Raw genomic sequence first — 69,090 nt, forward strand, 5'->3', positions numbered from 1 at the left:
CATTCTACTGGGGAAAACAACATATACACACATGCGCATATATGTATATATATATACAAAACATACAAAGTAAAAAACAAGGTAATTTGGGATTTTGAAGAAGGCACTGGCAGCAGTGGGGATCAGGACTGGCCTCACATAGCAGATGTCAGTTGAGTTAAGCATGGAAGGAAGCTGGAGATTCTAAGAGCCAAGAGGTGAGGAGAGAGTGTATCCAGGTACAGGGAATAGCCCCTTCTGAGCCACAGAGAAGGGAGAACCAACTAGAAGGATGGTTTGGCTAGATAGTATAGAGCATGTAGGGAAATAACGTACAATAAGCCTGGAAAAATAGGTAGGAGCCACACTGTAAAAGTCTTCAATTTGTATTTTATTCTAGGGGCAGTAGAAAGCCTCTGGAGCTTTTTGAGAAGGGAAGTAACATGATCAGATTTGTGCTTTAGGAATATAATTTTTGTAGCTGTGGAGGATATAGTGGAGAAGGGAGATACTTTAGGCAGGGAAATCAGTTAGGATACCATTGTACATAGTCATATTATAGCAAAATTATTATGATAATAAAAACACTTGGAGCTTTTAGGTTTGCCAAATGTGTTATATACGTTATCTCATTTGGTCATTACAACAACCCTTTGAGGCAGGTCTTATAATTTCACTCATTTGTCGTAATTTTACATATATATATTTCTTTTGCAAGACAATTGGGGTTAAGTGACTTGCCTAGGGTCACACAATGAGTGTCAAGAGTCTGGTCTGGGACCAGATATGAATTCAGGTCCTCCTGACTCCAAGGCTGGTGCTCTATCCACTGTGCCACCTAGCTGCCCCCTGTAATTTTATATTTTTTATGCTGAATTTAAACACCAAAAAAAGAGCACTTCCATACACGAAATAGAACACAAAAAGGAGATTCTACATGAAATTGTGAAGATCTTATCTTACACTGCCTGCTTTTTTAAAAAGCATATAATAAATTAGTTCCAAATTTTCCTTTCAAAACTGTGTTCTTTGTGCTTCCTTCTGAACTTCCTTTTGTTCTCTTCTGTGCATTGGAAAATAATGTTTTGATACACCCCCCTTTTTTTTATCACTAAAAACGCCAACCCCCTTTTGAATCTACCTTCTTCAATTAAAAACTGAGAGAAGGAAAAAACCTTATAAAAAAAAAAATAAACATAGTCAAGCAAAATATCCTCATGGTGGCCGTGTCCAAAAATATGTCTCTTTCTGTACCTTGAGTTCATCACTGCTCTGTCAAGAGGTGCTTCACCGTAGATTTCTGGGGATGTAGGTTGATCAGAGTTCTTAATTCTTTCAGAGTTGTTTTTCTTTAGGAAATGTTGTTGACCTAACATAAACTATTCTGCTTCTGCTCACCTCAATTCCACCTACTTGGTATTCTATGAAATTGCTTCTTTCCTCATTTTTTTAAAAATTAATTAATTATTTTTTTGTTTCAACACTCCATTTTATAAGATTTTGAGTTCCAAATTTTTCTCCCTCCTCCCCTCCCGCTTCCCCAAGATGGCATGCAATCTGATATAGGCAATACATGTACAATCATATTAAACATATTTCCACATTAGTCATGTTGTGAAAGAAGAATCGAAACAAAAGGCTTTCCTAATTTCTTATGGCAAATAATATTCCACATATGTATATACCATAATTTATTCAGTCATTCCCCAATTCATGGGCACCCTCCTCCTTAGATTCCAGTTCTTTGCTTTTCTTTCTTTTCCCCCCTTTTTATCTCTCCTTCAGGATCAGGAATTTTGTTTTGATTGCCATTATTGCCTCTCCAATATTTACCTTCCTTCTTAACCACTATCCCTATCCTTGCTTATTTCATCAATGAGTTTGCTGTATTTCTACACCAAACTATATAAGTGTGAATTCAATCCTAATTTGTGCATTTCAGATAAGAATGACGTTCATCTGATACCCACCCTCCCTACCTCTTCCTCCATCTTTGTATACTCTTCATCTCAAGCACTCCAATTATGAGAAATATCGAGTTCTCCCTTCTTCCTCCTTTCTACAATAATATATTCCTTTTTCCTTCCCTTCTCTTTCCCCACTTGAAACTCTCAGAACAAAGCAGTCCATCCCTATAGCCTATGTTTTTCTTATTTAACTCCCTCAGTTCCCTTTCAAGATGTTAAGATTTTGAAGGGTTGTTTTTTCCCACCATCCCCCTCCCTGCCCCTGAGAATGTTAGCATTGCATTCCTGTATAGCTCCTTCTAATGGTTTATATAAATTTACTTTTCTAGGTTTCTATGGACTCATGTTTGTATTTCAAAGTTATTACTTAACTCTCAATCTCAACTCAATCTTAAGCATTAGAAATGCTTCAAAGTCCTCTTCCATTGAAGTTCTGTTTTTTCTCCCTCTAGTATTATACTCAGCTTTGTATAGTAAGTTATTTTTGGTTGTGAACATATCTCTTTTGCCTTTTGGAATATTGGAATCCAAGATCTTTTCTCATAGAAGGTAAAAGCTGCTAGGTCTTGTGTGATCCTGACTAGTTCCTGAGTATTTAAACTCCTTTCTTACTACTTATAGCAAGAAATTGGAAAAAATGGAAGACATAGAAGTTTTGGATTTGACTGTGACCTTACTGGTAAGTTTCTTTATAAGATTTCTTTCAAGAAACCTTGCTTGACAGGAAGTTTTTTTCAAGAGGTTTCTTTATTCACTTTGTCCTCTGGATCTAATAGATCTGGGTAGTTTTCATTTATGATTTCTTGAAAACTGTTGTTCAGGGTTGTTTTTTATTTATTTTTAAATTTTTTTTAGTTAGGCAATGGGGTTAAGTGACTTACTCGGGGTTAAGTGACTTACCCAGGGTCACACAGCTAGTAAGTGTTATGTGTCTGAAGTCAAATTTGAACTCAGGTCCTCCTGAATCCAGGGCCAGTGCTCTATCCACTGCACCACCTAGCTGCCCCTAGGGTTGTTTTTTTTTTTAATGGTGATTTTCAGGGAGTCCAATGATTCTTTTTTTAAGATATATTTATTCAGTATCATGATCAAACTATTATATTTAGCAAGCAACAGCAAGGATGTAAGAAAAATCTACATTGAAACCCCTTGTTGGAATGCTTTATACTTTCTGAAAAACTAAAATAACCTGTTATACAATTAGTCACAAATATAATCTTGGTGGGTTTTTGTATGATTGGTTTTTTTTTTTTTTGGCCTAAACACAAAGAGTAAAAACCTGTCTTCTTAAAGCAATTGGGCCTTGCCACCACTGTACTTGACTGCATTCACAAATCTCTTGTGACTTGCAGCTTTCCTGTCACTTCTCTACTGTTCCCCTATTGCTAAGCTCTGTTTACTAAAAGTAATTAAAATCTTCTGTCACTGCTGTGTAGCTACTGCTACTACTGGAACTCCTACAGCCACTTTGGTTATGTGATTGTCAAAATACTGGCCCCATCATAAGGGCTGGAGGTCTTTCTTACAAAATTTCCTTTCATGAGACCGAAGGTTGAAAACTGTTGTAGTTGCCAAAGTCATCGTAGCTTCCAAAGATGTTTTTCTCATTGCCAAATCCATTGTAGCCACCTCCACTTTTGCCATATTCCCCACCACAACTGCCACTACCATAACCACTGAAGTTCCCATCATGGCCAAAGTTATTTCCACAAAAGCCACTTTTGTGGTCACCACCAAAGTTCCCACTTTGACCTCTCTGACTGGAAGAATCACTGGTCATTTCTTGCTTAAACAAAGCTTACCTTACTTCACAGTTGTGGCCACTCACAGTTTGCTGTTTTTGAAAGACAATCTTATTCACAGAGTCATGGTCATCAAAAGTTATGAAAAAGACCCCTCTTTTTGCTACTTCTTCATTCAGTCATGATTTAAATCATTTCAATTTTTCTCTATTGCTCAAAGTAGTATTTTAAATGTTATTCCTCAGTGACTTGTTTAATGTCATCCAAAAAGATTTTTTTCACAGTTAAGTGGGCACCTGGTCTTTGAGAGTCCTTAATGGAAACTGCTGTCTTTGGTTCAACAGTCAAAAATTAATTAAGCACCTACTATGTGCCAGGCACTGTGCTAAGTGTTGGGGATACAAATAAGAAAAAAGAAAGTCCCTGTTCTCAAGGAATTTACAATCTAACTAGAGGAGACAAAACACAAAAGGGGGCGGAAGGGGGGGGGGGGGGAAGGGAGACACCCAACACTAAGTAGAAAAGTCAATCAGAGAAGTCCCAAAGTAGAACAACCAGGTGAGAAGGGAGGAGATGAGCTGGGCTGTCTCCTTAAATGGAAGTTTAGAGTTGATGGCCCCACTCTCCAATCAGAGAGGTAGAGGGTAGTGATAAGGTAGATTACTAAGGCTGATGGGATCTTATAGGATGATGAGATTATCCCAGTAATGAGTTTCTTGGGTAGTAGAGAAGTCCCAAGGTGTTACAGACAGGTAAGAAACTATTCTCCCATCAACTTTTTGAGGTCTTGGCATTCATAGCCGCATCTACCTCTTCCACTGTGGTGTTGGTAACAAAACAAAATAACAGCAAGAATGCCCCATTGCTCAAAATAACTCTTTAGACTTTCATCTCTCATCGTGAAGCTCAGGCCTCCAGTGAAAAGCTTTCACAGATTCAGGCTCCTTGAGGGACTCCAACTTTGACATGGCAAGAAAGGTGGTCGATACTTCAGCAATCCTTCAATAGCATCAAGAACAAAAAGCTAGTCCGATAATTCTGAATTTATTTCTCCGTTTTCTAGGTCAGTTGTTTTTATATAAAATATTTTATATCATGTTTTTTCAATCTGTTGATTTTGTTCTAAAATTTTTTACTGTTGTATGGAGTTACTGATTTCTAATTTTCAATTAGAAATTAAATTCAAATTAGAATCCTAATTCTCAGGGAGTCTTTTTATGTGGATGAGGTTTGCCACTTTCTCATCTAAACTGTTTATTCTCCTTTCAATTCTTTCTTCCAGAGCTCTTATTTAATTTTTTATCTCTTGCTTCATTTTTTTTCTAGGTATTCACATAGTTCTTATAAAAGATCCATTGTTTTCCATATAAGTCTCTACTTCCATTTGTTATGGTTACTCTCTTCTTCTAGTTGGATTTTTAGGTATCTCTGGATTTATCTGGAATTGGGAAGACCCAAGTTCAAATCTGCCTCAGATACTTACTCGCTATGAAACCCTGGGCAAGTCACTTAAACCTCTATTTGCCTCAGTTTCCTTAACTGTAAAATGGGGATAATAATAGCACCTACTTCCCAAACTTGTTGTGAAGATCAATGATATAATAATATTTGTAAAGCACTTAGCAGTGCCTGGCACAGAGTAGCCACTATATAGATGTTTATTTCCTTTCTCCCCTCAATTTATTTTTTCTCCAGCTTTAAGTCCCAACTAAAATCCCTTCTTTTTCTGCTCTAGAATTTGTTTAGAGTCATTTTTATAGGTATTTGGAGGGGTTTGGGGGGCAAGCAAGTCACTGCTTTTACTCTGCCATCTTGGCTCCGCTCCCTAAAATCCCTTCTTTTTCAAGAAGCCTCTCCAAACCCCTCTTAATTCTAGTGCCTTTCCTTTATGAATTATTTTCTGTTTATTCTGTAAATAGCTTGTTTGGATGTATTTGTTTGCATGTTGTCTCTGCTCATTAGGTTGTGAGCTCCTTGAGGGCAAGGACCGTCTTTTGCCTCTTTTTTGTATTCCCAGCACTTAACATAGTGCCTGGCACACAGTTAGTGCTTAATAAATGTTGATTGATTGAATTCTTCATAGTGGTCATTGTCTTCTTTAGTTTACTCATCTCCCTAGCCTTAGTCACTGAACTGTGTGTCATAGGCCAGGCTCTGCCTCTTACCATACGTTTGGATGGGGTGGTCCTGACCCAGGTGACCTGGATTCCTGTTCCAACCTACACCTCCTAGGATTAGATCCTCTTGGATCTTTGAAGTTTAGATTGCTGGATCTTCAAGGAGCTCTATGGGTAGCTCAGAACAGAGGGCTAGGGAGTTTGAAGTCCTCAGGTGTCCTAGACCACATGTTCTTGCATCTACACTGACCATTGCCACTCCTGGTGACTTTCAAGGTTCAATTTGTAGGTTTCAGACCACCCTAGGATTTTCTCAGAGGAGCCTACCATTCATTCTGTCTCTGGACACAGAGCTCTACAGACTACATTTGTCTCTGGCCTCTTTCTTGTCACTCTGGAAGGAGACTGTCTTATTCATTTGCTGTTGGTTCATTTTTTGTTAGCTTCTGTTCTCTTGCCCGTTGGCTTTTGGCTGACTTTTTGTATAGTTCTGGGGCAGATGAGGTCATTTACTATAATCACTCATTGGATTTCTTGATTATTATTTGATCTGGTGCAGTTTGTAGGTTTTTACTGGAACAAAAACCTCTAAAGCTCTGCTGATTGTCTCCTTTCGATCAGCCATCTTGGCCAGATGCTTCCAGTTTCCCCATTTTATAGTTCAGGAAACCAAGTCTTAGAGAAGTTAAATGACTTGCTAAAGGCCAAACTGTTCATAAGTGTCAGAAGCAGGATGTGAACCCAAGCCTTCTTGATTCCAGGGCCTTCACTCTTGCCACTGTGCTTTCACTCTGTGACAAAGACTTGAGCTAGGGTGGTGGGTATGTATTTAGAAAGAAAGGAATGGATGTGAAAGATATTGTGAAAGTAGAATCAGTCAACTTGTCAGTTGATTGGATATGTAGAGTGATGAAAAAGGTATTGAAGATGACCCCAAGGGGACTGAAAGGATGGCCCTTGACAGTATTTAAAATATTTCTGTCTTTTCTATTTAAAGAGTTCAGAAGTGACTTGCCAATCTTCTTGACAAGATATTTCATCTTTGTGCCTTTGCACAGAATGTCCTTACCCTGGAATGCATCCTGTATTCATTACCTCGACTTCAGAGCAACCCTAGCTTCCTTCAAGGCTCAATTAAAGTGTCATCTCCTACATGAGAATTTTCCGGATCACCTTTGTTATTAGTGTCTCCCCCCGCCTCCATATTACTTTGTATTTACCTCATATGTTTATGTGGTTTTTTCCCTCCAGTAGAATGGAAGCTTCTTGAGGAAAAGGAATTTCTATTTTTGTCTTTATAGCTGTTAACACACCTAGCACAGTACCTGTAATAGTAGGCACCTAAGAATTTGATAAGTAGGCTTATCAAATGAATGAATTCTCTAATAGATGAATGGGTATGAATAGTTTCTTTTTTCTTTTCTTTTTTTTAAAATTAACTTTAAACTTAAATACTAAAAATTAAATACATAATAAGAAAAGAAAAAGAAACATGTTATAAATTTAAATAAAAAATAAGGGAAAAAAAGCATTGCCATGTGCATAGCAAAATGTAAGAGAGGATTCAAAATATACAGCAATAAATTTCTATTTCAAGGAAGCCTGTATAATAAATACTATGCATTGTGTTCAGAGCTGTCCATCTTTTCTTTGTTTCCTTTTAAGTTTTCTTTTGTTCTCTGCTGTGCACTTTTTACTGTTTTCATTTTCCCCCCTTACTCCCCAAGAAGAAGTCTACAATTAAACACAGATATATATGTATGTATGCACGCACATACATACACATATACAAACATACATATGTACATATGTACCACAAAGATGTATACATATACACATACATATACATACATACATGATCTATAATCATATTCATATATAGCCATATACATTCATATGCGTCTATGAAAGACTGTACTATACTTATTTGTCCTCTGTTTCTCTGGGGGTAAATAACCTCTTCATAAGTCCCATTCTTTCCATATTTTTCTAAGTCCACCCATCGTCATTTCCTATACTCCCTCAATATTCCAACTGTCTAGTTATTTTAGATAGTCTAAGGTTATGAATAGTTTCAAAAGAAGACCTTCAAAAGTATCAATAACCACGTGAAAAATACTCCAAATCATTCATAATAAATTAAAACAATTCTGAGTTTTCATCTCAAACCCATCAAATTGGCAGAAGTGATATTTATTTTGCTTCTTTTGTCCCAAATTGTGATTTCATCTCTATTGGGAACTTTTAAGACCTGCTAATGGTCACACTGGGCAAAGATGATAAATGACAAAAAAAGAAAAAAGTAAATGGAGGGGCATAGGAAAACTAGCACAATAATATACTGTTGGTGAGCTGTAAACTGGTTCAACCATTCTGGAAAGCAATTTGGAATTAGTGGGGAAAAATCTCTAAATTATTCATACCCTTTGACTCAAAGCTGCCATTACTGGGTATATATCCTAGGAATGCAAAGTCAAGAAGAAAGATTCCATATGTACCAAAAACAGAGTGGCACTTTCTTGTGGTAGCAAAAAAAAAAAAAAAGGAAACAATGCAGTTGCCCATCCGTTGGAGAATGGCTAAATGAATTGTGGTATATGAATATAATAGTATCATACCATAAGAAATGAAAAATATGAGAAATTTAGAGAGGCAAGGTAAAACCCATATGAACTGATGCAGAATGAAGTAAGTAGAACTAGGAGAACAATATATACAAAGACAAAGACTACAATAAAGTAAATGAAAACAATACTGAAAGGCAGCAGAACTATTCTGATTGATTATAATGATCAATCATGGCCCCAAGAACAGAGAATGAAATATACTTCTCTTTCCCATCCTCTCAATAGAGAAGTGGGAGATTGCATGTGGGAAACAGATTATGTTGGTTTTGTTTAACTTTTTTTTATGTTACAAGGGAGGGTTCATTGGTAGGAGTTGTTCCAGGAAAGGGCTTTGACATAAAAAATAAAAGATATTAATAAAACTTTTTTGTAAGAGTGAATGACCAGAGAGGAAGTGGAAGTGGTGAATGTCTAGGACTTTTTCTCTGAATTTAGTAATGAAGAAAGATGTTGGCTGATAACTTGAAAGGACTCAAAGTCAAGGGAAGGTTTTTAAAGAATAGAGGAGGCCAGCCACAAGTAGTGGGACATGCCTATAATCCCTGCTACCAGGGAATCTAAGGGGCTTGTTGATCACTTGAGCTCCAGAATTCTCACCTTCAGTAGGCTAAGTTGATTGGGTGGTTTTGTTATTCTGTTATTTCTGTTAGAAAAGAATGAATTGAGGGGCAATAGCAATACACTGGGGGTCAGAGAAAGGGAAAGAAAGGTTAGGGAAAATTATCTCACAAAATGAGGGTGTACAAGTAGACATCTAAACAGAGGAGGAGGGTGGAAGTGGCTGACCCTTGAACTTCTCTCCACTGCTCAAAAGAAGGAAGAATACACAAATACACACACAGAGTTTGGTACAGAAATACATTTCACACAACAAGGAAATAGTGGGGAAAGGGAAGAAGTGGGGAGGGAGGATTTGAGGAGAAGCAGATTAAGGGAGGGATTATTTGTAATCAAAACAAACTCTAAGAATACATAAAAATATTTGTAGCTCTTTGAAATAGCAAAGAGTAGGAATCTTTGCCAAAGAGGGGGTACCCATAAACTAGGGAATGGATGAACAAGTTGTATTATATAAATGTGGTAGAATACTGCTTTGCCAATCTCTTCTCAGCATGACTAACCCCAGTTCCAGAGAAGTAATGATGAAATATACTACCCACTTCATAAGACAGGGGTGAAGGACTCAGAATGCAGAATGAAACAAGTTTTTTGGTTGTTGTTAATTTCAGTCGTGTCCAACTCTTTGTGACCCCTTTTGGAATTTTCTTGGCAAAGATACTGGAGTGGTTTGCCATTTCCTTCTCCACTCATTTTACAGATGAGGAACTGAGGCTAACAGGGTTAAGTGACTCGCCCACAGTCACACAGCTGGTAAGTGTCAGAGGTCAGATTTGAACTCATGAAGATGAGTCTTCCCAATTTTAAGCCTAGTGCTCTATCCACTGCACCATCTATGGAAATTTGTGACATACACATATGTGTAATGGATTTTGTTTTTCTTGTATTTTTAGTTGGGAGTAGGGGTGAGTGAGGGGGTGGGTAAGAAGGCAGATTTTGGCTGATTAAAATTTTTTTATACTTCTTTTGCCATTTAGTCAATTCTGATTTTTAAATAGTTTTTTTCTTCAGTAATTTTTGTACCTCATTTACCAAGCTGTTAATTCTTGTTTCATAATATTCTTGCATAGCTCTCATTTCTTTTCCTAATTCATCCTTTATTACTACTCTTACTTGGCTTTTCAAACCTTTTTTTTTTAAACTGCTTTAAAAATTCTTCTAGGAATTCTTATGGGGCTTCTATCTAATCTGTATTTTTCTCTGAGTCTTTGCTTGTAGGTGTTTTCAAGTAACTATCTTATTTTGTCTTTGTGTCTTGATCTTCCCTGTCACGATAGTATTTTTTATGCTCAGGTTCTTCTTTTGTTGTTTGCTCATTTTTTCCTGCCTACTTACTGACTTTAGACTTTGTGTTACTGTTGGGTTCTGCTCACCTCTGGGGGGGTGGGAGGATGTTTGACTTGAGCTTTTGTCTTTTATGTCCTTCTGCTGTTTTCAAAGCTTAATCTGGGGGCCTATAAATTTTTGGTGCTTCCGAAGTGGTATGATCCAGGGAATAGTGGCTGCCTTCCTGGTTTACACACTTCAAGTTCCTGACCCAGGTCTGGGTCTGTTGGCTTGTATGTGGTTGAGTTTCCTTAGAATGCTGCTGGTTTCAATCACAGTCAGCCTGCTGGGAGGTTCTGGTCTTAGTCTCCTGACTTGGTTTATTCCACTTCAGGCTTATGTGTGGGACTAAATGTTAGCACTGAGTACCCCACCTGCTCTTGGGCTCAGAGATACACAGCTATGTTTCTGGGACTTGTTCCTTGCTCCTTACACAGGTCAGGCCCCTGTGGTCTCAAGACTGTGACCACTCCTCTCTGCTCCTGGAATTGTGATCTTGAGCTGGGTAACTACAGGGGTCCCCTGGGGTCTCTTTCTGCCCAGGTGTTCAGTCTCCTTACTGACCCTGGATGCTGGACTGCTCTCTGCTGCTGCTGCCACAGCCTGGGACTGCTCCCACTTTGATAGGCACCTGACCAGCCCCCACCCCAATGTCCAAAGACCTTTCTGTCTGTCTTCCTAAGCTGCCCAGGGCTGGAAAAATGACCCAATGTGACTTTTTCTTGGCTTTCTCCATCAGAATTTGGTTTGGCACATTTTCTAGATCATTGTGGAGAGGGTATGCTGGAACAGCTAGGCAAAAATGCTGTCTTTCACTCTACCTCAAAAATGTTTTATTTTTTATTTTTTTAAAGAAAAAGTAAGGAACTGGGAGATATGGAAGGAAGAAATAAATTTCAGAGTTCAAAGTCTTAGAAGCAGAAACATTTAGAATAATGGTGAGGGCCGTCAGTAAACTCTTCTCAATTATAAGAAATCAAAAGTTCCATCCCTTTCTTTCTCCTTTTTACAGTAGTGTAATCAGAGATGTGCTGGGGCCAATTCAAAACTAGGGAAAGCCAACTGTTAAATTTTCAATGTGAACATTTATACTTCCCAAAATGGCAAATGCCATAAATCAGAGTTTAATTTATTGGTTTTATTGATTGTCTAGACTTTAAAAAGTGGTTGAAAAAAATGTTAATAATGCAGATTAAACTTAAACATGGGTACAATTTTTTTTTTCCCCCAGAGAGCTGGTTGTTGAATATTTGCTAGCATATCCCTGGGTATGACCATCCCTATAAGTGAGTTGAGACAGAGGTCGTGGTAATTGATGAGGCTGATGAACAGAGAGGAGAGCAGGTTAAAGTTCTAGGATCTGCTTTCTCTTTGGGAATCTACTTACTCAAATGTTCATCTATTAGCCAAAGTTGTCATCTTTTTTTCTTTTTCAAAGTTTTCTTTCCTTTTCCCCACTCTCTAAAGTACAGTTGGATGGTCACTTAGCTTTGAGGTGACGGCAACCTTGCCTGGTAAGTGATGGGAGTAACAGGATCTTTATGATTCAATATGATTTGAACCAATAATGAAACACAGAGGAGAATACTCAGATGAACCTACTGCAAATAATAATAATTAGATCCCATTATTATCTTTCAGTTGTCCAGATCCTAACAAAGATCCCAAACAGAGGAAGATACAAGCCTAGATATAAGCCTCTTCCAAGAAGAGTAACTTTACCCATGAGGTAAAGAGACTTCCTTGGCTAGGTCACAAAACAAGTCAGAAGTAGAAACAAGATCTGAAAATCTATTCTTCTTACTTTCCAGCCCTATTGTCCCCTTCAACACTCAAACATGCTGCTTTCTTTTCCTAATGACTAACTGAAAGGAAGGAGAAATCATTTTTCAGGAGTTAGAGAAACTGACACTATGGTAAGACTGTGGTATCTTTTGTCTTGCCTGTATGTTCACAATTCAATTAATTTTAATATAATTTGTTATTTTGATACATGCATATGATGCATATAGTGTATGCATTTGATATCTAGTGTTTAATTGGTTATCTTGACCTGACATAACACTTTGTTTCAAGCCTCTCTAACTTGAATGGATAACCCACAGAATTCATTCGTCAGTAAGCAAATTTTTGACAGACATTGCAGACAAATAATGAGCTGGTCCCAGAATGGAATAGGAGAAGGAGAGCAAATTGGATTGCCTTTGGGAAATTATGCAATGATTTTAATGACCTCAGTCTTTTCCCTGAAAAAATGACCTATCTTTTAAAAAATGTTTTATTACTTTTTTGAAAAACATAATTGTCACTTTGCCCCTCACCCCAATAAAGTCCTCCCTCAGAACAAATACATACAGTCAAGCAAAACATATCAGTTCAGGAAGCCCATTTTAAGATTAGTATTCTTTTGGTGATGCTCTGTGGCAGCCAGTTTGAAATACCACACTCTCCAAAGAATTACATTTGTGGGTCACCCAAAGGGCAATGGAGAGGAATATGGTGGGCAAGATTAAACTGCAGTCTATTGCCAGCAAAGAATTATGTGGGAGTAACAGCCCAAAGGATATTTTCAAAGTAACATATGACCAGAAAAGGAGGCAAGCCTTTCATAGACTAAAAGTAAAAGATACCTGATGGATCACAAGGGTCCATTCAAGATTCTTGGGGCCTTCCTTTGGATTCCATGAAATGTTGGAAGATCTTAAGGAAGGCCCCCAGTAAGGTAAGTGAAGTTCTGTGAAAGATTTTATGGGAAGTCATGGACAAATCACACAGGATAAAAAGGCACAGATGGGTTATCACCTTTGGAGGGAGCACCACATGAATGAGATCACAAATAATAATGATAATAATAATAATCTATGATATATACTGCTTTAAAGTGTACAAAGCATTCTACATAGATTAACTCAGGTGAGCCTACCAGCTAACTTATGAAGTAGGGACTGTTGAGGTCCTGCCGGAAAGAATTCGACCCAAGCCTTCTTTCAGCCAAAGACAAGGTTTATTAGAACATCTGTCATATTGGGCATACTCTTTAGGAATCTGAACATTACTGTGCTATTGGCTAGATTGTAAGAATCTGAGCCCATGGCTAGATTATAAGAATCTGAGCAGTAGCTAAATTTTAAGACTCTAAGCACCTTAATGGAGACAAGATGGACCTTATATACAGAAAGACTATGGGAGGGATCTAGGAGTGGCCAAGTAGTTTGAGGTGACTGGAGGAGGGGTCTAAGGAGGATCTGAATGGGAGTGGCCAGCAAGCTGGGGTGAACAGAATGCCAGGGACCTGGACCATGTGGCCAAGGGAGCCTAAATAGGATTAAGGGTGGGAAGTGGCCAGGGCAATTGGGAGGTAACAGAACGGAATTGGGAGATTGGGTGTAGCCACAAAGAAAGGCCTGTTGAGTGGATTACAGCCTCAGGCAAACAGATTTGGCCATATGGGAAAGTCCAGGGTTTTTCCTTTTTGGAGTTGAGTTCGCGTCCTCATCAGGTACTACATGTGTTATTTCTCTATTTTACGGATGAAGAAGTTGAGGTGCAGTCCAGGGGTGTGTTGGAGTCAGATCCAAGCAGTGGAGCGCTGATGGTAAAATTTTCAGTGAGGACATTTATACCTTCCAAATAGGCAAAAACTACAAATTAGGGCTTGATTTATTGTTTTGTTGCTTGACTAAGCTTAAGAAAGTGATGAAGAAACTGTTAACAATGCATTTAAATGTAAAATCGGGTACTATGCGTTCCCCTCCCCCTGTCCCCTACCAGCCCGATTAAGTATTTACCAGCATACCACTTACCCATAGGATACAGAAGCAGTATGTGAACCCAGGTATTCCCACCTCTTTCTAGATCTATGGAAATATTAAAGTAACCCAGTTATTTAATAGAGTGTGTTGTGTTTGTTTGTGACATACTACCCAAACTTTAATGTCCTCATGTCTGCTAGAAGAGTGCTCTACACAGGCAGATGGCTAAATGAATCAATGAATTTACTAATGCCCTGTGTGTAATTTACATTTACGAACAAGAATTGGCATAAAAGATATTCATGAGGAAATGTAAGATCTGCCACCCTGGTTCATGCAGGCCCTCATCACCTCATGCCTGGACTACTGAAAAAGCCTGCCTGGTGGGGTTTCCCTGACTCAAGTTTCTGCCTACTCCAGTCCACTCAGCAGCCAAAGCCATCTTCCTAAATAGTTGGTCTGACTAGATCACTCCTTGATCAATAAACTCCATTGGCTCCCTATTTTCTCTGGGAGCAAAAATAAAATCCCTTGTTTGGCTTTTAAAAGCCCTTCATAACTTGGCCCCTTCCTACCTCTGCAGTCCTTACACTTGACTATCCTACAAAGACTCTTAAGATCCTGCTACGCTGGCCTTCAGCACCCTCCATCTTCTGACTCCTTTCACTGGCTGTTTTCCTCGTCCCCCCACCCCCCACCCCAACCATTTTGTTCCCTTTCCCCAGTGTTGCATGCCCTATTTGAACGTGAACTTATTGAGAGCAGAGACTTTTTTTTTTGCATTTCTTTTTATCTCTGAGCTCGACTCCGTACCTGGAACATAGTAAGTGCTCAATTAGCGTTTATTGACTTGAAAGGAGAAATTGAGGCGGGAGTTCACGCAGCAATGACATTGAGCCCCCGAAATAGGTACATTAGTGTGGCCACAGGTCTAAACGCTGCCTTGTTAAGAGTCAGTCTGTTTACGCTCACTTATTAATTGTGCTTTTAAAAATTACGTACCAAGAAGCACTGTGATAAGGTGGGGGATACAAGGAAAGGCTAAGAGGTTGGAATTACTTCTTTTCTAACGCCATTACAAAGACAAGCCAGGGAGGGCTCAAGGATCTAATCAAGGTCAGGCTGGCTACTGTCTATCCTACTATCTTTATTTCAAGGACCCAAACACCCTTAAGAACGAAAGTCTCGTGAGTGCCCAAGGGCAAAGACACCCCACGTGTTTCCCAGAGTTCTTCCTCTTTAAGGGTAGTTCCGCCCACTCCCTACTTCAACTGACACTCCTCTGGACCAATTGCCTTCTAATTTTCCGAGAGTTACGCCCAATTGCAGGCGATATCCAATGAAAATTAAGTGTCTGAGAGTGGCAACGGCTCTGACCAACGGGAGAAGGGCTGATAGAATTTGCCCTATGGAAGCTTGGCTTAGCGAGAAGAGCACGGAACTAATCCAATGCTAGCGCCGGACCCTGCTGGAGTTCCGCCCCTGCCACTGTAGAGTCGGCAGCTGAGGAAGGTTGCGGCGCTCAGTCTCTCCACAGACTCCGCCATGTTGGGGCTCTTGGGCCGCGCTGCCGCAGCCTCGGCCTCGGGCGCCCTTCGGGGCATCGGCGCCTCGGTGCCCTTGCCCCAGGCCCAGACTTTGTTGTGGGCGGCCCCGGCAGCACTCCAGCCGGGTAAGTAAACATTCGGAGATTGAGCCCATCCCCGTCAGCCCATGACCTTGAGTCGCGCTGGGCCTGTTGGCGCCCGAGCCGAAGGGAAGGAGGGAGGGAGATGAGGGGATGGCAGCGGGGCTGGGGCTTGGGCCGTGCCCTGCCATCTTCTGTAAAGGGCATTGGGCGGGGGGGGGGGGAGAAGCAGAGAGGGGGCCCGGCCCCGCGTCCCTTATCTCCTGGGCCTAGGCCGCGGGCGGCGCGGTGACCTTCCCGCCCGACGCTGGAAGCGTGGCCCCACGGAAACCGGGCCCTCCGTTGTGGGATTGGGGGTGGGAGTGGGGAAGCGGTGCCTGGTCCTGGATGAACAATGCGGGGCTGCGAGCCCACTTGCACGCCCCATCCCAAACGGGAACCCCGTCCCCCGAAGGCCTGCAGGAGGCCCAATCCCGCCCCGCCGGCCGAAGCCTGCCCGGGGCGAGGACCCTCGGTGACCTCTAAACGTTCTCTTCGTACTCTCCGTTCCCTCCGCAGCCCGGGACTATGCGGCCATGACATCCCCCGCCCCCAAAAGCGGGGCGGCCAGCGGGCGCATCGTGGCTGTCATCGGGGCCGTTGTGGACGTGCAGTTCGATGAGGGGCTCCCTCCCATCCTTAATGCCCTGGAAGTGCAGGACAGGGAAACCAGGCTGGTTCTGGAGGTCGCCCAACATCTGGGTTAGTACACGCTTCTCCTGGGGTCAAGGTTACTTGGACAGGGGAGAACTTGACATTGACATTATCCAGACGGCAGCCCATGCTTGCCCTGATGAACCTCTCTTCGGTGATGATTTTTAACTTGATGACTTTCGTTCTTCTGAGTTTGCTGAAGCTGAAATTCGAATCTGAGCAAGAGAGTTCAACCTGGCCTGGTGTTGGTTACTCATTTGGTTTTTTTGTGTGCTCTTGATAGAAACTACCAAGTAATAAGGTTAGATGAGTTTGTTAAACTGTTTTCTATCTCCCCCCCCCCCCTTAACAGGTGAGAGCACAGTTCGGACCATTGCTATGGATGGTACTGAAGGATTGGTCAGAGGGCAGAAGGTCCTGGATTCTGGAGCCCCCATCAAAATCCCTGTGGGGCCTGAGACCCTGGGAAGAATCATGAATGTGATTGGAGAGCCTATCGATGAAAGGGGTCCAATTAAAACCAAACAGTGAGTTCCAGTAGCTTCAGTTTTCAGCCAAGAGGTGTTGCTGTAGTACTCATCTGTCCACACAAATTAATTTTTTTTACACATTAAGTTTTAATGCAAGCTCTCAGTGTGATGATTCCCTCCTGTGACATTTAACGATTGCTCTGTGAAGAATGTTTGTTTAAAATTTATAAATGTGATTGATATTTAACATCATTGACAATTGATTATGATAAAATTAAGAGATAAAGGTGTTGAAACCTCAAGAACATACGCACCTAAGTTGTGATTTTTTTTTTCTTCTCATAATTGGGGGTTAAAGTATGATGATGAGTTTGCATAATTTATCTCTAAATTCCCAGAACTTCTAACTGTCCTCCTAGGATTTTTTTTTCCCCATGAAAGGGAATAATGGTATACAGTGTAAAATAAGGGAGTTTGTTGATGTGTACTAGAGAATCTCTTAGCTAGGAAGTTATCACTAGAGAGAACAATTCAAACTGATTACTTCCTGGATCATCTTCTGTACAGGTTTGCTGCTATTCATGCTGAGGCTCCTGAATTCATGGAGATGAGCGTAGAGCAAGAAATCCTGGTCACTGGCATCAAAGTTGTGGATCTTTTGGCCCCATATGCCAAAGGTGGCAAAATTGGTATGTTAAATGTGAGAGGCATTTCGGTGTTTTATCTGATGAGTACATGGCGTGGACAGTGTGGTAGGGGTGTAATAATCAAGAGACCCAGGTTCTAGTTCTGACTTTCCCACTATTTAATGTATTATCTTTGCGAGTCACTTTACTTGTTTGAGCTTCAGTGAACTTGGGTGTTAATAAAAAAAAATGTCAAAGGTCATATTTTAAAATGATTTTAAACATGGTAACGATGATGGTTTTATTGACAAATATGTTCTCAGCCTTAGCTTATGGCTCATGTTTAAGTAGTGTTTGATATGACCCAAGGACTCAAAGGGGTGGGGGGAGCGGCTTTAGATTCCATTATGGTGAAATTGCTTTATTGTGTAGCTCCTCTTTCTACCTTTATTTTTGTTAGGAGTTATATTTTGAAACAGTACCTCACTTATTAACCATCCTTCACTGATGAGTAGCTTTCTGACTTTCGTTCTTCTGATTTTGCTGAAGCCAGATGCCACTTCTGAGAAGGAGAACCAAAAATAATTTAGTGTTCACTATTATCCATCCTTTTAAACTTAAGGTTGTGATTTCTTGGAAATTAAGAATTGCTTATAAAACAGTTGGATATTCACCTTCTCTTCATAGGCCTCTTTGGTGGAGCTGGTGTGGGAAAGACTGTATTGATTATGGAGCTAATCAACAATGTTGCCAAGGCCCATGGTGGTTATTCTGTGTTTGCTGGTGTTGGTGAACGGACCCGGGAAGGCAATGACTTGTATCATGAGATGATTGAGTCTGGTGTCATCAATCTGAAGGATACCACTTCCAAGGTGATCCAAATATTGCCTCTACAACCTAGGCTTTTTTAAGAAGCCATTATGAACTTCTGTTTTATTTGTAATTATCTCATCTTAAAAGTCTCCCATGTTTAGTCTCTGTCAGAATTATTGGTACTTTGTTGTAATGTGCCCGTTCTTTTCTGTAACTTCCAACATTTTACAAATCTTACTTACCTTTTGCAATTTGGAAGCTTCAGATGACCCCTCCCTTTTTTTTAAAGTTTTCTTAGAGGGGTTTGGTTTGGATCATATAGAAACCCACTTTGTTTTAACTTTATCATTATCTTTAGTAGGAGGCAGATACAAGTTGAAAAATGATAGCATATCACCATAACTTATACTCAGGTACTCAGGAGTCTATGCCACAAACAGCTTTTCTTGACTTGGTCTTGGGCAGGTGGTTCTGTACCATTATAAGTTAGCATCTAGGTAGGTTTTTTTTTCTCCCTGCTTTCCTGAGTTTTGTGTCCACCACAGGTAGCGTTGGTATATGGCCAGATGAATGAACCGCCTGGTGCTCGGGCTCGGGTAGCCTTGACTGGCCTCACTGTGGCTGAATACTTCAGAGACCAAGAGGGTCAAGATGTACTGCTTTTCATTGATAATATCTTCCGATTCACTCAGGCTGGCTCAGAGGTAAGAGGGAAGATGAGAGATTGGAGGGTGGGGAAGGGGAAAGCTAAAAAGGTAAACTAAATGAAACTACAGGTATTTTAAAATCCTTGGTTCTCTCTCTTTTGTCCTTCCAGGTGTCTGCTTTACTAGGCAGAATCCCCTCTGCTGTGGGTTACCAGCCTACCTTGGCCACTGATATGGGCACCATGCAGGAAAGAATTACCACAACCAAGAAGGGTTCTATCACCTCTGTGCAAGTAAGAGAATTTTAAAGTCTTATACCTCCTACCTCCCACCTTTCCATTTGAACATTAGAACTGGTGTTCTTTTAAAAAAAAAAAGTTATATAAACATCTCATTACATTTTTGAGTACTTTCAAGCTTGAAGAAACATTAAAGAATCTAATCTACCCTTAACCTCATGGATGAGAAAAATAGGCCGAGAGAGGCTGAGTGACTTAACCTGGGTATACCTTGGATATCAGCCAGGATTTCACAGTAGAACCTGTGGTGCCAAGTCTGGTGCTTCTCCACAATACTGTGCTACCCTTCACAAACTTTTGGACACCTGCAAATCTGTGACTCCATTTTATAAAGTACTACAGGAAAGTAGGTACAGTACCTAGCCAGGTCACAAATTCTGTGGTGCATAAAAGTGAGGAGGAAAGCAAAGGGAATAGACTCTAGGTTAGCCATTGGTTCCCTATCAGATAAGTAGTGGGAGAGGCACTGGATGGGCCTTCAAAAGACCTAAGTTCTAGGCTTGGGCTCTGCCATAATCAGCCTGTGTGCCTTTAGGCAGTTTCTTATTGAGATATTTTATCTGTAAAGTCAAGGAGGTGACCAGATTTCTCTCTTTGGTGAAATAATACTAGAAGAACTTGAATTCTCCTGAGTTTGGAAAAAAAAAAAAAAGGTATCCTGCTTCTCAACAATGTTTAATTGCTCCATATTAGGCCATCTATGTGCCTGCTGATGACTTGACTGATCCTGCTCCTGCCACCACCTTTGCCCACTTGGATGCTACAACTGTGCTTTCTCGGGCCATTGCTGAGCTGGGCATTTACCCTGCAGTGGATCCTCTGGACTCCACTTCCCGGATCATGGACCCCAACATTGTTGGCAGTGAGCACTATGATGTTGCCCGAGGTGTGCAAAAGATTCTGCAGGTGAGCATCCCTGGAAGGAAGGAAGGAAGGGTAAAGATTTACATCAGTAGAAATAGGGATTGTCAAAACCATTAACGCTATAATGTTGGGATAGGAATAAAATATTAATACTGCTTTGAAAGATCCAAAAATAAAAGTGTAAAGTTCTAGTACCCTTGAAGATTCTTTCTAAATGAAAGGAATTAATATGCCCCTTTGCTTGACCAAGCTTAAATGAACATTTCTATCCTAGGACTATAAGTCCCTTCAGGACATCATTGCTATCCTTGGTATGGATGAGTTGTCTGAAGAAGACAAGTTGACAGTGTCTCGGGCCCGAAAAATCCAGCGTTTCTTGTCACAGCCGTTCCAGGTTGCTGAGGTTTTCACAGGACATTTGGGGAAGTTGGTGCCCCTGAAAGAAACCATTAAGGGATTCCAGCAAATCTTGGCAGGTAAGAAAACTGTCGAGTTGGATATTCTTTGCACGTTAAAGCATCTTAACAAAGATGCCTGGCATTCTCTAGAATGTATATACAATTTTCCTATTTAACTCTTGATTTCAGAGGTGTTCCTTTCACGTCTCACCTACTGAAAGTAGTGACTCCTAGTACTTGGGTTTTAATTTGCTCTTTTTTGGTAATTCCTTTTACACCTCTTTGTTCTTGATGCCACCATCCTTACTGAGATCCAGTGTAACATGCGTTCTGAACTGCCTGTCTTCCTCTAGTCCTGATCTTCTTTTTTTTTTTTTGTGACATCTTTTACAGGCAATCCCCCTCTTCCCCCCCCCCCCCCGGCCAAAAAAAAAAAACCCTCAGAATTTCTAAATTTCAGATCTGATCAGCTTCAGAAACCTTTAGTGGCATCTTCTTGCCCCATCAGCTAAGGACTTTGTTGTATCCAACCGCTGAGGGCCCTCATTTATTAGCAATCAATCCAGTCTACCTTTTTGACCTTATTTCACATTGTCAGTGTTCCCTTACCCCATGTCCTGCTTTCCTGTTGCCTTGTATTCACACGCAACTTTTCCTCAATTTTTGTCCTAGTATTTTCTTATTCATCTGAATGATAGGCGTTTTCCCCCCACCCCCCACTGTGACTGTCTCTTTCATAGTTAAGATCTGTGATTTTTCGTCTCCATGGACCTAGCACAATTCCTTCCACTTAGTGGGATGCTTTAAAGCTTTCAGTTTTAGCCTAAAAGATGAGAATCTTTTTCTTTTCTCACTTGTTTTCTTTACCCATACAGGTCAGTATGACCATCTCCCAGAGCAGGCCTTCTATATGGTCGGACCCATCGAAGAAGCCGTGACAAAAGCTGAAAAACTGGCTGAAGAGCACTCGTGAGGAGTCACCCTCATCTGCCACGCATCCTTCAATTTCATTTGTCCGAGAAACTACACAAGAACTTTCATTGGAAAAGCTGTGTACTCCCTGGATATTTAAACTTTTGAATAAAATGTACATCTCACAGCCCATTTTATGTGTCTGGGGAGAGAAAAGGGTAGAAGAGTGGATATTAGAATTGTAAGAGATGAGCTTAATCATCGAGTTCACTTTCCTGGTTTCCGTATCCTTATCCTTATCCTTCTCTAAGGCAAGGTGAATTTACTTTATGCCTCGACAAGGTTTTCTGTGCAGAGTCTCTAAACAAAAGCATTAAAGTACTAAGGTGGATCACTAAATTTGGCTCCAGATTCTTTCTTAATAGGACAAGAGGGGATGGAGAAGAGAGTGCTGTCAAGTGGGGCAAGTTTTGCCTTCAGTTTAACTTTTGCCCTGCTACGGTAGAAACCCTGAGTAACCAAGGTTGTTAATGGAACCCAGACCAGTAGAATGACTTAAATCACAAAAGATGTTAGTGGCTTACTGGGGAAGCTCCCATTATTTTCTTTAATAAAGGGCTTTAATAAATAATGCTTTTACTAAGTCCCTCAAAAACTGATAGTAATATCGTAACCCCTAATTAAAACTTTACTCAGCTTAAAGCACACCAAATCATAACTAATTGCTAAATAAAATGCATTTCATTTTTTTTAGACCAAATTCAAATCCTGCTTCACTTAATTGTATGACTTCAGACTTGACCTTGCTTAGCCTCAGTTTCTTTACTTTTAAATGAGAATAATATCGGAGCACTTCCTAGGGATGTGAGGTTTAAAAAAATCACGGGACATACAAAGCACTATATAAACGGTAGCTGGCATATTGTAAGGATTTCTATTCCAAGTACAGTTTTTCCGGCATAAACCTGTGCAGGAAAGGGAACTTAAAGGTGTGGGGCAATAGGTTGGCCTTGGGAGCGGTGGACCTGTGCACTGCGGCCCCTTAAAGGTCTGGGTAGTGCATAACGTTTTTTGTCCCCTGGTGGTTGATTTTTGACATTTCCACAGGTTCGGGGAAAGGTGAACCATAAGTGCACTAATGATGTCATATCTAAAACCTCAGTCTTTCCCTGAGGACGAGTATAACTACTTGTAATGAGAAGACCAAAGGAGAGGCCCACAGCTGCTCAGGCTGCAGTCTGTCAGCTTCACAGTTCACCATTTTGAAATCCTGAAAGAGCCATTTGCTGGGCTCAGGCTAATGATTGTTTACAAACCAGATGGGGCTTTTGTCCTGAGGAGGAGCCTGGTGGCTGCAGACTCCGCCCCCTGAGCCGGATGGTAGGAAAGGGAGGAAGTGAGGAAGAAGGGGCTGGCTGACTGACATTAACTCCTTTCCAGTCAGTCCTTTGAGGCACGGGCTGTGATGGGGAGGGACGCCACGGAAAGGAGCCAGCAGTACAGTGGGGACCCAGTGAGGTTCCTTTCCTATGCTTTATTGACATACCAGATCTACGTATCTGTGGTATTTGTATTTGAAACTGAAGGTGGAGCCCCAGAGCTGTGCCAGTCAGCCTGCTCCCAGAAAATGTGAATGTGGGGAGTTGGAGTCAATGGGAGGATCTATTTCCCTTCGGTTCCTAACCTGACTCCTGGTGAGGAGATGGCAATTTTCTAAAGTGCTGGTCTACTGGTTTTGTTAATCCAAGTGACCAGAATGCTGAGCTGATACCTTAAAATTCACCCCTTTCCTGGCTTCTTAGTTTCTCTCTTTTTCCATAACTAACCCTCCCTCCCACTACACCTCTGGAGTTGCACCACAAATGTGCTTACCCTTTCCTTCGTTCCACCCAGAGCAAACCCCTCCCCCAATATGTCATTAAGGGACATCGCCTCTAGGAGTTCCTTCTGAAAAAGGTTCTCAACCGGCTGGCTTTTTGAATCTTTCACTTGTTAGCTCAAAGTCTGAGCTCACTACCAGTATGGGGAGGACGGGAGCGGGGCTGCGAGGAAACAATAGTGGGGAGCTCTGTAGTCCCAATCTGACAGCCAACCCAAAGTAGATGAGTGTTCGCCATGGGCCCTGGGGCAGAACTCCAAGATGCCTAAAGGCACAGGATCAGAGAAACTCCCTAGGCTGACTCAGCAGGGGTGGGGCCCAACCTTTGCTCCGTTTGGGAATCAGGGAAGGTGGAGAAGTGGGACCCAGGTTAGCTGGTCCAGTGCTTTGTAACTGCCAGCTTTGGGGAAGGGATAGCCCATAGCCTTCCTGAGGCCCTCGGTTGTTATTGAAAGATCCAGAAAGTGTTGGTTCTGGATTGGTTTCTTAAACATCCCTGTCTGAGTTGAATGCAGTCAAGATCTTAAAATGGTTTATCATTACTTCCTTTGCCTACCAGTTCTCTAAGGAGGACTTGAATTTTGGATAAATTTCCCCTAGCGTCCTTTAAAGGCTGTCCCCAAATTCCAGCAAGAGTTGGGGCTAGCATATGACAAATTACTCACCGTCCTCTAGGAGGTACGCTGCAAAAGGGTGGCCTGTGGTTAAAGGGAAATCAAGAGCTAGGAAGAGGCCCATTTTCAAGGTCCCTCGGCTCTACCCCATTTGCCCTCTTCCTCCCCCGAGGGCTTTGAGGTCACTGGGTGAGAGGCAGGGTTGTGGCTGGGAGGACGGAGAGAACTTTGACCTTTTGGGTTTCCTGATTCCAGTGCGTTTTAAACCCGGTCTCAACGGGTTTCGGAAAAGAGGGAAGGGCAAGGATGGGGGTCCTTGCACATCCCGTGAAACCCCCGAGTTGTTAAAATGCCCCCTCCAGGGCCTCGCATAGACTCCACCCCTAGCCAAAGGTCCCACATATTCCCAGGACCTTGGGGTCTACTGGGTTCCATAAAACACTCCTTTTTCCCTGATCCAGTACAGGGGCCAGCGCCGGCGGGTCCTGGGGGACAGAGGAGGGTGGGGCGCGTGCCCCAGAGAGCCGCTCGGGGTTCAGTCCCACCCCCTTGCTCGCCCAGAAAATCCCCTCTCCCTTTTCCCTGCTGGCGTCCATTCCTGTCCCATCTTCATTCCCTGGCTCTTCCATCTTCCGAGTCCTCCCCCCCAGCTGGGTACTTTACCCGACTGCCCCCTCCCCCTACCCGGCCCCCGCCACGAGGCTCCTGCCCCTTTAAGCGCCACCCCCTATCCCCTGTTCCCTCTCTCCTCGCTGCTGCTTCTGCCGCCGCCGCCGCCGCCGCCGGCCCGGGGCTCAGGGAGGAGGCGCTGCCGCTGCCGCTGCCGCCGCTGCCCCTGCCGCCGCCGCCCGGCTCCGCTCAGCCACCTGCGCCTGCCCGGCCCCGCTCCAGGTGAGACCCTGCACCGGCCCCTCATCCCTCTCCGACCCACCGCAAGCTCCAGAACCCAAAGGTTGGGGCGCTCCTTGCTTGGCTCGGGGATTCCCTGCTCCGGGATCTCCTCAGACCCGCCGGAAATCCAGAATCCACTCTCCACCCCCGCGGGATCGGCTCCCGGGGTCTCCCCTCCACTCTACTGGAGTCTTTTCCTAGTGCATAGTCCAGGACTCTTCCTTCCCCCACCCCCACGCACGAACATGAGCAAGCACACACGCACGCACACATAACACACTTTTCCCACTAGCACCCAGAGATCTCCGAGGCTTGGGGATTCACTTCCCTTCCCCCCTCTGCTTCTAACCAGGATCAGCGCTTCACTCCCGAGCTCTTTCCCACGCGAGCCCGCTCCCCCCTCCCGCCCCCCACTCTTCCATGTGCCGAGGATAACTCGCATCCCCCTGGCTCACCGCTTTCTCCTAGGTGCGGGAAGCCCACCCCCCCACCTCTGCCCTCTCCCCTCCAATCTCTCCCCTCCCCCCCCAACCTTTCTTCCTGGGACTTTGCTTCTCGAGGTCTACGTAGCCTCGCTTGACAACCCCCCATGCCCAAGACCCTTTGTGAATGGGAGGTTCTGAACTCAGCACCTGCCAAGGATCTGAACTCTGCGAGGGGAATGTCCCACACTTTAGTCCAAGAAAGGGCTTCTGCTTTTTCCCAAGGGGATTTACACAGGGGAAGGCCTAAGACCCAGCCTGAGCGCCCTCAGGTGCCATGGGTTTTCGGAACCCTTTAGGACAGCTGGGTGTTCGGGTTGTCAGTTCCTTCTGAAGCTGGGAGTTGGAAACCAGATATTCTGGTAGAGGGAATGGGAGGGGAGGGTAACTTCCCCCATAACTTTAGGGGCTTGGGAGCTCAATGATATTTCAGAAGCAAAAGTGAGACCCTTTCACCCCACCCACCCCCACCCCGCCCCAGTCTTCTGTTGTATCACAGTCAAGGCTGGGACAATGGAGGAAAGGGAAGGATTATAGATCTCTGGATGTGCTGGTGAGTTGAACGCCCCTTTCCCCCAAAAAAACCCTCCCAGACTTTTGGAGACAGGAGGCTGTCTTGGCTTGGAAAATAAGTCTTTGGAGAGGTTTAGGAAAGAACACTTTTCTCCCCCGGTCTGGCAGTAACTCCAGTTGTAGCTTGAACTATTCTCGCCATATCTGGGGAGGTCGAAGGTGGGGGAGGTATTCTTTTACCTCAGTTGGAGATTTCAACTCCCACTCCAAGTTCGTGGGTTCTCCAGCTAAGGCCCCTCTTTTTCTCCTGCTTTCTTTTCACCCCTCCCCCTTCCAAGGTTGGGAGTGGGGGTGCTGGGAGCAGGCTTCAGCCTGCTCCTCTGAGTCATGAACTACCAGAGCAGCCAGAGAGCTGAGCCTGGCTGGGGTGGGGGCGGGGGTGTCTACTGCTGTGTTTGGGGCTGGATGCCAGAAGAACCTCTACAGTGATAGTGGACAAAAGGGGAGGCAAGAGGGTTTGGGAATGGGGGAAGCTGTGCCTCTCTCCCAGCCCTAGCCATCTGGCTAGAAACTGGAGCCATTTCACAATGGCAGCCGACCCCAGAGTTGGGTGATGCAGCAATAACATGGTGGCAGGGCTGGGGCTGGAAGGAAAGAGCAGGTGCTAATCTTCTCCCATGCCCTCCCCCTCCCCCCCCCACCACATCAGTTCTTACAAACCCACTGCCTGGGGTTGGGGCAGCGAGTGGTTCATTCTGTACCCCGGGCTCATCACTACGTATTGCAACCTCCTTTCTCCACCTGCACCCCAATTTTTCTGGCTTTTTAATCGACAGTCTAGTAGAGATGGGATGGGGGGGATAAGTGACTGGTAGCCAGCCAAACCTGGGTCAAGGGAGGGGAATGTCTGGGAAATCTAGGGTTTCTATCTCAATCTAGATGGAAGGGAGGCAAAACTGTTGTCCTGGTTAGCTAGTGACAGGTAGGAATGAGACACCCAGCTGTGAGCTGGGCAGATGGCTGTGCTCCCCCACACCCACATCCATCCTTCCTCAAAGAGAAAGGAGATAGGTATGCCTCCAAGTGTGAATCCCCTGTAGATAGATGTGAGGATGGTGGTCAGGTCTGTATCTGATATTCCCCCCGGATTAGCTCCTGCCCCATTTACTTTTCTATCCTCGGGAGGACCTCATCTACTTTAGAGAAACAGCCCCACGCTCCCTCCAGTCAGTACACTTAGTGGTCCCGGGGTGTTGTCGGTGGACAAGAGTAACACAAGGGGGTCGTGCTGGAGACAAAAGCCTAGGACCTGGAAGGGGTGGGGGCTGCCTGATTTCCAGGGCTGGGAGTCAGATTTAGGCACAACCTGCTCTCCCTGCATTCAGGTAGGTGTGTATGTATGTTTGTGTGGGTGGGTGGGTGGTTGTTGTGGTGGTGGTGGTGGGAGGGGTGTGGCTATGCCTAATCTGATAGGCAAAACCTCCACCCAGTGTTCCCTGGGCCTGTCGGAAGTTCTGCCCCCAGCAGCCAGGCATCTGGCTGAGTCTGATCCTTGTGTCTTCTCTGGGATGGAAGGGATTTGAAGGGCAAATTCTCCTTAGCCCTACCTTGTATTCCTGTGAAGGGTGGGGTGGAGTGGAGAGGAGGAAGTATCAATGGCCCGAAGAAATGGGGAGAGAAGGCTGAGAAGTTTTCTTTTCTTTTCCCTGGTTTTCCATGTTCAGCATTTTAGCTATATAATCTTTCACCTGCCATTTTTTGACGTCTTTTTTCCTAGCCATGGGGAGGAAGGGTGGAGGTAGGTTGTAGGACTGTGATCATACCCCTAATAGCATAGAGTCTGAAAAAGCTTTTTTTAGAGCAGAATTGTGTGTGGGAGGTTTATTTTTAACATTATTTAAAATTCTTTTTGAGTACCAAATTCTCTCCCTCCTTCCCAATTGAGAATTTTTCTCTCATTGAGAAGGCAACAATATGGTATTAGTTATACATTCCAAGTAAAAAGAAGGGGTTTTTAACCTCTTTTGTGTGTGTCATGGACACCTGATTGTCTAGTTCAGCCTATGTAGAATCCTTGTAATCAAGTCTGTAAATGTATAAAATAAATCCAACATCTAAGATTACAATGGAAACCTACTGAGTGGAAATACATAATTTTTTTTTTCAAAAAAGTTCACAAATTCCCGGTTAAAAATGCCTGAGACTAGATAGGTGCCCCTCTACCCCCAGGTCAAGGTTCCAGCCCTGTTTGGAACTGAGGATCAGAAAAGGGCCAAGGCCCATTAGTCCTGGGGTCACCCTACTGATTTACTTGGGAAGGGGGAAAAATTAAATTTTCTTTTCTTGAGGTCTTCCTCCTATTACCCCTCCCCTACACTTCATTAGGACCTTATCAGCCTCCCTGGCTCTTCCTTAAGTTCCCAGAGGAGTAGAGGTGAGTGGGGATTCACTCCCTTGGAAGTTTGAAAGTTCACCCTTTTTGGGTGAGAATAGTGTTGCTTTAGTTGCTGAGGGCCTGGGAGTAGATGGCTTCTACAATCCCTTCTAGCTCTTAAGTCTGATCCTAATCAAAGTCTATTCTTCCTCCCCTTTCCCCTGCCTATGGAAAGAGGAAGGTAGAGAAAGGGGTGGGGGAGGGGGGGGGGACACCGGTCTCCTTGAGCCACAGCCTCCTGGGGCCTACTGCTGCCTTGACTTCCTCACCCACATCCTACCTCTTTAGACTATTGGAAAATTAACCTTGTGCAAGGGAGGCAGGTTAGGTATGTAAAAGAGCAATGCATTGGGAGGTGGGAGACCGAGGTTCCAGTGCTGGCCACTAACTGTGTGACCTTGGGCAAGTCTATACCTTTTCTGTAAAATAAAGTAGGGTGTGGGGTTTGAGTAGATAATATTAGTAAGTTCACTTGGAACTCTGAGAGTACCTACTCAGAAATTTAAGGAAGAGAAGCAAACTCCAACCTCCTTAAGCCTGACCAGTTTGTGTGTGTGTGTGTGTGTGTCTGTGTGTGTATGTGTATGTTGTATGTTTGTGTGAGGGGGAGGGGAGAAGATGGACTTGCACAGTACTTTAACCATGTTAGAGAAAGCTCCAGAGCCCTTGACGCCCAAAGGAAGGATGGATCTGCGGTGGTTTGGTTTTTTTTTGTTTTTTGATATCTTGCTTGCAAACGTCAAGATACACCCAAGTTTTTCCCTGGCTGCTCTCCCCCCAGTGACAGCCCTGAATAGGACAGATGCTGGGCTCGGGTGCTACATACAACCAAACCTACTTTCCCCATACACAGGAAGCATCTCCACTCCTGGGGTTCTGCTGATGTCATCAGGACAGTGGTTAGTCAGGAAGGGCTAGTCTGCCCACACTGGACCTAGGTAAGCGCGTAAGACAGTTCTCCTCCCTCCTTTCCCTTCCCCCAACCCTTGCAGCCAGAGACCTGCTCACCTTTTACCGCTTCTCTCCCTTCCCTCTTCCCATCCCACCTGCCCCTTTGTGAAATTTTGTAAGAGCTTTATGGGTGCTGAAGCTGCTGCCTCTGCCTTCTTTTATGAGTCTGGGGTAAGAAATTGGCCTTGGGCGAATGGGCTCCGCGCTGTTCCCAGTTTGGAGGACACCGCGTAGGGCAGGGCGGGGGCTGGGAGTAGCTTGCGGCGCTAGGACCCAGCGGAGACGCGGAGGGGGCGGGGGCCGCGTCTCCGCGTTTTGAGGGGGCGGCGCTAGGACCCGGGGTGAACTGAGGCCCCGGCGGCGGGCGGTCCCCTCCTAGACGCGGCGCTGCCGGCGGCTCCTCCCAGCCCCCTCCCTCTCCTCTTCCCCTTCCCTCCCTCCGTCCCTCCCTCCCTCCCTCCGCCTCCTTCTCCGGCGGCGTCTCCGGCTCCTCGGGCTCTCCCCCGCCGGCCATGTTGGCTCCGCTCGGGCCCCGCGGTTAAGCCGCATCCCCGCCCCAGCCGTCCCTTCCCCTCGAGAGCGGCCCCAGTGCCCGACGGCCGGCCATGTGAACGCCCGCCCCCGGCCCTCCGGGGAGACGCGAGCCGGGCGCCCGGCCGGAGGACCCCGCCGCCGCCGCCTCAGGTATGGAGGGGAGGAGCGCTCGGGGCGGAGGGGGCACCGCCGCCGCCCCCCCCACCCCTCGCCGGGCCCAGCCGCGCGCTCCCCGGCCTGGGGTGCGCTGTGGGGGGAGGGCGCTCCCTCACGGGCCGGGGCCCCCGGGCGCCCCCGCACGAGGAGCTCCGGGCCGGGGGCTTTCCGGGAGATTCCACTTGATTCTCGGGGATCCGAGTGGGTTTCCCGCCCCGCCCCTCATGGGGAATCCCTGAGTATTTGGATGGGGGGAGAGAGCGCGCGCGAGAGGGGGATTCCCCGGGAGGGGGGGCAGGGAAGGACTCCTCTTTCAGGGTGTTCGCTGGAATGGGGGAGGGAGCGAGCCTCTTTGGAGCGGAGGGGAGCCGGAAAGGTACCCGCTTTAACTTGAGTGGGTCTTTGTGTGAGGGTCAGTATCAGCCAGGAATCCCCTGTCCCGGGATCGGGGGGGGGGCAGAATTGAGGCTGGGTTTCTTGGGGTGGGGGTGGGGGCACCGAGAGAGAAATAAGTAGTGATCTCTCCAGCATTAAAGGTGTCCCCAGTGAGTTACCTGGTAGCAAAGGGTGACCCTGTTTCTCCAAAAGTCTGGATTTCTAGAGAGCTTATGCTGTGGGGGGCCAGGGGTGTGTGTGGCGGGGGCGGAGGGGGTCCTCCTTCACTCTGGAATTGGTTGGGATGGGGGGTGATGAGTCGCTGCCACCTCCCTCTGTATACAAACAGCCCCTCCCCCAGCCTCCTGGCAGGAAGTGCTCGGGAAATGGCAGCTGTGCGTTAGGTTGCTTCTTCTCTTGTTTTGAAATGTCCTTTTTAATCAGATTTGGTTTCATTTTCTGGGGCCTCCTAGGCAGGCCCTGGCCCTGTCCATCCCACCATGTGGCCTAAGAGTCCTTGCCACTGACTTTTGCTTTTCTTCCTTCAACTCGGGCGCCCCCGAGGGTCCCCGGCCCCCCGCCCCAGTCTGGTTCAGCAGTTGACTCGTCCATCTCTGGTTTCCCACCTCCGGGACATTTCTGTTATTGCCTTTCAAGTTATTTTATTTTTCTTTTTTACTTCTTTTGGACGAGCTTAGGATATGAAAAAAGCCGATTCAGTCATCCTCTAATGGGAGCTTCCTGTACTTTCATTATGGCTGATAATAGTCTTCATATTAAGGGCATTTGAGCATCTTTCCTTTTCTCTCTTTTGATCTTCTGGACCCTAAGGGGGAGAGGAGTGGGAAGGACTCCCCACAGTGAGGTGGGGGTGCAGGATGAGAAGTTTTCTGCCGGAGTTAGAAATTTAGGAACTTGATTTTGAATGGAATTTATTTCTTTGGGGAAAGGAGTGTTTAAGAGTCTTGGAAAGCCAGGCTTTGATCTTCTCAGCCTTCACCAGACCTGAGGTCAGCCTCTGTCGGTGCCAGTTAGATATCTTCGATGGGAGGACAGAAGAGAGCCATTTTCACCCTTCTGCAAACCTAACTAATTAGGATTACAAAGGCGAGTATCATATGACACTCCTTCCCATAAAGGACGTCTTTCCTTGTGTCTCTATTGGATTGCAGTAAGTTGTTGTCCTTGTTTTTTTGGCAAGCCATGTGCTTTGGTCCCTTTGCTTAGTCGGGAAATGGCTAAAAAATAGTTTGGTCTCAAGATTCTCAGATGAGTAGGATCTGGAGATGGGGAGAATTAGGTTCCAAAACTCTAGTGAATCTTGAAAACTGCTGCTTTTTCAGTTGCTTCTCCTGGTATTTAAGACATCATTTCAATCTTTTCTTCCCTCAACCTTCCCACCTAGAGGCAGGTATCCAGATCAAATGTCCAGGAGATAATGAATGAAAAGAAAAATATTGGCTTGGAGGGGGTATGGGATGGGGTGGGTGTATGTTTGTCTGGCAGGCAGCAAAACCTGACTAAAATAACATCCTGCTTGACATTAACCTGCTTCGATTTCTGACATTCTGGGAACTATAAAATCAGTTTTTCTTGAGCTGTTTTCTTCTTCCTTTGGATACCTGCCCTTCTGTTTGACTGGCATTGCTTCCCTTCACCCCCTGTTTTTTATGTGCATAACTAGGGAATTCCTTCTCAATGTCTTCGTTGTGATTATTGCTTTATCCAGTGTTAATTATTATTTCCTCTTTCTTGGTCTTAAGCCCTTCTCTCCTCAGCCTGTGCTGGAATTCCTAGGTTGATTCTTTAGGAACCTGTTTGTTAGAGGAGTTTTTTTGGGGGGAGGGAAATTGTTGATGGTTTTCTGAGGTTTTTGTAGGGGTATAAATGGAAAAAATACTTTTTTTTCTTGTGAACTCTAGAAAATCTAGAAGCTGATGCTCGTAAAGTAGATCCTGACTCCATATGAGATTGTATTAACCAGGAGTGAAGCAGAGAAAGGTTCAGTCTCCATTATTCAGAAATTCTGAGTCTTAGTATTTATAGAAATGGAGAGCTCTCCATTTGCCCTTTTCAATGAGAAAGACATTTCTTCACCATATCATTGCCTTTCTTAGTGTTCCAGAGGTCTTAGATTTGAACCTCAGAACTCATCTGATCCAACCCAGAGCTGAATAGGAGTCCCTGCTGTAATATTCCTGCGGGTCATCATCCACTATAGACTGGATGTTAACTCACTTAGGAGGGGCCTACTGCTTCTGGAAGCAGCCCATTTCACTTTAGGACAGCCCTAAATGTTGAGTCAAGGCAGTGTGTTATAGTGAAAACAATACTGGATCTGGAGTGGATCAAGCAGGCAGGGGTTTAAATTCCATCTGCCTTTTTACTGCATTTGTCATCTTGGGCAAATCATTTAACCTCTCTGGACCTCAGTTTCCTTCTTTGTAAAATAATAGGGATGGCCCTTCTAGCTTTGAATCTATAATCTAATGATCCTAAGTAAAAATCTGCCATGTTTCTGGCTTCTACCCATTGTTCTAGCTCTGCCCTCAGGACTAAATAGAACAGACTTTATTCATCTTCTAAATACTTGAAGACAATTATTATATCTCCTCTACAATCTCCTTTCTCTATCCTAAACATTTGTTGTTATTGTTGAGTCATTTCAATTGTGTCTGACTCTCTGTGACCCCATCTGGGGTTTTCTTGGCAAAGGTACTGGAGTGGTTTGCCATTTCCTTCTCTAGTTCATTGTACAGATGAGGAAACTGGGGTACAGGGTTAAGTGACTGGCCCAGGGTCACACACAGCTGTCTAGTAAGTGTCTGAGGCCAGATTTGAACCAGGATTGGTCCTCCTGACTCCAGGGCTGGCACTCTATACACTGCACCCCTTAACTTCTTCTATCCTAAAAATGACTGATTACTTTCGTAGATTCACATCATGGTATGGTCCTGATCCTCTCTTTAATTCTAAACAGTTTTAAATTATTTTTAACCTCTTCTCAAGGGGAAGGTTAAGATTGAGGCACAAAGTTACTAAATTGGCCTGAGTCAGGTAGGAAGCTAGAGTACCCTAGCTTGTTTTGTCCTTCGATCCCATGGTGAGTTGTAGACTATAGAAAAACAAAAAGCACCAGTGTCTTTGGTTTTGTGTCACTGTTTTTTGATCCTTCTCTTGCATCCTCTAAAGAGTCACATTGTGATTCCTAAGCAGTTGGAAAACCTGGCTTTGAAGAGAGAATATTGCCACCTGTCTTACGGGAAGAGTGTACTGAACCCAGTTTGGAGACTTTGGGTTTGCGCCCTAGCCTTGTACCTTGGTCAGATCACTTAACCTTTTGTATTTTCCTGCCCACATAGTCTATGGTTCTATGACTCGGAGATGAAATACTCAATTCCAAGTTGTCCTCCCCAGACTGCTCCATGCATATGGCTTGGGGCAAGTCACTGGACCTTTTTGGATCTCGATTTCTTCATCTGTAAAATGAAAAGGTTGCTCTCAGACCCATTCTAGCTCTTAATTTATAATCCTTTGTTCGTATGTCCTTAGTTCATAGCCCTGGATAAAATGCAGGAAAGGGCTTTTTAAAAAAATCTTGATCAGTGTATATAAATAGTTGTAATTCTTTATGTTTTATGTTTCTATATAGACAGCAGAACCTATAGCAAAGCAGAAACCTTTTCCTAGAAGAGGACAGCTAAAGTTTGGTTTAATCACTTGACAGTAAAAACCTGCATTAGGTTAGTTTTATTCATCCCCAGCAGGTTGGGGGAATAATGACTAGGAATGGCTTTTTAGTCAAAAGATAATTCTACCTTAACCCCAAATCTGTCAGAAGACAACAGTGGGATGTGGGTTGTGTGGCTCTGGTGGTGAAAAGCAGATAGAGGCCGAAAGCATCTGAGTCTAAATCCCAGCTCTGCTCCTGTACGTTTGTCCATCTCTGGGCATCTGTAAATGAGGGCTTGGTTGATTGGTTTCACAACCCAGGTGTTAGGAGCCCAAGTTAGAAGTGTTTAGCTTTGATTAACCTGGTCTCTTTCACAAACCATGGTATTAAATGGTGTGCTTAGTGGGGAATCTCCAGTGCTTGGCCATTCCTGTTCGAGGGTCATCTTGATGGTTATGACTGTGGGAGGTGCAGAGTTGTGGACTGGGGTGACCTCTGCTGTTGTGTGCTTCCAAAGGCATTCACCTAGTGCAGTAGTGAAGCCCAAGGTTAAGCAGTTCTTAGCTGGAAGTTCTGTTTGGTTCTGATTTCCTCTAGGAATCAGAATTGCTGCTTGTTTGGTCAATGCTTTTTTTGCTTTCAGCTTGTATTTTCAGTCTGCTCCCTGGTTTTTAATGTCACATGCTAGGTTCCAGCTAGCTTGCTTAGAACTTGGCAATGTTGTTTGCTTTTCTTTTTCACTTTTCATCTTTAAAGAGCAAGGTTTGAATTTTGAAACCTTTTGAGTATGACTGGAGAAAATCCATACCCCCAGTAGATGAGTAGGTTGTTGATGAGAAGTAACATAATTTAGAGGTAAATTACTTTTTGCCTGTGCTGATATAGTCACCTGGGTCTCTAGGCCTTGGCACATTGCTTAGGAGTTCTTTTAGTACAAACTGCTTCCTCTCCCTCAACCTTCTTTAAAAACAAAAGCTCCCCTTTTCAATCAATCGAAAACCATTAATTGAGCACCTGCTCTGTGCCAGGTACTGTGTTACGTGATGGGGAAATGGAGGCAAAAGATAGTCCCTGTCCTCAAGGAACTCGGTCTGATGTGGCAGACAACTTGGAAACAAAATAAATGTAAACAAGCTATATACAGGATAAGTAATAGAGGGAAAGCACTAGAATTCAGGGGGGTTGGGAGAGGCTTCCTGTAACAAATAGAATTTTAGTTGGGATTTGCTAAGGGATCGGAGCTGGGTAAAGAGAACCCACTTTGGCACACATCATGTGCTGTGCCTGAGTCAGAGTCAGGGAGGAAGCAAGCCCTGTTCTGTTGGGGCCCAGAGCTGAGGGGCTTGACTAACCTATCTTGGGGACAGAGCATCTTGAGTCTTCTGGTATTTGGAAGCCTGCAGCTGTGAGGAATAGAGCCCAGCACAGAAAGAGTTTCTAGATAGAAAAGTCAAAGCAGTCTTTACCTAATGCCTTAGGGATTATGAATGTAAGCTCTTCATCTTTAGGGTTTCTTTTCTATCTGGTTGGGGGGGGAGGGGGCAATGTGACAGTTGTTCCATACCTACCTCTAATAGGCCAGTGAACTGCCAGTTTTAGTATTGGGATCTGGCAGCTGAAGCAGGACAGATATAGAGGATTGTTACACAGAGTCTTGACCAAGGTTGCTTGTAGTTGAAAAGCTTGGTTACAACCCATCAGATGAATTTTCCTTTTACTGTGAGAGAAAGAAGGGAAACTCCTAATCTCTGTAACTTATAAAGATGACCCCATTGATATAATTTGGGGACTTATTGAGGAATAGGGAAGCACTTTTAGTTGAGAATAAGGAATATTTAAGCTGTAATTGTGTCTTAGGGGTTAAGGGGAGGAAGGAATCCCCAAGGCGCACAATGGATAGAGCACCGGGCCTGGAGGCAGGAAGATTTGAGCTTAAATTCAGGCCTCAGACACTAGCAGTGTGATCCTGGGCAAGTCACTTAACCTCTGTTTACCTCAGTTTCTTCCATTGTAAAATGGGAATAATAATAGCACCTGCCTCTCAGTGTGGTTGTGAGGATCCAATGAGATCATATTTCTTAAAATGCTGAACACAGTGCCTGGCCCATAGTAGGTGCCATATAAATGCTACTGCTATTGTTGTTATTATTGGAAGGGCCCTAGGAGACCTGAGTGTCAGGATTGGTTATGGTAGGTAGCTGTGTAACCTTTGTTGAATTCTGAATATCTCTTTCAGTACTTTGCCAGCCTTTTCACCCTAGTATTCTAACATTGGCCACCTGAGCAATGACTGTTTTAAGAAGGCAGGCTTTTCAGGGCTTTGGTGGCTTTGGTTTGCTTTTCTGCTTTCTGTTTTAGGGGACAATGTTCCATAACTCTTGGAAATGAAACTTCTTGCCCTCTTAAATGACCCATTTGCATAGGCCTCATACTGGCAGGGTGCTTACCTAGTTTCACTTCCTGGTCATGAGGACTTTTCTTTTTGCAGGATGCTTTTCTGAAAGTTGGACATTGACTGATTTCTGCAGTCATTTGGCTGTGATCCTGATAGTACAAAGGGAGATGCCCTCCCTGCTTTATTTTCTTTTCTTCTCTGCCCAATTCTCCGTCAACACCCCTATTCTGCACCCTCCTCCCCCCCCCTTTCCCTTTCCCCCAATTACATACTGGTTCTAGAGAGGAAGAAAAAAATTACTTTCAGGCTTTTGTTGCAAAAGTCATCTTGGATAGGGATGTTGATGCTAAGTAGCCTTCGTATCCCTATATTCTGGGTTCCATTAGCATAGTCTTGAAACCTGGGATTTATAAAGGAATCATAAGTAAGGAGGGTCTGGCTAAGGGGACCCGGTCCCCCCCTTCCCCTTTGGTTGGGAGGTCCGTTTACAGGCACAGTGGTATTTCAGTTAATAGGATAGCCTTTCAGACCTAACATCAGCATCTGTCCTTGTCTACACCACACAGTATAAAAGTGATCAGTATACAGTCAGAGAATTTTATATTCCTAAAAAAAAAAAAATCTCCTTAATGAAGTAATGTTGGTCATAATGAGCTGTCCAGAGAAGTTGGTGGGGAGGGAATGTCCAGCTCCAGGACACCAGATAATTTCCTTTCCTTTCTTTTTATCTGATTTCTATGAGCAGCTGCTCATATTTTTTTTTTAATGTTTAATTTATGTAACAGGAAATGCTGTGCCTTCCCAGAGCAGCAGGAAGAAGGTCACTAGTTTCTTGGGGATTTGGATGAGGGAATGGGAAAATGAACTGTTGCCTGTCAGTGAAGAAGAGGAGGGAGGAGCCCAGCGTATGTACTTGATGTGTGTGAGAGTCAGAGAAATACAGTTTATAAAGGTGGTTAAGAAAAGGTGATGGGCTTTGTTGTCAGCAGTTCGAATCTTAGTCCCTGCCTTTGGAATCTCCAGCCCCTGAAATGGACTTCCTGAATTCTGTAGCTGAATGGTACGAGCTCTGAGAAACAGCCCTACTTAGGAGCTAGGGTATAATAAAACTAGATCAAAACAAAATTCCATCTCGCTTTTGAGTTCTTCTGGTGCTTAGACTGTGTGCTAAGGATATTTTAAAAATCACTAGTGTTACTTATTGACACATTTAGGAGCTTGACAGAAGGAACCTGTGTTGTGATATTCTTGGGCTCCTTTGCTTTAGTTATGGTTTAGGTTTGACTTGTCTTGAGGATTCTTTTCTTTGCATTAGTAGACTGGGTGTTCTCTCCCCATTCAGTTACTCTATGCCAGTGCCAATAGAGACTGCATCAGTGTGTCAGAGCAAGCTGGCTTTTACCAGCAGCTGTTTCCAGTCCTCCACTGAATGCCTGCCTTCCTCTCTCTCTCTTCTTTGTTCTTTTCTAACCTTTAAACCTCTCTCTTATTTCCTTCCTATTTCTTCTTTCCTCCCTCTGTTCTCTTTTTCTTCTGGATTTCCATTAGAATTAAACTTATTTGTTTCATTTTTCATGAAAGTCCTGCTTCAAGGTCTTGACCAATTGGAGGAGGTGATCCTGGGTTCCCAAAGACTTTACTAGTGGAGTGAAAGCTGTGGCACTACCTGCCAGACTGCAAGCTGGGGCCCAGTGTGTTAGTGAGCATGTGTATGAGTTGGAGGCAGACTTGGGAAGTGCGTTATCAGGCCCAGAAACTCATGAATGCTATGGGATACAAGGGCTTTTCAGCCTGTATCTGTGGAGGGCAAATGTACAAAGGTGAAATAACAGATCGTTGAAGTATTAAAATAACATTTTCAGAATCCTCACTTTCCCATGTTCTCTGCCTCATTGTCTTTAAGAAAAAGATAATGTTATGGTGAATGATGGGATAAAAAGACCTCTTTCCCCACCACAAACATACCTATAGCACTTAAACAGTTTATAAGATATAACCCCTTTTCATCCTGCCCAACAGGAAAATAGAAGGGAAAAGGGATAAGAGAAGGGGGTGGGGAGCGATAGAAGGGAGGGCAGATTGGGGGAAGGGGTAATCAGAATTCATGCCACCTTGGAGTGGGAGGAGGGGAGAGATGGGGAGAAAATTTGGAACTCAAAATGTTGTGGAAGTGAATATTGAAAGCTAAAAATAAATTAATAAAAAAAAAAACCTTTTCTGTGCCACCAAAGCTACTGTATACTGTAGGCATATTAGAATGGTGTTCTCCCCCCCCCCCCCCCCCCCCCCCCCCGACACTTCTCCACGGTCTTGAAGAGCAGACCATTTTCATCTCCTACCCCATTTTCTGGGGTAGGGAATCTTCACATGAGAAGGGAGTATTAGGGAAACAGCACTGATCTAAGAAGTTAAAAGATCTGCGTTTGAGTCCACGTAGTCATTTCAAAGTCTAGACCTCTATGAGCCTTAGGTAAACGAGAGGCTTAGACTAGATAATATCTAAGGTTTCTTCCAGGTATAAAAATTCTCATTGCTCTAGGATAGACTTTTCCCGCCCAATTCACATCTTCTAAAATACTGGCAAATTGGTTGTTCCCTTTTCAGGTTTCTGACCTAACAGTTTGGTAGTATCTTTCCTAGGATTGTGGACAAGATAACCAAGAAAGCTCTGTTTTAGCTGAAGTTGGTATTCTAACATACAGCATGGTCATTTGTCAGATTATCTAATCTTCTTTGACACTCCAATAGACCCCGGCCCTGTTCACCTCCCCCCCGAAAAAGAGGTGCTTTGCCATCATCTTCCCAGATTGTGTCTATGGCTCTGGTCTTTACCCTTGAACTGTAAAGGGAAGTGGGATGGACCAAAATATTGTGGATAAAGCAGATCTTTGAGATGAGGAGTGTGAGCTGGGCTTGGAGCTAATGAAAGGGTCTTCTCCTACTCTGGCATCATGGCTTCTCTTGCCAGCTTTTCATGTTCCATCCCTAAGTAGAATTGGCTTTTGGAGATTGTTTCTAACAGGGGTTTGCACTGGTGGTGGTGATGGGGGGAGGGGGCAACATTGTTACTCCTTCCTTCTCTGGCAGTGCTGAAGTGGGAGGCAAGTGAGTACACTGTAGATGGAGGGAGGTTTTCTCCCCAGGAAGTACGTAGGTGGTAGATTCCAGGTGACATGACTTTGTTTAACCTCCAGTATTTTTTTTTCTTTCCCCTCCTACAGAAATGGAGGCAAATGACCATTTTAACTTTACTGGCCTTCCCCCTGCACCTGCTGCCTCAGGACTGAAACCCTCCCCCTCCGGGGAGGGCCTCTACACTAACGGGTCTCCCATGAACTTCTCTCAGCAAGGGAAAAGTGAGTGTGAGGGTGAGATTGCCTGGGCAGGGGAGGGGCTTCATTCCTTCAGAGCAAATTATGGGAGATTTGGTTCCTCTTTGATACTAGTGTGGGTTCCTGAGCCTGCTCCTGCCAAAGGGAAAGGGGTCCACCAGTAGAGTGCTAGCTGCTCGAAAGGAGGAGGGCAGCGGGAAGCAGTAGGGTCCCATCAGTGCTCCAGGTGGCTTTGTGTTTGAGGCAATAATGTCAGGCCTCTGATTTGTCTGATTTGTTCGGTGGGAAGGAAGCTGAGGAAGGCTTCCTGGCTTTTCCATCTCAAGCTGTTCTTGTGGTGGCTCTGTCCCTTTGCAGAATAGTGCCTGTCCTGGGGCTCTTCACAGTGGTTCTGGACAAGTCGTTTCGGTCTTTGTATCTCAGTTTCCTCCCCTCGGTGCTGAAGGGGTTGGAATTTATGACCTCTAAGGTCTCTTCCAGCTCTAAATCCATTGAATGATAGCTAGTTGGGGGGTGGGGGATATAGAGACAAGCTCTGCCTACTGGGTGGGTTTTTGTTTTTTTTTTTGGTTTTTGGTTTTTGTTTTTGAATGGCAGTTGGGATAGGAGAGATGAGTTTCTCGATTCTCCCCAGTTTACCTGACCCACACAGATGCATGGAGAAAAAGTAGAAGCTTTGAGCTCCTGTGTCCATCCCAAACCCTGGGAGGGTTTCAGTATTCAGCTGGTGCCTCATTAAGGGTGTATACTTCTGAATGGAAGTCTTGCTGCTAGGATCAGGTCTTTGCCTGGATTTGGCTGATCAGCTGCTCTGCACCACAACCCTGCCAAGTGCCTGTAATCCTCCTTGGATCCAAGGGAATTGGACTGGAGGCAGAGAGAAGCCCTTGTGCCTCTCGTGGAAGGACAGAGATCCTAGTGCCCATCTTCTCATCCTCCCCTCTGTGGAGGGGTCTTTGAGCAGAATTTCCTGCAGGGTCCATTGTTGAAGGGCCTCTCACCTGCCTGTCTTGGTGCCTCTTCTCTGCCTCCCCTCCAGCTCCTGGGCTGCCAGCTTTCCTGCCTGTTGGCAGTGAGAGCTGGAGTCTACATCACTGGTCACGAAGATTCCCCCCTCTTCCCCTGCACATTCATTCCCTTCCAGTGGCTGTGAGGAGGGGCTAAGCCCAGCCCTCTGAGCTGGGATCTTGTCGCTGGGGTGACTGAAAAAGCTATTCTTAGCTTGGATCTGCATGTGCTGCTGAGGTGGAGCCTGTCCCTACTGACGGCTTGGCTGCTCCTGCCAGGCAGGAGGGGGAGGGATGAACAGTCCAGCCTAGGGAGGAGAAGAGTGAGCTCAGCAGTGATTCTGAGGGCTTGCAGCGAACTCAACATGGCCCTTTGGTGACTGCTGGGTTCTTCTGGGGGTGAGGAGAAATAGAGGTCACTGTGGGGAATCTTGTAGCTTTATATTAAAAAATAGAGTGCTGAACATGCGGAGCAGCCACCTTCCTTCTGGTAGTTCCCATGGGAAGCTGAGAGCTCCCCAGCCCCCCACTTCCCAGTGCTTCCCGAACACAGCACCCTCAGCAGTAGTTGCTATGCTTACAGCCAGGAGTATCTGGGTATGGCGTTCCCTGGAGACAGGAGGCCAAATATAGCAGAGGGGAAATCCCCCCTTCCTGTCTCCCCTCCCCTTAGGCAGTGCTCTCGGTGTGGGGCTCTTTTGGCAGGCACTTGGAGGCACATCTTGGTGAGAGATAACTGATGCCTTTCTTTTCCCTCCCTCTCACAGGTTTGAATGGTGATGTGAATGTTAATGGCTTATCTACTGTATCTCACACTACTTCAGGGATTTTGAACTCTGCTCCCCACTCCTCTGGCACTTCCCACCTCCATCACCCCAGCGTGGCCTATGACTGTCTCTGGAACTATCCGCAATATCCACCTGCCAGTACTGGCAGCAACCTTAAAGATCCACCCCTTCTCTCCCAGTTCTCAGGCCACAGACAATATCCTCCACTCAACGGCACCATTGGGGGCAGCCGGCAGGGCTCACCCCCAAGTCAAAACACTAACCTGCGGGCTGGTAACCAAGAGTTCTGGGCCAATGGCACCCAGAGTCCCATGGGACTCAATTTTGACTCACAAGAACTATATGACTCTTTCCCCGATCAGAATTTTGAGGTGATATCCAATGGACCCCCTGGCTTCTTCACCTCCTCGCCACCCTCTCCCATGCTGGGCTCCAGTGTCCAGACTTTTGCACCTTCCCAGGATCCTGAACACGGTGAACATCCTGGTGAGGCAGCCGATAAGGAGCTAGCCCCCATTGTGGCAGAGAATGGCACTGGTTTGGTGGGTAGCCTGGAGCTGGAAGGAGAACAGCCAGGTACGGGGATGGGCTGGGAGGGCCCGGGAGGGGAGGGAGAGAAGCAGGGCTTTGGGGCTGTGGCCTGTTCCTGAGGCAAGAAGAACCCGTCTTTCCCGCTCTGCAGTGGAGGCTGATTTGCATGTTGGTGATCAGCAGAGCCAGGCGGCTGGTGTTCTTGTGGCAGTAGCGGCTGCTCAAGAGTAGGAGGTCGAATTATTTCAAGCTCACGAGGAGCCGGCAGCCTGGGCAGGGCAGGTGGGCAAGCCAGGAACCACCACTCCCTTCTCCCACCCCTCCCACCCCAAGAATCCTTGCAAGTGCCTTCATCAGAAAGCCATGGAGGGGGTTTGGCATGTGGCACTGAAGAGGGTGAAACAGCATCCCAGGAACACAGGTCACAGGGCCAGCCAGGCAGTCCTCCTGAAGGAGGTGGTCAGCTTGCCTTCCCAGTTTCTGCCAAGCCTCTGTGATCAGCTGGCATTCAGGGGAGAGAAAGGAGCAGCCCAGAGCTCAGTGTCTTGCTTGTTTGCTTTTCTCCATCCCATCTGTCGTTTTTCACTGGGTATATGTGTACATATGAGGTAACCCGTCCTTCCTGCCATGTCCCCCCCACTCTCACCATAATAACAACCTGGCTTACCCTTGTCTCTTCCCAGCTGCTAAGTGCCAAAGTGATTCTCTTCAGAACCAAGTCGTTGCTTTCTCTGTCTCTTGTTCCCTCTAGATGAAAAACTCTTCTAAGAACATGAGATTGAGGTCTGTCTATGACCTCATTCTGCCCTGCCCTAGGTGAAGCTGCTGTCGGGCATCTCTGCTTGCCCAGAGTTAGTGACCTTTTGCTAAAGCTGTTCTGCCTGCTCCAGGTTGAGTGAGCTCATCCAAGGTTCTGATCTGGGTTTCTTTACCTTCTCCTGGACTCTCCTAGAATTGAAGATCTGTGGCTATACCAGCTCAGCCCCTTCCGTGGAATCACTGCACCAAGAGGTCTCAGTCCTGGTCCCTGACCCTACAGTGAGCTGCCTGGATGACCCCTCACAGCTTCCGGAACAGCTGGGAGACTCGCCTATCCTTGATGAAGATCCATTGGAGCCCTTTGACTCACTGGCTCCAGGTGGGCTTGGAGGCTTGAGGCACTTTACAGCCACCCACCTGCTACTTGGGGAGCCCTGACAATCTGGGGGAAGCACAAGGAACTTTGAGGCTCCCAATCTCATGAATATTGCTAAATGATACAGCAGTCTAAAAATGACAAATAGAAATACTTGGGTAGACCAAGCTGGAGCTGACTTTGGTTATTTCCCAAGGGTCTGTCTGCCCTTCTTGGCTGAGGGTACCGAGATGAAACAGTCTGTTGGACAGGGACCTTTTAATCTTGCTGGAAACTGTAAGAAAGTAGCTGAGTTCTTGTACTTAATAAAAGGGGAATGTTCTAAACTTCGAGGAAACAGTTCTTTCTCCAAGGAGTCCAGGCCCATTCAGACTTTGTCTGGACCACTGTCTCCTGTCCCTTCCCCTTGATGTGTGAGAACAGCTTGTTGGAGTAGATAGCAGTTAAGTACGGCTCTTTGGGTTGATGAAAAGCTGCTGGCTCCCTGGCTTCCTCTGCACATGCTCCTGAACAACCAGTTAGACATGTCCTTTCATTTGATCTCAGAATCTTCACAGCCTTGGCAGTTGGGATGGAAAGAGCAATCCCAGGCCCTAAGAGTTGTGCTTAAATATCTCGTTCTTCTCCTCTATGAACAGAGCCAGGGAGTGGTGGGCTCTATGGGATGGATGACTCGGAGCTGGTGGGTGAAGAGGACAAGCTGCCCCTCGGAGATAGCCCTGACATCTCAGCCCTCGAGTGCCCTTCCCTCAACAATTCCACCGCCTTCAGTCTCCTGGCGGACGACAGCCAGACTTCAACCTCAATCTTTGCCAACCCCACCTCACCTCCTGTGCTAGGGGAGTCTGTTTTACAAGGTGTGTGTCTGGGAGATTATTGGCTGGGAGGGTAAAGAGAGAATAAAGGGAGGATGATGATACAAGGACTGATAAAGGCTGTGGGAAAATATTGAGGTTTTGATAAGCTTGCTTGTTGGAAGTTAGAAACAGGGCATGGAGGCAGTTGTGGAAGCTGGCTCTTTAATCATCCCTCCGTTGTTCAGAATTTAGCAATGTGAAGCTATGAGGTTCAAAAGGGGGAAAGGGATTCCAAGGACCCTGATGGCTCCAGGTTAAATACTTCTGAAAGTCAAATCAACAAGCTGTTTATTAAGTGTTTATTATGGACCAGGCACCGAGCTAGGCAGTGGCCCTCTAGGAGCCATACCCCTTCATCCCCAGAAATGAAAGAGGAAGTAACCATAGAGATGAGGAGGTGGGGGATAGATGTCATTCCTCCCTTTTTAGTCGAGTCTTTGGCCTTTCTGGTTCTAGATGGCAGTTTCGAGCTGAATAATGGGAGTGATCCAGAACAGGAAGAAGTGGAGACGGGCATGGCAGCTGTGTCCCCGGGCCTTGCACAGTCAGCCCCAGCTCAGCTGTCCCCTGAGGACACAGACACGGACAGGAGCAGCGGTCCTGGGTGCACCCCTGACCTTGAAGACAAGGCTGAGGGGGGAGGTGGTGCTTCTGGCAATGGTAAGTGCCTCAGAGCTCACCATCCCATTCTGTCTGTGGCTCTGACCATTCTCATCACAGGTAACAGTCCTTTCTATCCAGCAAGGTTAGCTGGCTGTGCCTAGCCCGCCTTCCATTCATGCTTTGGATGAGATTGAGGGCACTTCAGAAACCATCCTTAACAAAAGAAGAGGGTTGATTGCTTTTATTTTTTATATCACAGTCATCCCTTTCTGCCCCAGGTGAGTCTTTCCTTGTAACAAAGAAAAACAGGTAACAAAACCAGCTGATACAGCTTACACATCTGACAGCTTGAACAGCCTGGTCCCCAGCTTCATCCCTTCTTCTGGGCTAAGATTGTCAATTTTACGATGAGGAAAATGAGTCTTAGAGGGAGGAGATGACTTACCTGAGGTCACAGAAGAAGTAGCAAAAAGCTAGGGCTTAAACCCAGCATTCCTAACATTTGAGTTCTGTGTTTTTTCCATACACTTGTCTTACCAGTTTTCCCACTGGTATGCCCACTTTTCCCCTCAGGAGATGTCCTTCGGAGACGGATTGCCACCCCAGAAGAGGTTCGATTTCCCCTTCAGCATGGGTAGGTGGTCAAGTCTTTAATTTTGAACAACTCAAGAGAAGGGGGCAGTTTCTAAACCTGGATACTCCAGGCCAAATAGATTGGGGTGGGGTCAAGGCAGATGTCTACAACATTTTATTTTCTGCCATGAGAGACTAGGTTTCCTGTGCCTTTCCCTGCCCCTCCTTCTTCCTTACCACGTGGTAGCCTGTCCTCCACCCCCACAGCTAACTCTGCCCAAGGGGCTCAGTTGGCTCCTCCCTCAGGCCCGGAAGGTGGCCCCAGATCTCTGAGTCATCCAGCTAGGCTGGGCTGAGGCAGCTTTGAGGGTGGAGTGGCAGCAGATGTGGATTTTGGTGGCTGGTTAGAGTTCTGTGGAGGAGTAGGGGAAGGAACAGGAGACTAAAGGGAGTGAGCTGGCTGCTCCCCATGCTCCCCATGCTCCCCCTGCTCCCTCTGCTCCTCTCGGCTCCATGGGGTCACCAGTCCTGTGCTGTGATTGGAAGTTTGTTTGGAAGATAAGGCTCAGCTGGCTGCTAGCAGTGATGCTTCTCCGAATGCAGAGTGCATAACCAAGCCCTGTCCCCTGAGTCATTGCCTCAAGGCAGCAGTGAGCTTTCTCTCCTGCCTGACTACGTCAATGCCCTTTTCCCTTTCTCCTTTTTTTTATCATGCCTCCAGTTTTCTTTCTAAATCCCAATAGCTCTGACCTGTAAGACTCCAGGAAGGGGATTTATAGGGCCTGAGTCTCAGCTGGCTGACCTGGAAGAGGAGAAGTAAAGTCCCTCTTGGCTTAGCCTCTTTTTGAGCTGATGGCAGCATGTCCTTGAAGCTCCTTTCTATGACCCTTTAGCATCTAGACACTACTGTAGTGGGATGGTGACACTAGTGTGACTTGAAGTCAGTCACTGAACTTTTCTGAGCCTCGGTTTCCTCATCTGTAAAATGAATGGGTTAAACTAGCTGGTATCTTGGGCTCTGCCCCCCACTGCCGTTAGACAAAGGGTTACAAAGGGCTTACTGCTCAGTGCTGGGGGGGGGGGGGGGGTGCAGGAGGGTGGGTGACGTGGTGGTAGGGGCCATGTGCTTCCATGACAGATGGCGGAGAGAGGTGCGAATAAAGAAGGGCAGCCACCGGTGGCAGGGGGAGACGTGGTATTATGGCCCCTGTGGAAAGAGGATGAAACAATTTCCAGAAGTGATTAAGGTAATAATACAGCAGTCACTGATTCTCTTCGGGGCAGGTAGAAGTTCACCTACACACACACACACATACTCACACCTTTACTGTGCCCGAGGGAATGTGGTAGAAAGTCAGTCACTGGGGACCAGAGGAGGCCTGATAATCTTCAGAAATGTCTCATTCTCTTCGCAGTACCTGAGCCGAAATGTCGTCCACCACGTTCGCCGGGAACATTTCAGTTTCAGCCCTAGGATGCCTGTTGGAGATTTCTATGAAGAACGGGATACCCCTGAGGTACAGTTCTTTGTGTCCTTAAGCTGGTCCACAGCCTTGTTCAACCAGGCTTGGAGGGTCTGTGGCCTTGGGGTGGCAAGATCAAAGAGCCACATCACCAGCATGAAGGTCATGCCTGCTCCTTTCCCATCCTCCCCATCATGACTTCAGTCCAGCTGTTCTTCCTACTCCAGGGCTTGAAATGGGTACAGCTCTCAGTAGAGGAGATACCTTCCCGCATCCAGGCCATCACTGGCAAGCGAGGTCGTCCCCGCAACACTGAGAAGGCCAAAGCCAAGGAAATGCCCAAAGTAAAACGAGGACGTGGGCGGCCCCCCAAAGTCAAAATCACTGAGGTTTTGAGCAAGACAGATACCAGACTCCTGAAGAGGCTTGAAGTTACAGGTAAGGGTAGTCACCCACCCCCACCCCCACTCCCCCTTTCACTGGGGCCAGACCCCTTTGTGAGCACTCCTGAGTTACTGCTTAGTGTCTGGGGTTTCCAAGGTGCTTGTGGGACAGATGTCTCTACCTTCTCTCCCTCCTTGTGATGTGGCTGTAAAGTCCCTTAGCCTAGCCAGTTTTCTTCCTTTATCTTAAGTTGTTGCTTTTGGCTGTTCCTAAAAAGGTACCTACTTCCCTGCCTCACCTGTCCTCAAAATCCATTACTATTGGCATTTTCCTGGGCTGCTAACTTGACCCCTCTCATGCATACTGGCCTTCCCAAAGAAAACTCATCAAAACTCTTGAAATAGATGAGTTTTTTAATGAGACTTAGGAGGTGATAACTGGATTTTTATTAAATGTCTTATATAAATTTTTTTAATTTGTGCCTGAGAGAAAACTTTATATGAAAAGCATATCTTCTAAGAGGCTGCATATGCTGTCTAGAAGAATTACTATTTTAGAAAACTGTCTCATTTTTAGGGGGATGTTTAGGACTATCAATGGAGAAAAATTCATCTGAAGCCCAGCCAAAGAATCTGAAATTGTCTGCTTTGGATAAAGGATGTAGCATGACTTAAGTTAGGACTTGGGGCATATCAGGGTCACCTAAATCTTTGATGTTTGCCCCAAAGAGAGCAGAGGGAAATGCTTTCCTTGTCTTGTCTTTCTGCTGCCCTTTTTCTCCCACAGGTTGCCCTACTTTAAGAGCCCATCTTGCTAGGTAGATAGATTGCTGGACCTAGAGTCAGGAAGACCCATGGTTGTGTGAACCTGTGCAAGTTACTTTGCCTCTGTTTGCCTCATCTGTAAAAGGGGGATAATAACAACACCTGCCTCTCAGGGTTGTTGTGATAAGGTGCATAGCATAGTACCTTTCTCCCTAGTAGGTGTATGTAAATGCTTGTTCCCTCTCCCCATCTTCCCCCTTTTTCCTAATAAAATGCCATCTCTTAACACCAAGCTGATTAGTTACAAAGGTGGCTCCACTTGCTTCTGAAGCTGAACTACTCAGATTGGTCTCCTCTTCTGCATTTTGTGACCTAAGCCACTATGGCTTCTTTTGAGAACTCTGGGGGCCATTTGGGTTGTGGAAAAACTCATGTCCAGGGATAGATCATTGATTCTAGAGGACCAGTTCTCCCCACCTCATCTTCTTTTCTTGCTCTGTTTGCACAGATGCCCCAAGTGATGGAGAAAAGGTCAAGATGAGTAAGATCAAGAAGAAGATAAGAAGGAAGGTATATTTCAGGGGAGAGAAGGGTGAAAGTCAACCATCTTTTAGACATGCCTCATCCTTCCTCCCTGCCCCGCACCCGCTAGCACCCACCAGTATCAAGGATGAGTAATAAACAAACCCCTTTCCTCATTCTGTCATCCGTAAAACTCAAGGATGTTACACCAAGAGTTCTTCAGGGATCTCCTCTCCAGTCCTCTTTATGTTGATAATTAGTTAAAGCAAAGCTAGTGCAGCTTGATTGTCCAAGTCCCATGCTGGGGAGGGGCCGTGTGATGTGAGTAGTGATTTCTAGGCGGGGGAGTTTGGTCCCCTGTCATTTACCCCATTGCTGCATGTGTGTTTGCAGTCTGTAGTTCAGGCAGAGATAGCAGGGGTTTTACAAGGGATTCACTTCTTTGTGGTTTGCAGGCCAAAAACCAACGGAAACAAGAAGCCAAATGCTCCAGGCAGAAGGAAATTAAGAAGAAGTCCAAGGTAAGTGTGAGTCTGTGTACACAGGGAGGAGACGGGGCCAGAGGTTGATGTGAGTGAGGAAGGCCTTCTCTGTCACGTAGCCCTCTGAGCCACCCAGCCTCACCACTCAGTCCCCTTCTCAGTCTCCTTCCCTCATCCATGGGCCAGGCCCTGATTGCCATGCCCCCTTCTTGCTGCTGACGCCACCCCAACCCTGCTTCACTAGCTTGTTGAGTAAGGGTCTCTCTCTATTCCAGTCCATCCTTTACTCAGCTGCCACAGGAATCTTCCTAAGGTGCAGGTCTGACCATGTGACCCCCTATTCACTCAGCTCCACTGGCTCCCTGTCATTTCCATGGTCAAATATAAAATTTTCTGTTTGACTTTGGAAGAACTTCAACACCTGGCCCCTTCCTACCTTCCCAGGCTTCTTTATACCCTACATCCCTCATACACTCCACAGTCCAGTGACGTTGACCTTGCTTTCTTCATGCAAGAAATTCCCGTCTCCTGACTGAGGGTTTCCCCTCTCCCCCACACTTAGAATGTCCTCCTCCTCCTCTCTGCCTTCTACAAGTCTCAGCTGACGTCCCACCTTCTGTAGGAAGATTGTCCCAATCTTCCTTATTGCTAATGTAGAACTTCCTCTGCTGAAGATCTGTAATTTCTCATCTATCTATATATGTGTGTGTATATGATATACGTGAGGCATATGCACACACTTTCATAATATGCATGCATAACCTTGTTTGTACAGTTGTTTGCATGTTGTCTCCCCTGTTAGACTATGAGCTCCCTGAGGGCAGGGACCACCTTTCACCTTTCTCGGCATCTCTAGCCCTTGGCACAGAAGAGGCGCTCAGACTGTAAATCACAGGCAGCTGAGTCTCATTGTTTTCTAGGCACACCGGCCGTGTGTGTCTGGGGATAGCCAAGCTGGGCCAACATCATCTGTGTGTATCTTTCTTTTTTTCTCTGGATAAATAGGCTGAGAAGGAAAAGGTAAGAGCAAAGGCAGATAAACTGAAAGAGAAAGTCAGGAAAGAGAAGGTCAGACCAAAGGAGAAGGAGGAGGCCAAACTGGCCTGTAAAGCTGAACGGGTGTCAGCCCCCCAGCGGCGCCTGGAGGAGCGACAGCGACAGCAGATGATCCTGGAGGAGATGAAGAGGCCCACGGAGGACATGTGCTTGGCTGACCACCAGGTGACTTAGGAGGTGGGGTCCAGGCAGGGGAAGCAATGGCCATGGAGACGCTAGGGTTTTGGGGTTTTTTTAAGTTTTTACTGATATCTTTTGTGTTTACACAACTTGCATTTCTCAGTATGTTCCTTCTCATGTCTCTTCTTTGGGACTAAGCTTGGTTTTCATCATTTCAAAGTATTCTGTTTCAGTGGTCTTTGTTGCTTGTTTACATTGTTGTGGTCACTGTGTGTGTTGGGTTTTTGGCCCTGGTTGCTTGTCTTTGTATCCGTTCATATAGATGGGTCTCCCTGTGCATCTGTTTTCGTCATATTCTTCATTTCTTATAGTACGGTCGTATTTCATTGTGTTCGTGTTTGTTTAGCCGTTGCCCAATCAGTGCTTGTTTACTTTGTTTCTGGTTCTTTGCTACCACCAAAAGTGCTACTATAGATAATTTAGTGTCATATGTGGCCTTTCTTTTTGTCTTTGACCTCCTTGGGGGTATGTGACTAGTACTGGAGTTTCTGGGTGAAGGGTTGTGGACATTTTAGTCAGGTTTTTGGCATAATTCCAGATTAATTTCCAGAACAGTTAGGCCAGCATGCAATACCACTAACTCATCCATCTTGCCACAATTCCTTACAGAGATATTAAAAAGTGTGTTTTTGCGCGCATGCTTGTGCATGCATAGCTTGAAAATCATTAACAAACATGATTATATACATATATAAAGAGGTCCAGAAAAGTAGGCTTCTCTGTGGAAAAAGTGAAGCTCTTCTAGCTATCTCTATCTAACTTAACATAGTAGTGCCAACGTTATCTTGCTTTATGTCCCCTTCTGAACTTGTCCTCTCCTGTGTATTTCTGTCGAATGTGTCATTGATGCTCTTTTTTTCCCTCTCACTATCACCGCTTTACAACTCCTCTGTTTCCCCACCCCACAAAAACAGCCTTTCCTTATAATGAGGAAAGATAGTCCAACAAAACATATGTTTTGTTTTGGACATGTCTAAAAGTGGATGTGGCGATGTTTTTGGTGAAGGACAATTGGAAGGAATCTCCTTTTCCTGGCTCTTATCTTCCTGGTCTCTTTGACAGGGGCCTGTGCCCTTTGCTTTCCTTCTCACTTCCACAGCCCCTGCCTGACTTCTCAAGAATTCCTGGTCTGGTGTTACCCAGCAGTGCTTTCTCACACTGCCTGACTGTTGTGGAGTTCCTGCACAGCTTTGGCAAAGTGCTGGGCTTGGATCCAGCCAAGGATGTGCCCAGCCTGGGGGCTCTGCAGGAGGGGCTGCTGTGCCAAGGCGAGGCCTTGGGCGAGGTGCAGGACCTACTGGTGAGGCTGCTTCGGGCTGCTCTCTGTGACCCTGGCCTACCTGCCTACTGCCAGGTGAGGGCCTTTCATGTCAGGATGGGAGGATTGAGAGCCGGGCTGGCTGGCTTCTCCCTTCCTTTTCACATTTCTCCTCATTCCATTTCCTTTTCTCCAGTCACTGAAGATCCTGGGAGAAAAAGTATCCGAGATCCCACTGACAAGGGACAACGTGTCAGAGATCCTCCGTTGTTTCCTCATGGCCTATGGGGCAGAACCAGCAGTGTGCGACAGCCTTCGCACCAAACCTTTCCAGGCACAGACACCCCAACAAAAGGCTGCAGTGCTGGCTTTCCTTGTACATGAGCTCAATGGCTCCAACCTCATCATCAAGTAAGGAGTCATGGTTTTGACCTTGCTTTCAGGAGGTGGAAGCCATAGGCCAAGTCAGCACAGATGAACAGATGGGAGGATGAGCCTACCAGGGGCTTAGAGCCTAAGGGCTTGGAGGGGCTCTAGGGCCAGCTTAGTGAAATGAGATCTCCACATCCTCCCCAAGAGGAAACACCTCCACAGTTTCTGTTTCCCAGTCTATGTCTTATGTGGATAGCAGGATTCAGTTTGTCTGAATGGGGGGCCCCTTCCCAGCCACGAGCCCTTCCTCAGACCTCATCTCTGTTCCCATACAGTGAGATTGATAAGACCCTTGAGAACATGTCCAGCTACAGGAGGAACAAATGGATTGTTGAAGGTCGGCTTCGGAGGTAGGGGTAGAGCAGGTGATGGGCCTCGGGGAGGGTCCTCTGGCTTCCGGGAGCCCTGGTGCTCTCCACCATGGGGCTCAGTTGGGTTGGGGAGGAGGTAAAGAGGGCTGCTCATGCTGCTAGGGTCAGTTTTCTTTATTACTCTTTCCCTTCTCCTTTCTGCACCCCAACTCCCACTCCCAGGCTGAAAGTGGCTCTGGCTAAGCGAACTGGGCGGTCCGAGGCAGAACTGCTGGGCTCAGAGGAGAGCTTAGGCCGGAGGCGAAGCTCCCGGATCCCAGAGGAGACGAGTGGCATGGAAGAAGAGGAAGAAGAAGAGGCGGCAGCAGCATTAGCCTCGCAGGGTCGGCGGGGCCGCCGAGATGAGGAGGTGCCGTTCTGGAATGGGGGGTGGGCTGAGGGATGTTTACCTTTCTTGGTGTAATAGAGACTGTTCTGTAAGCTCCTCACTTCTCAACTCACTCTTAACCAGCATCTTCATCTCTGCCCTGCTCTCTCTAGGGTGATGCCCAGGCATTCAGTATTCCTGAGCTAGAGCGACAGATAGAAAAACTCACCAAGGTAATGGCATCCTTTACCCCAAATTCCCAGATGGGTACAACTATTGAGGCCTACTTTGTGGCAGCGTTGAGGCAGCCCTGTGCACAGCTGGCTAGAGCTTTGGCTTCATCTTTCTCCAGCGCCAGCTGTTTTTCCGCAAGAAGTTACTCCACTCATCCCAGATGCTGAGGGCAGTTTCTCTAGGCCAGGATCGATATAGGCGGCGATACTGGGTGCTGCCGTACTTGTCTGGGGTCTTTGTGGAAGGGGCTGAGGAAGCCACAGGTTGGTGCTTCCGTCTTTCCCATAATTGGTGTCTGGGGGTCTGGGCTTTGAACATCCTCTCCCATTTTAAAGGGGGTGTGTATGTGGGGTACACTCAAGTGTTCTCTCTAAACTACTGTAACTGTCATAGAAAACTTTGGAAGAATGGGGAGAACGGTCTAGAACCCGAGGCAGAAGTGGAGGGAGATGTTAATTTTGTATTTTGAACCTCTCATTTCTCTCTATAGCCTTGGAGGATGTGATAAAACGGGAAGCTGAGACCCCAAAGGAAGCAGCCGCTCCAGCCCCCTCCACGCCTCCTTTCTCAGCAGTGAAGAGGGAATTGGCTGAAGGAAATGGCAAGACTTGGTCACCTTGTGGTCGGGCCAGGGGTAGGCCCAGAAAGACCAAGCCTGTCCCTGAGCAGCCTGAGATTCCCATATCCCCTGTGGCAAAGGAGGAGCACGAATTTGCCCAAGCCCAGGAGCAAACCCAGGCCCAAGCCCAGGTCCAGGAGCAGGCCCTCAACGGGCTTCTGGAGCCAGAGGACTCCCCTGTGTCCTTGGGCCAGAGCCAGCATGACCTCAGCCAGTCAGCCTTCCTCTCCTGGCTGAGTCAAACCCAGAGCCATCGATCCTTGCTGAGCAGCTCTGTCCTCACACCTGACAGCAGCCCTGGCAAGCTAGAGCCTGGACCCCCAATGTATCCTGAGGAGCCTGAGCCCAGCCAGCCTGATCCCCCCAACCCCCGGGGCCCTTGGTTCAACCTGCTGCCTCGGACACCCTGTGATGCTGCTCCCTCGACATCCCCTTGTGCCTCAGAGGACGATCCCACCCCTGATCCACCAACACCACCTGCTTCCGCTCAGCCAGTAAGAACCATAGCTTAGCCTCACCCCCCACCCCGCCCAAGAGGCTGGAGGGAGGGAGAGGGGATCCACAAGTAGGTGGGTAGGTGGGTGTTTCAGCTTAGGACTAGACCTCTCGCCTTCCCCTCCCTTGCTCTCCATTTTCCTCCCTACTTCCCCTTCTCTCTTTCCCTTGTTCTTCTCCTTTGTACTCTGACCTTCCAAATTTCTCCATTAACAGGTGAATGGACCCAGTGCTGCCAAACCTTGTTCCCCAAAGCCACTCTCCTCCACCCCTTTTTCTGTCTCAGCTCCCAAGAGATGGGCAGGAAAAGGGCCCCAAACCCCAACAGGGCCCGGGCAGCCCAAACGGAGGGGTCGGCCCCCTAGCAAGTTCTTCAAGCAGATGGAACAAAGATACCTGACTCAGCTGACAGCCCAGCCCGTGCCTCCAGGTGAGCACCCTGATGAGGAAGCCGGTCAGAGGTGGTGTGTGTCCTCTGTGAGCCAGTGCCCTCATGCTCCTGGCTCTCCCTGCAGAAATGCGCACGGGCTGGTGGTGGATCGGGGATCCGGAGGAGCTGGAGGCCACCCTGCGGGCCCTCCACCCCCGGGGCATCCGGGAGAAGGCTCTGCACAAGCACCTCAGCAAGCACAGGGACTTCCTGAGGGAGATCTGCCTGAGACCACCTACAGGTGAGTGCGTCTGCAAAGCCCCCGAGCTTCCCTGGTGCCCCCCCCCCCAGAGGACCAGTGACATCTGGACGGAAACCCAAATGCAGTTGTTGACCTGCACTCTCCTTTTAGACTCCATTCTCAAGCCGAGCCGGTTCCCCTTGGTGTCTCAGAAAGAGCTCCTGTGCTGGTCCCCAGCCGAGAGGACCTATGAGGCAGACCTGGCGATGCTGCAGTGCGTGGAGCAGCTGGAACAGCGGGTACTACTGGCCGATCTGCAGATCCGGGTATAATGGGGAGCCTTGGATCTTTGTGGGGGGGGGGGGGAGAAGAAGCCAAGCAGGGATTTCCCTCTTAAATATTGAGGAAAATAATCTTCAGCCTTCCCTCGCCCCTCAGGGAATTATGAAGATGAAATCAGATGAAATCTGAAGGCCTAATTCTGACTCTGTCAAGGTCTGAAGGGTCCATCTCTTCCAGGAGAGTCCCTGCCCTCTCCCTTCCCTCTGACCTGCTTTCTCTCCACCCCCAGGGCTGGACGTGTCCCAGCCCAGACTCTGCCAGAGAGGACCTGGCATACTGTGAGCATCTGCCTGACCCCCTTGAGGACATCACTGCACGAGGCAGAGGGCGGGAGGGACTGGCACCGCAGAGGGAGGACACCAACCCCCTGGATCTGGCCGTCCTTCGGCTCGCGGCGCTGGAGCAGAACGTGGAGCGAAGGTACCTTCGAGAGCCCCTTTGGCCACCCCATGAAGTTGTGCTAGAGAAGGCACTGCTGAGCCCTCCGGACTCCACTGCTCTGGGGACCACCGAGATGTGAGTAACACCGTTATGTTGAAGGAAAAACATTTGGGGAGCTGCCCCCCCCCAAGTACCTATTTTTCCTTCTCCTAGGGGAAAAAACTTCCTTTTCCTGTCCCTCTTCATCTAACAAAAACCAAATGGCTCTTGCCCCTTTCTGTGGGAAGGAGGCAAGTGGGGAGCTCTCTCCCACCAAAGGCCATTTCCCCATTTCTCCCACTCCCCCCCCCAGAGCGTATGAGATCACTCCTCGGGTCCGGACTTGGCGGCAGACTCTGGAGAGGTGCCGGAGTGCTGCCCAAGTGTGTCTCTGCCTGGACCAGCTGGAGAGATCCATTGCTTGGGAGAAGTCTGTCAACAAAGTGGTGAGAGGCTCGGAGAGAGGCCTGGGGGTCCCAGGGCAGGTTTGGGGGCTGAGAGGCGGGTGTAAGAAGGAGCAGCAGCAGGCAAAGGCATGGGGCTCACGTCTCCCTGTGACCCTCCTCAGACGTGCCTGGTGTGCCGGAAGGGTGATAACGATGAGTTCTTGCTGCTCTGTGATGGCTGTGACCGTGGCTGCCACATTTATTGCCACCGACCCAAGATGGACACTGTTCCTGAAGGGGACTGGTTTTGCGCTGTCTGTGTGGCCCAGGTGAGGCCCTTTGTCCTTTCCCTACCTCCGTCTCAGAACCTAAAGGATCTGCTATTCCCCACAAGGGAGTGCTGGGATCCCTTTGGATGCTCCAGCCCGGCCACTCATACCTTCCATCTTGTAAGTACAGCATTTTCAAAGGAAAAAGCAGGTGGATTTGGGTCTTGATAGGGACCTAAGGCAAATGAAAATCATTTAATTTCTTTTGTACCTTAATTTTCCTCATTTTCAGTGAATGGTTTTTTACCTACCTTACTCATTAATGCTAGTTAGGTAAATAAATTATGTTGAATTGAACTGCTTTAAAAAGTTAAAACTCAGTATAGGAATTATGACTTACGATAGGATGGGACTAGAATCCATAAATAATAGGAATGGTGTTTCCCTTGCTACTTTTGATCCTTCCCTCAGCAGGCAGAGGGAGAATTCCCTCAGAAGCCGGGCTTTCCAAAACGGGGCCAGAAGCGGAAAGGTGGACCACTGGGTTTCTCCGAGCCCGAGAGCCGGCAACGACGTCGTCCTCGGGCTGTGTCCCGGAGCCAGGATGGGGCAGCTGTGTCCAGATACTCTGGGGAAGGGCTGTCTTCTTCCAAACGCCGCCGCCTTTCCATGAGGCACCACCATAGTGACCTCACTTTCTGCGAGTAAGTGAACCTGGGTGATCGTGATGGGGTAGAGTAGAGGGAAGTGAAGATGGGGCATTCGGGGCCTGCTCTTGTTGGAGGGTCTGAGTCAGGGGTGGGAAACCTGTGGCCTCAGGGCCACAGGTTCTCCCCCCCCAGGTCTAGGTTGTTGGGCTCAATCCTCCAGTGCGCCTGTATCTCTCTGGCTGTAGGATCATCTTGATGGAGATGGAATCTCATGATTCAGCATGGCCCTTCTTAGAACCCGTGAATCCTCGGCTCGTTAGTGGCTACAGGCGCATCATCAAAAACCCCATGGACTTCTCCACCATGAGGGAACGTCTCCTTCGGGGCGGGTGAGTGGCCATCTTCTCTTTCCTCGTTTTTTCCACTGCTTTTTCTTTTTTCCAATTCCGTCCCGTTCCCTCTGACATTGTCTTCATCCCCATTCAGGTATTCTAACTCTGAGGAGTTTGCTGCTGATGCCCTTTTGGTCTTTGACAATTGCCAGACCTTCAATGAGGATGATTCCGAGGTGGGCAAGGCTGGGCACGTCATGCGCCGCTTCTTTGAGAGCCGATGGGAAGAGTTTTATCAGGGAAAACAGGCCAATCTGTGAGGCGAGGTGGGACAGGGGCAGGACGCTACGTGCCTACTGATCCTATTATCCCCACCTCCGAACCCTGCCATTCTCGCCTGCTGATGCTGCCTGGGGTCTACACTCAAGAATCAGACATGCCCTGATCTTGGACTCCACCTTTGGGCAGCTTCCTGTACCCTCACTCCCCAACTTTCCCCCTTTTTCCTCTTCCTCTCCCCTCTGATAAAGGGGGGCAGGGAAGGGGGTCTTCCTGGACTGAAAGCCAAAAAGAGAAAGAGAATTTTCTTCCTTTCTGTTTTATTTTCTAATTAAAAAAGGGAGGGTAGAAACCCCTCCCTTGCCCTTCCCCACCTTTCCTGCCCCAGCGCTTTGGGGCTATTTAATGATAGCAATAGTTCTAGTGAATGTGTGAAACCAAGAAACACTCTGTACTGTGTGAGGACCCGTAGTAACGGCCAGTAAAGTGGACTTAACTCCCAAGTGCGTCAAGCCGGATACGGGGCCCTGGACATGCTGCTTCCACGTCCAGTCCTTCCCCCAGTCCTTTGCCCACTTCTCCAACACTTTTTCTTCCAATTTCTGCCTTCCTTCCCTCATCCAATAATATAAAACTATCGTGTACGGGTTCCTCCCCTTCCTTTCCCCAAATCCTTAAAAAACAAAACAAAACAAAAAAAGATCTTTCAGAGGTTTTTTTCTTCTTAGCTCAGCCTCATCTATAGCAGTGGATGCTTTTCTGTCCTTACCTCCAAATCTCCAGCCTTCTCTGTGGGGGGAGGGTGGGGAAGTGTCTGGCTCCATCAGCCCCGTTTTTCCCCCCCCCCCTCCCCTAAACCCAATCCTCCCTCTTGGGAGCTCCTCAGGGACAATTACTGCTGAGTTTGGCCAGGATAACTTTGGGCCCATTCCTTCCTGCCCAGAAGATGGATTGACTGGCCTCCCCTCCTCCTTGTGTGTGTTGCTGCATTGTTTGTGTTTTATCCTTTCCTTCCTTCACCCCTATTCCTCTTCGTTGCTTTGGAAATATACAAGGAACAGTTTCAGCCAATGGGCATTTTTTCTCTGCCCCTCTTCTGATGTCTGTGATTCCTCCTTCTCACCCCAGGGCATCTGTATAGGTTTCAAACTGCAGTCCTTTTCCAGGATCTCTGATCCTGTTAACTTTGTGTCTCTTGCCCCTGTACACAGGAAGAACCTAAAGTTTTCTGTAGCTTTTAGTTCTGTTACTGCTTCCTGGCCTGCCCTCCTTAGCCCTGGGTGGGTTACCAGGAAAGCAAGATGGTTGAGAGGCAGGTTGCGTGTACGCCACTGTCCCTGACATGTGACCCCGCTGTATAAGAGGAAAGCTGCCATCTGCCCCAGCCATAACCATGGGGTCCTGGCCCTCTGCTCCCCTGCCCAACCTTGGCTCCTCCCATCAGAGATTACGGGTACTTGCACTGGGGAGGAGGCCCTGGGCTTAAGCAGAGAGCCAAGACACCCATATCCCCCAAGGAACTTTGCTACTGGTAGGGAGGAGCCAGTTGAGGTAGAGCCATAATTCTGGTTTTGCTCCACCAGCTGCACTGAATAACCACTGAGGGACATTAAGGGAGAATGGGTCTACATTCTCTCTGTCCTTTTGCTTCTCTCCTTTTCCATCTCATTTCTCAAGTCGCCTTTTCTGTCAGATAAACCTCAGAAATTATTTTGAGATTTTTTTTTATTTTAAATAAGAGGTGAATTGAAGACTATTTGAATTGACTATATTATGCATAAATATTTATATTTTATCTAAACTGCGCTGTAACAAACTTTGTGTTAAATGTTTGGAATTATAGATGAGGGTTCTTCCCTGCCCTCAGTCACACACCTCATCCCCCTCACAGGGTAATGTTTTTCCTGATATAAAAGCTCCTGAATTAATTTTGAACTTATTGGGAGAGGGGGGTGGGGGGGAAGAGAATGATGGTCCGGAATCTCATGTGTTCCACTTAAGTGTTCTTTTCCCTCCATCCAAATCCCCAAGGATCAGGCACTCTTGAGGTGGTAGGCTGGCTTGAAATTTTGGGGGCCTATTTGGTTGGAGGTAAAAGTGGTCAACTTCCCACTTTTCCTTCTGCCTTCATTCTTAATAATTTCAAGTATTTGGGGGTATGCATATTAAAAATCAAGTTTCATCCCCCACCCTCAAAAAAAAATCCTATCCCATCTTCTACCACATCAGTCTAACAGGAAGAAACCACATCATCAACAAAAGTTGTTCCTATGTTCCTTTTGTGGCAAAAAGGGACTAACTTTTATATAACCAAATGTGGTGTTTTAGTGACTTTTTTGATAATGTACAGTTTTTTTGTGAATTTAAATTTATTTCTTTCTATATTTTTAGGACCAATCTCATTTTTAATAAGGTTGAAAAAGAAAAAAAAAAAGTCTAGAAAACTCCTGTTGTTGCCATGTGATGTTCCACAAGTACAGCTGTAGAAAAAGTGCTTGTCAGTTGAATAAAAACCACATTTGATAGAGATTCTGTGGTACTATCTGTTCTGAGCCCTGTTCTAGGGGAGGGTGATTGGGGAACCTCAAGTCTTTTTCAAGACATTTGGGAATGATGGGCCACCTGTTTCCCTTCCCTTTGTGAACTCATTAGGAAAGTTGTGTAGGTGTTATCTTTAAAACCCAACTATTTAATTTGGTCCAGGCACTGGCTTTCCATGGCCCTGTTTTGAAGATGTCTTTCTTTGGCAAAAAAAAAGCCTACCACCAACCTACCTCCCCTGATCAGGACACTGAGGCTTGTTTTTTATCATTTTATTTAAAAACAATTTGAAATGAGACAATTGGAGCTCCACAAGATTGCAGGGTCGGGGAGAGGTACATTGGAAAATTTAGGAGATAAACAGAGGGATACTAAGCTGGAGTGCTTTCAGCATAGAAGCAGGCAGAATACAAAACTAGAAACTCTGAATAAACAAAATCAAAAGGAAAAAAACTTTAAAAAATCTGTACAAAATGTTTCTAAGTATAAATTAAACTTACTTCAGGTCTACAATGGGTATATATGAGATGGGGATTGGTGTCGGGTGGATGGGATTAGCATAAAGATGGTCCCCTGTTGGCATCTCCATCAGGACCTCAGATTAAACTCAACTCAGACAGTTGGATACCAACTTCTCTTCCCCTCAGTCCAGCTCGAAGATAGGAGAGGTAAGTGCCCCAAGGTGAATAAAAGAGGTCTCTGGAATAAGGCTGTTTTTAAAGCCCAACAGGGGAATAAGGAAAATGAGATGACAAAGCCCCTGTGCCTGTGTTGGTTGTCAAACTGGGGGAGGGAAAAGCTACTGCTGCAGCCCTTAAACTTTCTCCCTTTATGGAGCCTGGACCAGTTAGTGTTAAACCACTGGTCATGAGGGAGTTATCTCATGGTCTTTTTAAGACCCATCAGCTCTGCCTCAACTTCTTCAGGGTTAACTGGAGAGTAGGCACCAACACTACAAACTCGGCCCTGTTAGATTCTACGCAAAGTAGCAGCAACTAAATTTTGCTTTTTAGTTACAAACCCTTCCTACCCATATCGCCCATTCTCCTTGCTCCCAAACCTGAAACAGGTGAAGGGATAGAGTAGGGGCCTAAGCAGGTGGTTGTGCCCTTGTTCTGAACAATGAACTGTGAGATTTGTGAGGTAGATGTGTAACGAGAAAGAACGTTGCTGGATGTGTAGTGGAAAGCGAGGAGGCGGTCAGAACAGGCTTGGAGGCTGGGAGAGCAAAGAGGCCTGCCGACAGTACATTAGCCATAGGTAGGAGTCCCTCGGTCGGGGTGGAGAGGGGCAGCACAGAGGAAAGGCAGAAGGATGGAGCTAACATGGTACTCCCAAGGGCTGGTGAGGAAAGCCCCTGCTAGGGCTTAAGAGGGAAGAGGTGGGAGTAGAGGATGTTTCAGGGGAACAGACAAGGATAGCCACAACTTGAAAGAGAACTAGAGGGGGAGGTGGGAAAGCTGGGGAAGAGGGAGAAGTGACTGGATCAAGGGATGTCAAGGCACAAAGAATCTAAGCCCTCCCCCTGCTTCTGACTGGCTACTTCACCACTCCTAGGCCCATCAATACCAGGGGGGAGGGGATGATAACCATTCACCTGTTTTTATTGCTCAAAGCTATGGAGAGGTGGGGTGGGGTTGAGGGGGTACTACTGCCCTCGCTAAGTGCAGGTCTGGTAGCTGGGGTGCGATGCCACCACCCCCCAGCAGGTGGGGCACGTGGCAAACGGCAGTCCAGTTCCCTTCCCAGAATAGCTGCAGCTGGCCAGGTTACTCCCAGCTGAGCAGTACACCCTCCAGCTGTTCGCTCACATCCTTAAGGAAGCACCCGCCTCTGACTCAGTCCTCGAGAGGGGCCCTCCCTTCTCCTCTAGGTTGCAGAGAGGCAGGCCATCTCAGGGACCGCAAGGTGGAGACTGGAAGCACCAGCTTTTAGCACCAAAGGGAGGAAGCCCGTTTGTTAGCAATGGGGAGAAGTGACGGGGTTGCCTGCATAGCTTCTGAGTCTCATCTCCTCACTTACCCTACAGTCCATATGCCTCCATCCCTAATATACAGGTTCTCCTCGAGAATCTGGAAACAGGACGCTAGACTAGGACCTGCTTAACTTTCTTTGGTTAAACAAAATCTTAAAAAGAAATATTTCACTTCTCTTCCCCACTTCCGCCCCCAAAACACAGTATTTTCATACATGACACCCCTTCCCTCAGACCAGGTCTAAACATGTCCCTAGGTTTGGGGCCTGCTGTGATCCAGGCCCTAAGGGAAGCAATGACAACAATGGCAATGCTGAATCAGCTCTGGGTCTCTAAAACCCAGGAGAGGATGTTCGGTTCAGTGATGTTCCTATTTGGCTTCCTTAAAAAAAAAAAAAAGTGTGCATACACATATGCACAAAAAGATACACAGAAAAACATTTTAAATACTAAGAGCATCTCTGTAATCATAGAAACAGCATACTCTTCGAAAGGAGAGGATGTGAGGTTGAGCAGAGACCCTTCTACCATCTACCCCCTATCCGTCAGCCACAGCCCCTGCCTGACAAAAGGGGACTGGAAGCAGCAAGGATTAGCCAGGCCCCTGAGTTCAGACCTAGAGCATCCTTTAGCTGTCCCCACTACATCAGTTTGTGGCTTAGGGGTGAGGGGAAGAATTTCCCTCCCCTCACCCTATTTCTCTGCTCCAGTCACCCTTTATCACAACTGATCGCATGAAAAAAAAAAAACCATAAAAATTCTTGCCTCCCCCCACCCCCCAAGTATCTCAAGAGTAACAACTCAAAAGCACCAAATGAAATCATCATCACCGCCCCCACCAACCACCAAAAAAATTTAAAGTCAATGGTCAGTCTAAATCCCCTGGATCCCCAAAACCCTTCTTCCGGAAAACACCATTAAAAGGAACCAATAAGAACAATGAGATTTCACAAGGGCAAGCTCAAAAGGAAATGATTCTTCAAAAGAAGCTAAACACCACTATCTGGACACTTCAAACAAACAAACAGGTGGTGAGGGTAGGCCTAGGGGGATGACAAAGGAAAAGTAGCAGCGTCCTCTGCTGCATATGGAAGATGGGAGACCCCACTGCACCTCTGTTTCTTTCATGGACAAGGCAATGCCCTCAACAACCCCAGGCTTCATTTAGGATGTGCCTAAAATCAAGCTATTGGGATTCTTTTTTCCTTATTTTTCCCTAAGAGTACACAGACAAGGTAGGAGTTATGTAGTCTTCCTTGGCCAACTCTTAGGAACAAAAGTTCTCCCCAGAGCCTTACCCCCTGCCCCAAGCATCCAGTCTATCCTGATAGGATAACTGAATGCATAGGGGCTGGAGTTACTTCTCGTTGACAGTGACAAATGGAATAGGGGTGAGGGGGAACAAGAGGCATAGGAAAGGCAAGGGGGCACCCTCTGAGCAAATATGTGCTGGGATTGAGGGTATTTAAAAAGTTTAAAAAGCACCCAAAAGAAACTGAAAATAGGCAAACCAATATCATCCCTCCCAAGATTGAACAAAAGGGCAGTTTGGGGGTAAGGAAGCATGAAGGATAGATTGGAGGGGGCTGGGCTAGAGCCTATTATCGAATCTCAGTCACTGGTGCTGCAGCATTCCCCCTCCCTCTCCCTTCAGCCTATTTAACACCTGATTTTCCATCATGCATCAATCTTATGTTTTTCTGTCCTTGATTGTCTAGTGCAGAGGAGCCTGGCCCATAGGTGGAGAGGACCCAGTCCCTAAGGCTGGAACAGAACCTCCCTTTCATAGCCTTACAATGTAATTATGAAACTGGACTCTGGATGGGAAGGTGATAAGGGAAAGGCCTGTTCCTTGAGGTGGGCAGCGGCATGACACTCCCACTGTTTCTCTGGGCACAGAGATAAATCTTGCAGTAGGAGAAGGGTGAGTAGGATGGAAATCATGGGCCTTTTCCCCTAGAATCCTAGCCTCATAGGAAGGATGAAATGTGGGGTGGGGGTGGTTATTGCACATTTCCAGCCCAGATACCTGCTGGACTTCCAGAAGAAGGAAGATGCCTGCAGATGCCCAGAACCTTGGGAGAAGGGCAAGCTCACCAGGACAGTGCAGGCTGAACTACACAATCAGAGATTGGTATATCCTTTTCTACCCCCATCCAAATGCAAACAGCGAGCACACACACACACACACACACACTCACTCACTCTCTTTCTCTCTCTCTCTCTCTCTCTCTAACATGCAACCCAAAGCTTGTTGGTAAGTCAGTGCACGCAGAGAGGCTGGGTAATGGTCTCCCCTGGCAGCATCCCTAAAGGTGGATGTCAGAAGGCACTGTGGATCCCAGGGTCAGGGGTGGAGAATTACCAAGTCCTGTGGGGCAGTATCATCTACACCAAGATGAAGCAGCTGGTCAGCTGATCCATGCCTGGCAAAGAAGGTGGGGAGGAAGGCAGGGGACAAAGAGGAAGAGGAAGGCAGCACATGTTCTAGCTGTTGGGGCTCTGAGCACAGCAAAGAGGTGGGGAGAAAGGGAAAAGTGACAGGTCCACAGCTCCTTTCCTGGAGATGGCACAAAAAGCCAGCCAGAGCAGCAGAGTTAGGATTCCTGAAGAGCTGAAGCCAAAGATGATTTCCTGGGATGGAGATGTCCCCATAGCAGCAAGAAGAAGAGCAGAAGTAGTTGAATTCATTGTCTGACATTCTGGAGGAAACCTTGTCTCTGTCCAATGGGCAGGCATGAGGGATCAGGGGCTTTGTCTCTGGAGCGCCCAAGGACACGCTTCTCTTCCCTGCAGCCAAAGTCTGGTGTTCTTCCCCAGGTAGGAGGCAGGTAAGCGGGGAAGAGGAGCAGAAAGGAGGAAGGATGGACCCCTTCCACTGCCCAAGTCACGCTCTGCTTTGTTCTTATTTCACAAAATAAAGTTCCATTTCAAAAAAACCAAAATCCCCAAGTTAAAAAGCCAAAGTGGGCAGGTTCTGCAGCATGGGAGTGGGAAGAAAGCAGTGGTTGGGTTAGGGTGGAACTTGGGGAAGAAGCAGAAAGAGAGGGGCAGGCATGGATTCTGGGAGCTTTACAAAACAAAATTCAACAAACTGCTTATTTTCTTTGAAAAAAAAAAAACAACCCTACAAAATAATAAAAACAGAAGTCTGTAACCAAACCCATCAAGAAGAACCCATGGCCAATGCCCCAGCAACAAAGCTTTCCACTTTCTTTTAAAAGAAATTTTAGAAAATAGCCCAAACAATAAATCCCAACGCAACACAACATTTTTTTCATACGGAGACATGAACATCCAGTCACTGGTTGGTCTCCTTGGGGTGCGTAGAGTTTGTTGTGATTTTAAAAAACGTTTTCTTTGCAAAAGAAAGAAAAAAAATCTGAACTCCTTGAATGCAGCACAAAGGAAAGGTGGCTTTGTAACCCCAGGTTCCACCAGTGATGCGGGATAGAGGTGGGGCATGAGAGCAGAGATGTCCTCTCAGGCCTGGGCCCATCTGTAAAACATATCAGTCTTTCATAATAATGATGGTCAGTCCTTCTTGGAGTTGGCCAGTCTACACCTTGATCCCTCATTTTCTGCCCCCAACTACTTCCAACCCATCAGAGCTGGAAAGAGCCAAGCACACGCAAGACCTAGATGACCCACGTGGCAAGGATAGGTGGGAAACAGACAACTGTGAAACACTAGACTGCCTGGGTCTTGGGACCTCCTCTAATAAGCTCTCTCTCCCCCCAACTCTGGCCCTCCTGCCCTCACCATGTGGCTCTTACCCACTGTTACTTGCTGTACTGGAAGGAATAGGCCGCATGATCGGAGGGAGGGTCCACCGCTACTTGACTTTGCTGGCCACTGTTCTCCTGTATCATAACCAAGGCAATGAGGTCATCCTCCCCTGCCCCTACCCTCCCACAGACTAACATGCACCCAAACTCTAGTATTTCACCCCCCAAATATGGAGCAGCCTGCTCTCCTTACCACCACCCTCCTTCCACCCCCAAGGCTAACAAGTCTATATAATCAACATCTAGGCCATGATTATTGGCAAAAAGCTGTGAGGAAGATGAGGGGTCCAGCAGCTCAAAGAGTGCAGGGACTAGGTCTTTCTTACATTCCTGCATGCCTCCCCCATAGCCCTAAAGAAATCACAAAGCTCTTACTTCAACAGGAACACTGGAAGAAGGCACAGGCGTGTACTGGGGGATATAAGCTCCTTGCATAGCTGCAGCTGTGGGCATATACTAGGAGGAGGAAAACATCAAGAGGATGGAGGAGCCTCTTCTTCTTTCCCCATCCCCCCCTCTGGCCTTTCAGCTACCCAGGCCTTTCCCATCTACCAACCCTGGCTCATTCATTGTGCTCTCTAACCCTGAGCTTTGTTGTGCAAATTGGCACCTTTCCAGAATGAAATGGCATAAAAATGCAAGAATTTTTCTTCTTCTTGTAAGGATTTCTAGACAACCTGCAGAAACTTAGGAAGTATCATATTTCTGCCTGCCTGTACAACTTCATGAGGCAGGACTTGGTTGAAGGAGATAATGGAAGGAATAATGATGAAGAGGCAGATGGATATTTTATACCTAATGGGATGCCTCTGACCCACTCACATAATCACGGGTTCTATTCTAATGAAAAACCATGTGTTGAGCATTTTTATACATAATTACATAGATTGTAGGGAGTCTAAGAGATCCCCGGAAATTTTCATATTAAAGTGATTGTCCATCCCCCCACCCTCAGTTATCCATGGCTTTACCGTGCTCGTGCTGCTGAGGGAAAGGTGGCCCAGTTGCTGAGTGAGAGGTCCCATCATTGAGGCAGGCTGGATGGAAATGGTGTGGTCCATCCCTGGGGTCAGGACTGCGCCCTTGGGGAATAAACAGGAAGACAGGAAAGAACAGGGACAAGGTTAGCTTCAAAGTCTTCAGTCTCAGGACCAGTGACCAGCCTGAAATGAAGGCTAATAATGGCCCCTGGAGAACACAAAAAAGCCCTGTTACGTGGCAGGAAGTGAGAAAGGTGAGCGTCAAGCAGTGCTGTAAGAAGAGATTCCCTTGACTCCATTGTCTGGCTGAACGAGGAGAGGTAAGGCTACCTGGCTAGGAACGTTTTAGTTTTTGCCACCTTCCTCAGGGTAATGCCTCCCCCACCCCCCTCACCCCGCCCCTTGCAGGAAAGACTAGAGACACTCACTGCAGGCGGCATGAGGTATGACTGGTGGTGCATCCAAGATGGGCTGTGAACCTACAGAGAATGGAGATGTCTGAGCCACCCCGTATTGGGGAAAAGGAAAATGTAATCGAGGTAATTGCCTACTGGGCCCGGCCTAGCCCCTGAAACTAAATGTTGGCAAAGCCAGGGTCAACAGTCTAATAAAAACTGGACTTAGATAACAAAGGCATTAAGAATAAGCACCCTTATGGGAAGCTAGGTAGCACAGTGGATAGAGCTCCGGCCTTGGAGTCAGGAGGACCTGAGTTCAAATCCGGCCTCAGACACTTGATACTTATTAGCTGTGTGACCCTGTGTTAACCCCAACTGCCTCACCAAAAAAAGAAAAAAAGAAGCACCCTTTTCACCTAAACCACCATGTTAAACAAAAGAGAATGCATATTCCCTCCCTTATGATGATGCTTTTACCTGATATGAAGATACAGGAGATGGAAGATAGGGGGATAGTGTGGTCTGGGCAATCATCCTGTTGGGGGTGATGCTGTAGGGTGATGCTGTATAAAACCTGTAGGAAAGAGTCATACTAGATAAAAGGGTTAGAGGTAACCATGGGATAAAGGGTCCCATAGTTAATTTTGGTGATTCCCACTATCTCATCCTACCCAGGTGTGCCTGTTTCCTTGTAGTCCTGCCATTTAAAAAAAAAAAAAAGATGCCTTTTCTCTTTACCTCATAGTCATTCTGGACTCCCTCACCGCAAATCAAGTTTCCTTATAACATAAAAAAATTACCAAAATCACAAAATACAGTGACTACAAGTTCATGTCCTTGAACCATTTCTCCACTAGAGAAGGGTTACTATTTTCTTTCTAGTTTTGTATCAGTTCTTTGTAAATATTAGCTATATCTACCACGAATACATTTTTCTTTTTATTTAGAAAATCTCTCTATAGCACAATATCATACTTCTATCTGCCAGATATTTCCCCTGGATGATGTGATGGTACCTTGAAACTCAATTAATCACACTTTCCTTTAAAAATCTGCCACTCTCAAGAATTGGAAATTGAGGGGATGCCCATCAATTGAGGAATGGCTGAACAAATTGTGTGAATGGTATTCACGAGGTATGTGAATGTAATGGAATACTATTGTGCTATAAGAAATGATGAGCAGACAGACTTCAGAAAAACTTGAACTTAAATGAACTGATGCTAAGTGAGGTGAGCAGAACCAGAAGAACATTGTACATAGTAATATCAACATTGTGTGATGATTAACCATGATAGACTTGGCTCTTCTCAATAATACAACAATCCAAGACAATTCCAAAAGACTCATGATGGAAAATGCTATTCACATCCAGAGAAAGAACTACGGAGTCTGAATGCAGATTGAAGAAAACTATTTTCACTTTTTTTGGTTTTTGTTTGTTTGTTTGTTTTTTCTTTCTCACGGTTTTCCCCTTTGTTCTGATTCTTCTTTTACAATGTGACTAATGTGGAAGTATGATTAACATGATTGTACATGTGTAACCTATATCAGATTGCTTGCTGTCTTGGGGAGGGGAGGTGTGAGAGAGAAAAATATGGAACTCATAATCTTATAAAAGTGAATATTGAAAACTATCTTTACATGTAATTGAAAAAATAAAATAAAATACTATTAAGTGGGGGAAAAAATCTGCCACCCTCACTAACTTCCCCTCCTCTGTGAATGGCCCCACCACTTTCCCAGTTACTCTTAATCATCTTTGACTCTTCTCTCTCCCTCAACCCCAGACATCACATCAGTAGCCAAGTTTTTTTGTTTCCAACTGCAATATCCCTCACATTTCCTTCTGCATGCCCACCTCCTCAACCACTGCTCTTCCTGTTAAGTCATCCTTCTCCATCTTATCCATTACCTCTCCCTTCTATTTTCCATGCCTAAGGAATTTTTATGATGCACTAGCATGATCATGTCCATTCACCTACTCAAAAATCCTAAGCAGTTCTTCACTGCCTATAGAAAAAAGTTTAAACACATTGGCATTCAAGGGTCCAACCTGCCTACCTCAACATTTCTTACTGCACAACCATCACATATTACAACTATTCCAAATTCCAGCCAAACTGAACTTCTCTCCATCTCTCATACTTGTCCTAGCCTCTCTAAGGCCTTATTCTCCACCCATCTCTGCTCCTCAGTGCTTGGCATAGACTCCATCCTCTACTCCACCTGTTCAAGTGCCTTCCTTCCTTAAAGGCCCAGTTCAGATGCTACTTCTTTACAGACCCTTTCTTGATGCAGTTCCACCCTCCCTTCAAAAAAAAAAATTCAAAAATTCTCCTTTGCCCTTAC

General features: G+C 46.2%; 3 protein-coding genes, 2 non-coding genes and 1 pseudogene across 14 annotated transcripts in view; 4 read left to right on the forward strand and 2 right to left on the reverse strand.

Annotated features, from left to right (window-relative positions):
* Positions 1–3,252: 3,252 nt before the first annotated feature.
* Positions 3,253–4,771, reverse strand: LOC114038015 (annotated as a pseudogene).
* A 10,887-nt stretch (positions 4,772–15,658) lies between these two features.
* On the forward strand, positions 15,659–21,876 carry ATP5F1B (ATP synthase F1 subunit beta). The gene is made up of 10 exons (XM_027855025.1): positions 15,659–15,800; positions 16,314–16,496; positions 16,801–16,975; positions 17,486–17,607; positions 18,232–18,416; positions 18,903–19,061; positions 19,175–19,297; positions 19,997–20,209; positions 20,442–20,643; positions 21,441–21,876. The coding sequence occupies exons 1-10, from the start codon at positions 15,674–15,676 to the stop codon at positions 21,536–21,538; spliced, it is 1,587 nt and encodes a 528-aa protein (XP_027710826.1). The 5' UTR covers positions 15,659–15,673; the 3' UTR covers positions 21,539–21,876.
* On the forward strand, positions 16,597–16,673 carry LOC114038046. Its single transcript, XR_003568538.1, has one exon. It is a non-coding gene; the product is annotated as a small nucleolar RNA SNORD59 (small nucleolar RNA).
* LOC114038045 lies at positions 18,043–18,115 on the forward strand. Its single transcript, XR_003568537.1, has one exon. It is a non-coding gene; the product is annotated as a small nucleolar RNA SNORD59 (small nucleolar RNA).
* Positions 21,877–24,813: 2,937 nt separating the features above from the next.
* On the forward strand, positions 24,814–59,585 carry BAZ2A (bromodomain adjacent to zinc finger domain 2A). Of its 6 annotated transcripts, none has more exons than XM_027854938.1 (29): positions 24,814–24,861; positions 39,596–39,730; positions 41,481–42,077; positions 42,985–43,170; positions 43,806–44,024; positions 44,481–44,684; positions 45,201–45,261; positions 46,339–46,447; positions 46,616–46,717; positions 46,891–47,101; positions 48,320–48,381; positions 48,789–48,854; positions 49,821–50,036; positions 51,151–51,405; positions 51,506–51,720; positions 52,017–52,091; positions 52,254–52,461; positions 52,593–52,652; positions 52,772–52,916; positions 53,144–53,766; positions 53,984–54,197; positions 54,283–54,438; positions 54,550–54,704; positions 54,950–55,236; positions 55,454–55,586; positions 55,709–55,855; positions 56,267–56,499; positions 56,691–56,834; positions 56,932–59,585. In XM_027854938.1, the coding sequence occupies exons 2-29, from the start codon at positions 39,598–39,600 to the stop codon at positions 57,095–57,097; spliced, it is 5,382 nt and encodes a 1,793-aa protein (XP_027710739.1). In that variant the 5' UTR covers positions 24,814–24,861; positions 39,596–39,597; the 3' UTR covers positions 57,098–59,585. The 6 variants fall into 6 exon arrangements, with proteins under 6 accessions (XP_027710739.1, XP_027710738.1, XP_027710742.1 ...); XM_027854937.1 differs by lacking the exon at positions 24,814–24,861 and adding an exon at positions 29,144–29,228; XM_027854941.1 differs by lacking the exon at positions 24,814–24,861 and adding an exon at positions 29,144–29,228 and having other exon boundaries at positions 56,270–56,499.
* Positions 59,586–64,941: 5,356 nt separating this feature from the next.
* RBMS2 (RNA binding motif single stranded interacting protein 2) overlaps positions 64,942–69,090 on the reverse strand; it is a 44,113-nt gene continuing 39,964 nt past the window's right edge. For all 5 annotated transcript variants that reach the window (XM_027854946.1, XM_027854944.1, XM_027854948.1 and 2 more), the window contains 6 exons: positions 67,216–67,312; positions 66,769–66,819; positions 66,332–66,442; positions 65,736–65,816; positions 65,349–65,435; positions 64,942–65,071 (listed from right to left, as the gene is read on the reverse strand). In XM_027854946.1, coding sequence (XP_027710747.1) covers positions 65,355–65,435; positions 65,736–65,816; positions 66,332–66,442; positions 66,769–66,819; positions 67,216–67,312 — 421 coding nt within the window. In that variant the 3' untranslated portion in view covers positions 64,942–65,071; positions 65,349–65,354. The remainder of the gene's footprint in view (positions 65,072–65,348; positions 65,436–65,735; positions 65,817–66,331; positions 66,443–66,768; positions 66,820–67,215; positions 67,313–69,090) is intronic.

This window comes from Vombatus ursinus, unplaced genomic scaffold (genome assembly GCF_900497805.2).
Source record: "Vombatus ursinus unplaced genomic scaffold, bare-nosed wombat genome assembly UNPS02010769.1, whole genome shotgun sequence".
Lineage (NCBI taxonomy): Eukaryota > Metazoa > Chordata > Mammalia > Diprotodontia > Vombatidae > Vombatus > Vombatus ursinus.

What these genes read in the sequence shown, in the direction of transcription:
- ATP5F1B (XM_027855025.1), top strand. Translation starts at nt 15,674, where the DNA reads ATGTTGGGGCTCTTGGGCCGCGCTGCCGCAGCCTCGGCCTCGGGCGCC. An exon ending in CCCGGCAGCACTCCAGCCGG is followed by an intron (nt 15,801 to 16,313) that starts GTAAGTAAACAT and finishes TTCCCTCCGCAG; the next exon opens with CCCGGGACTATGCGGCCATG. An exon ending in GGTCCAATTAAAACCAAACA is followed by an intron (nt 16,976 to 17,485) that starts GTGAGTTCCAGT and finishes TCTTCTGTACAG; the next exon opens with GTTTGCTGCTATTCATGCTG.
- BAZ2A (XM_027854938.1), top strand. Translation starts at nt 39,598, where the DNA reads ATGGAGGCAAATGACCATTTTAACTTTACTGGCCTTCCCCCTGCACCT. An exon ending in CGATTTCCCCTTCAGCATGG is followed by an intron (nt 45,262 to 46,338) that starts GTAGGTGGTCAA and finishes CTTCCATGACAG; the next exon opens with ATGGCGGAGAGAGGTGCGAA. An exon ending in GCGCTGTCTGTGTGGCCCAG is followed by an intron (nt 55,856 to 56,266) that starts GTGAGGCCCTTT and finishes TCCTTCCCTCAG; the next exon opens with CAGGCAGAGGGAGAATTCCC.